Source organism: Lactuca sativa, chromosome 8 (genome assembly GCF_002870075.4).
Source record: "Lactuca sativa cultivar Salinas chromosome 8, Lsat_Salinas_v11, whole genome shotgun sequence".
In the NCBI taxonomy this organism is placed as follows: Eukaryota; Viridiplantae; Streptophyta; class Magnoliopsida; order Asterales; family Asteraceae; genus Lactuca; species Lactuca sativa.
This window is the reverse complement of record NC_056630.2, coordinates 30,909,855-30,981,943: the sequence shown is the minus strand read 5'-3', so window position 1 is coordinate 30,981,943 and position 72,089 is coordinate 30,909,855. Positions and strand designations below refer to the sequence as shown.

The 72,089-nt window shown below is 39.3% G+C and overlaps 3 protein-coding genes across 6 annotated transcripts; 2 read left to right on the top strand and 1 right to left on the bottom strand.

Annotated features, from left to right (window-relative positions):
- The first annotated feature begins 4,687 nt into the window (after positions 1-4,687).
- Positions 4,688-6,463, top strand: LOC111900773 (uncharacterized). Its single transcript, XM_023896653.2, has 5 exons — positions 4,688-4,696; positions 4,772-4,780; positions 4,894-5,886; positions 5,945-6,016; positions 6,101-6,463. The coding sequence occupies exons 1-5, from the start codon at positions 4,688-4,690 to the stop codon at positions 6,461-6,463; spliced, it is 1,446 nt and encodes a 481-aa protein (XP_023752421.2).
- Positions 6,464-26,428: 19,965 nt separating this feature from the next.
- LOC111900750 (copper transport protein ATX1) lies at positions 26,429-27,733 on the top strand. Of its 2 annotated transcripts, XM_023896627.3 has the most exons (3): positions 26,429-26,585; positions 27,227-27,302; positions 27,396-27,733. In XM_023896627.3, the coding sequence occupies exons 1-3, from the start codon at positions 26,577-26,579 to the stop codon at positions 27,539-27,541; spliced, it is 231 nt and encodes a 76-aa protein (XP_023752395.1). In that variant the 5' UTR covers positions 26,429-26,576; the 3' UTR covers positions 27,542-27,733. The 2 variants fall into 2 exon arrangements, with proteins under 2 accessions (XP_023752395.1, XP_023752393.1); XM_023896625.2 differs by lacking the exon at positions 26,429-26,585 and having other exon boundaries at positions 27,207-27,302.
- Positions 27,734-49,872: 22,139 nt separating this feature from the next.
- Positions 49,873-52,998, bottom strand: LOC111900749 (alkaline/neutral invertase E, chloroplastic). 3 transcript variants are annotated; one of them, XM_052766024.1, is made up of 7 exons: positions 52,777-52,998; positions 52,514-52,654; positions 51,744-52,396; positions 51,495-51,660; positions 50,722-51,427; positions 50,531-50,579; positions 49,873-50,390 (listed from the first exon to the last, which is right to left on the bottom strand). In XM_052766024.1, exons 3-7 carry the CDS (start codon positions 52,386-52,388, stop codon positions 50,064-50,066), a joined length of 1,893 nt encoding a protein of 630 aa, XP_052621984.1. In that variant the 5' UTR covers positions 52,389-52,396; positions 52,514-52,654; positions 52,777-52,998; the 3' UTR covers positions 49,873-50,063. The 3 variants fall into 3 exon arrangements, with proteins under 3 accessions (XP_052621984.1, XP_042752862.1, XP_023752392.1); XM_042896928.2 differs by having other exon boundaries at positions 52,561-52,654; XM_023896624.3 differs by lacking the exon at positions 52,514-52,654 and having other exon boundaries at positions 52,777-52,997.
- Positions 52,999-72,089: the final 19,091 nt, after the last annotated feature.

Here is a 72,089-nt window from a genome sequence, read left to right as displayed (position 1 = left end):
TTAAGATTAAAGTCGTTGGAATCTTATGTCATATACATACTATTACTTTAGCAATCTCAAGAGATATCAAACACTAAGTCTCATAAACAAGTGTTAAAACCCAACAACAAAACATATAACACACTAGAAAATGAAAACATGATAAAATTACTAATAATGAGAGCAACACATGTCAAGGCAAAGCAAATGTACATGACAAACAAAATAACTTACGAGACACGGGAATTTTACGTGGTTCCACCATTCGGGAGATGGTGAACATCACAAGGAGAAACATACTGCTTATATTATTAATCAACAATAATAATAATAATAATAAAATAAAGGTTACAAATCACTTTCAAGTGACCAAAATGAAGATACAAAACCCTTCATCTTCAAAGAAATCGCCAATGAGGAAGAACAACAAGATATAGGTCAAAAAAAATGACCCAAACATGCCTTAAATCGGCCAAACAAAAGCTCAATGCTAGATCAAGATATAGGTCAAAAAATAACCTTGAAGGGCCAAATTGCTAGATCAACTAGCAGAAGTCAACTGGAAAATCAACTATTCAATGTCAATTCAAAGGCTAGATCAGCTAGTAACATAACTTAAATTCTCCTCTTACTTTCGGTGACACTCAAATTTCTTAAACATTTGTGAATAGAAAGAAGTACGTATCATCAAAAACAACAATTTCGTGATGGAAACCTTATCAAATAAACTTAACTCCAAAATTTTAGGACAAAAGAAACGTGTTAAATAATCTTTTAGTTACTCAAATATATCATAAGCCGAATGTTTGTATTTACTTTCTTGGTTGTTTTTTATTGTTCCAAATACAGTTTTCAATGTTCTTTCTTCCCTCTTTTGTTTAAACATTATGTTATAAATATAAAACAATACAAAAATTGTATATTAAAAATTTCGTAGGACTAAACAAGTAAAAGGATTAGTTAGAAAAACTTCAAAGTTCAAACCGTTTGGTATTTGTCAAGGGAAGTAGTACAGGTGTACTACATTCGTAGTACAAGGTATGTGTTGAAGTTGAGTTTTCATTAGATCCCAACTACCATCTCACGGTTAGGTAGATTTGGTAGTCTTTCCAACAGTTTCTTTTTAACAGAAGTCCTCTTTTCTTGGATAATATATAAAAATGTATTCATAACAATGTGATTTTTTTATTTTAATTATAATGAACATGTGGTAAGTTAATTAGTTTTTATGTTATGTTTTTTGTCCACGGATGATGTGTACGTGGACTATATAGTTGTGATGAGTTAGGCAGACAAACATTGTTAGAATTTTTATAACTTTTACTCATAAGTTTGCAATTGTCCTTTAAAAATTATAAAGATAGAAATAAAACCTTTAAACTTAAAGTTTATACTTCTTAGACTCTTATAATTTCCATCACACCTACAATAATTCAATATCGGTCCATATTAAAAACGTGAGTCTACATAAATTCATTTGTACATTTCATTTATATACTATAAATATCTACAAATATGTTTTTAAGTGAACTGATTTTGCCACTCGAGTTCTTTATCCATCCATAGAAAAATTAAGTTATTGACTGAAATATCTTTTATTTTAATTTAGAGAGAAAAATCCCTTGAATTTGTTTCCAAATAACACACGGCTAGGGGGAGCATTTAGACCAAACAAGACCGGACCAGACCGGTTTTGGAGAATATTATAGATCATGGACCGGACCGGATGAGTCTTACCGGGTCCGGGTCCGGGTCCAGGTCCAGGTCCGGTTTTTCCGGTTCTTGGACACGGTTTGACCGGTACAACTTTACGTGCATACAGTATAGGTAGTTAAAACGTGTTTTTGGGTTTGATACAACGCATTAAAACGAATATGTTGTTAGGTTTGATACTTTACAATTTGTTAAAATGAATACGAATTTGGGTCTTATACGGTACAACTCGTAAAAATGAATATGTTTCCGTTTCTTTTACCCGTTGGACCGGACAAACTTTGATTGTTTATACCATTTGTTTGAACTTTGAATCAAATAAGTTAATGATTTTATCATATTTCATGCATAACTAATCTAACTTTATCTATAATATTATAACTTGCAAAATTAATTTTCCAAATAAAAACACCTAACATATAAATCAAGTTCACCAACAAAAGTTGATAATCTTAACACAAACATACAAAAGTAATTATCGTAACACAAAAAATTATAGTTTAAAATTTAAAATCAATCCAACTAACAAACGTCATAATCTAATCTTCCATTATCCTCTTCTCCATATCATTGTAATATAAATCTAACATGTTTAAGGATTGTGCAATCTCTACATAAACACAAAATGAAAATGTTGTTTGTATTTAATAAAAAGTAATAATTGGAAAACTGAAATATTTCAGCTCTGATAACTCATTGAATATAATGCCAAAAACAACAAAATTATAGTCTAAATTAATCTACAAACTCTAAATTATATGTTGGAAAAATCTGCATGTTAATCTGACTTAAAACGAATGAGATATGTTTATTTAAAGAATTTCATAGTATACAATATTTAATTTTTTTGCTGAAATATTTCAGCATTGATATCTCATCTTTGAAGGATTGTAACTCATAGAATATAACACCAAAAACAACAAAATTATAGTCTAAAATCATCTATAAACTCTAAATTACACGCTGAAAAAAACCGCATGTCAATCCGAATTAAAACGAATAAGATATGTATGTTTAAAGAATTTCACAAAATACAAAAGTTTAAATTTCTTGTTGAAAAGCTGAAATATTTCAGCTTTCATACTCATCTTTGAACGATTGTAACTCATTGAATATAACATCAAAAACAACAAAATTATAGTCTAAAGTCATACGCAAATTCTAAATTACACACTGGATAAAACCGCATGTCAATCCATTTTAAAACAAATGAAATATGTTTGTTTAAAGAATATAACATAATACATTTTTTTTTTAAATAAGCTAGTCAAATACCGGTTTTTACCCAGAACCGTGGGTCCAAATGCTCACCCCTGCACACGTCACTCCTTCGTTCTTTGTTCTTCCTTCTTCACTTCTTCAAAATTTGTCGTTAAATAGATTATTACGATAACAAAATATCATACGATTTCCCTCCAAATGGCAAAACAAAATCTTCTTCAAACCGATTAATATAAACAAGGGATGCACTAAAATTATATATACTTCATCTCCTTTCAATCGATTAAACCATGGTTTGAATCGATTAATCTACATCGATATTGTGAAAATCAAGTCTATTTTAATCAAAGTTAAAATCAACTGTAAGGATAGTTCTTTTGTTGTGTGGGATTTGTTCCTTTATTTTTTTAGTTGTACAATTTCTTTATGTTTTTTGGGTATCCAATTTTTTCATGTGTTTTTTTTTCCTCGTGCACTTTTTCACCATGCATTTGTTTATTTTTTTATGTCTAGTACATGGTTATATTTTTCTCATGTTTTTCGTTCTATTGAATTTAACAAATGAATATAAGAAAACAATTGTTTTCTCTAGTCGTTTTTGGATGAATCACTAGGATCCTTATGAAGCACAGATTGAAGAGTATTGATGATTAGGTAGGGTTTTGGTTGTTCAAATGTGTTTCTTAAAAAAAGTACTTGGTATGTGGATGTATGGATGCATTACATACATTGTTTTCACCGAAGTATTTGGTATATGGATGTATATTTTGTATCAAATTTTGATTTAGTTACATCGTTAAAAAGTGACATATACATTTCAAAAGAAGTATAACTAAAAAATGTGTTTATTTATTATTATATATTAAAAATCAAACAAATGTAATAGTTGTTTAAAAAAAATAGATTATAAAACAGATAAGACTTGAAGTTAAAAATTATTAAGCATTGCAAAAAAAGTATATATATTTAAGCTATCATTGATATTCCTTTTGCAGTTTAACCATCGAAACTTGCTATTGTATGCATTTACGTGAAAAATGAGCCTAATTGCAAATAGCTGGTTTCAATGGTTAAATTGCAATGAATAAATAAAAACAAAATAAAGGATAATTTTTTTATCAATAAAACCAATATATATATATATATATATATATATATATATATATATATATATATATATATATACACACACACATTGGCGGATGTGTGTGGTGCCCGGGGGGTCCCGGGCCACTGCTCCGCTTCGGTCCGTTAGGGTAAAAAAAAAAAAAAAAAAAAAAAAAAAGAAAAAATTCTATTAGGTGCACCGGCTTCAAATTCGTTCGGGTGATACTATACTTTTGAGAAATCGAGGCCCAAAAAATAAAACAATAAAAAATGCTAGTCCAACAAATAAACAAAATTAGCCCAATACCTCAATTTAGAATTAGCCCAAATGCATTTTGAGTTTGTAGCCCAACTGCCAAATTGCTTATTTAATTTTTTAACCAATAGAATTAGCCCAATACCCAATCTCTATTAGGTGTCCATCAGCTTTTGAAAGAAAAGAAATTGGAGTGCTGGCCTTGTGCCCTTGTCTACGAACGAGATTACATTAATAAAAATAAAAAATAAAAAATAAAAAAAAAAGGCACTGTGAACTGTGAAGTGAAGGCCATCGACGAAGAAAAAAAAATCGGACATTGGGACACTTGCTTCTTTCAATCGATTCAAGTGTTCAACCATTCAATTTTGTTTGGCTTGGCTTGGAACTCTTTTCAATCCTACAAATACAATGAAACAAGTAAGTATTGATAATTTTAGGTTTATGAAATTAGTCAAATTAGTTGTTTTTTTGTTGAAATTTCTTATTGTTTAGGTGAAATTAGTAGTTGTTAACCTTGAAATTACTTGTTTACTTGAAATAAGTAGTTGTTATTTGTTAACCTTGAAATTACTTGGAATCTTGGATGACTTATTTGTTTGATATTGAATTGTTAGGATAAAATTGGGTCTTTTTTTGGAAGAACAAGCATCAATAAATCAAGTGTTGGAGAATCCTCCAAAAGACCATGCTCCAATGATTTAAGTTTTGAAGCATCCTCTAAAAGAACATGTCCTTCTAATCAATCATTCCCTTCGGTTTCTAATGTAAATCCACAACCTACAACTACTCCAATTACAAATGTTGAATTGAAAGATCTTCCAAAAGACCCGGGTGTAAGACCAAAGATTACAACTTACCATCCAAATCAAAGAGATGAAATAAGGAGGGCATATTTGCTTCAAGGACCTTGTCAACCAAGGGGTCATATTTTCCCTTCAAAGAAAATAGGTTCAAAAGAAAGACGTTTTGTTGTTAAGTGGTTTGATGATTTTGATTGGTTAGAATATAGCATAAAAGAGAACAAAGCATTTTGTTTATTTTGCTATGTATGTGGAGACATGGTGGGAAAACAACATGGGAGAGATGCATTTGTTTCACAAGGTTTTGATAGTTGGAATAAAAGACAATCATTGAGAGATCATATGGGTGGTATTGATAGTTTTCATCACAAAGCAAAAGAAAATTGTGAATTTTTATTGAAAGAAAAACAATCTATTAGTGCAGCCTTCAACAAGCAAACCAAGATTGAGGAGAGTAATTATAAACTTCGTTTAGGTGCTTCAATTTGGTGTTGTAAATTTTTATTGAAAAATGGTTTACCATTTCGGGGTCATGATGAGTCGAGTGACTCTCTTAATAGAGGGCTTTTCTTGGAGTTATTATCTTTCTTGAGAGACCATAATGAAGGCATTCGCAATGTTACATTAGAAAATGCTCCTCAAAATAATCAAGTGACGTGCCCGAGGACTCAAAAGCAAATTGTTGAATGCTTTTCAACAGAGATAGTTTTAGATATTTACAAAGAAATTGGTAAAGATGTGTTTTCTTTATTGGTTGATGAATCAAGTGATGTATCAAAAAAAAGAACAAATGGCCATAGTTTTGAGGTATGTCGACAACCGTGGAGTGGTGAAGGAAAGATTCATTGGAGTGGTGCACGTGAAGGATACATCATCTTTGACTCTTAAAGCAGCCATAGATGACGTTTTTACCCGCAACAATTTGAGTATGTCTCAGGTAAATATAACATTTTTTTCTTCCTTATTATGAATTTTATTTGAATATTATTCGCTTTAATGTTTATTATCTTTTTTTTATCAGGTAAGAGGACAAGGTTATGATGGGGCAAGCAATATGCGTGGTGCATTTAATGGTCTAAAAGCTTTGATTTTACAAGATAATGATTCAGCACATTATGTGCATTGCTTTGCACACCAACTTCAGTTAGTTATTGTGGGTGTAGCAAAGAAGCATGATGGTGTTGATGATTTCTTTGAGCAACTTTCTTTGGTGGTTAATGTGGTAGGTGGTTCATGTAAAAGACAAGACATGCTACGGGAAAGTCAAAGAGAAAGGGTGCAAATGTCAATTGGAAATGGTGAACTTGAAACTGGAAGAGGGTTAAACCAAGAGAGCTCTCTTATTCGAGCAGGAGATACACCGTCATGGATATGCAAATTATAGAATTCGGGGACCGATTTAGTGAACTTAGCACCCAATTTCTAGAATACATGGGGGCTTTGAGTCCTTGTGATTCATTTGCTAAATTTAACAAAACAAAATTGTTAAAGTTGAGTGAGTTATACACAAAAGATTTTGATGATGCGGAGAGGATGCAACTTGATGGTGAACTTGAAATATATTATCACGCTTTGCATAAAGATGACCGGTTCACTAGTTTGCAAGGAATTTCCGACCTTTCTCGTTTGATGGTGGAAACGGGGAAACATCGGTCTTATCCTATGGTTTATAGGTTGTTGAAGTTGGTTTTGGTTTTACCCGTTGCAACCGCAACGGTTGAAAGATGTTTTTCAGCGATGAAGTTTTTGAAGACGGATTTGCATAACAAAATAGGTGATGATTTTTTGAACGATGCTATGATTTCTTATGTTGAAAAAGAAGCACTTATGAAAGTGAAGATAGAAGATGTAATGGATCGGTTTCAAAAAATGTGTACCTGTAGATGTCAAATTTAGATATTAAGATGTAATGGATCGATTTGATGTACTAGTACTTTTAACTTTTTTTATGTTATTATATTCGGACAAAAAAAAAAATTGTGTCACTGCTGTGACAACTTTCTGCGTCCGCCACTATATATATATATATATATATATATATATATATATATATATATATATATATATATATATATATATATATATATTTCCCTTATTATATTCAAAATGTCTTACAAATTTGATTAGATTACTCAGTTTTCCTAAAATATTCAAAATTTCTTACAAATTTGATTAGATTACTCAGTTTTCCTAAAATATAACTATTCTGAAATTAGTTTTGTTAAGAAAAATCATTTGAGATAACGGACATGTGGATTAGGGGCACTCTCTACCATTTAGGGGTTACATTTCGTGCGAATTGATTGTGTGATTTCTTTTGTTTTTTTATTTTTATTTTTATTTTAGTGAGAAAAAATTGTTATAGAGTGCTAATGAACGCAATATAATATAATTTTTCCAATAGAAAAACTTAAGACATTATGCATGTAATCCAATAGTACAAAGTTATTTTTTTATAGAATCAACATTGGGAATGACAAATTAGTATCTTAATTCTTAGACATCGTAAAGACAAAAGCCGTCCTAGATTTGTTTTGGTTTGAGATTGAAAAATATGGAATTATGTTAAAGTGACTGATTTGTCCTTAGCAATGGTTTACTAATATATCATTTTCAATGTTTTTTATTATCACATAGATATAGTGTAACGCCTCAACAATTCATAATAAATTTTTTATTTTTAAAACAATAATTCATACAAATGCCTTGTTCCAAAACCGATCAAGGTGAATAAATATTTAAACATCAGAGTAAATATTGAAAATTGTCAATGTAGAAAACTAGTGGATGCAGTGCGGTGGCCCTTCCCTTTTTTACCGGAAATACTTGAAACCATAAATATAAACTGCAAGTACAAAGCTTAGTAAGTTTCCCGAAGTACCACATACCATACATAAGAAAGTGAATGTTATGGGCTAAATAATAGCCTTACAATCATTTTCTGCCATTAGCCAAATCATGATCTTTCCTTGCAATGTCGATGGTCAAAACCCAGTCTTAAATTCAAGTAGGTTAGGGTAGCTTTGCTAGATAGACTCTTGGATAGAGCCTCATGGTCTGGTTCGGTTCACCAGTCTGGTTCGTTCCACGGGTCCAATTGCTCACCCATACACATGACACTCCTTCGTTCTTCGTTCTTTGTTCTTCCTTCTTCACTTCTTCAAAATTTGCCATTAAATAGATTATTACGATCAAAAAATATTAGACGATTTCCCTCCAAATGGCAAAATAAAATCCTCTTCAAGCACTATAAACAAGGGATGCACTAAATTATATATACTTCATCTTCTTTCAATCGATTAAACCATGGTTTGAATCAATTAATCTGCATCAATAGTGTGAAAATCAAGTCTATTTTAATCAGAGTTCAAATCAACTGTAAATATAGGTTTTTTGTTGTGTGGGATATCTTCCTTTATTTTTTTAGTTGTGCAATTTCTTTATGTTTTTTGGGTATACGATTTTTTCATGTGTTTTTTTTTTCCACATGTACTTTCTTCCACCATGTATTTGTGTATGTTTCCTGTCTAGTAGGTGGTTATATTCTTCTCATGCCTTTGGTTATATTCTTCCCATGCCTTTTGTTCTATTGAATTTAACAAATGAATATAAGAAAACAATTGTTTTTTCCTATTCCTTTTTGGATGAATCACTAGGATCCTTAAGAAGCATTATAATCAGATTGGAGAGTATTGATGATCAGGAGGAGTTTCGGTGGTTCAAATGTGTTCCTTAAAAATGTACTTGGTATGTAGATGTGTAACGATCATAAAATTTCAACAAATTTTAACTTTTCAAAAACAACCCATTTTCATAATGTTATTACAAAAAAGGTTTTCAATACAATTATTATCAGAGTCTTCCCAGAACCACATCACAAAACATAATCATGAGGAGCGGTACGATCACGCCTTTGCCTTGCCACGGTCTCCTGAAGAACCTGAAAAAAACATTAAACCACAACTGTAAGCCCGAAAGCTTAGCGAGATACCCCCAAAATACCAACCACATATACCATACACGCATAACATGCCATATCATATCAGAACATAGAACAACCATGCACTTCGGGTCTACTGTGTGACTGGTCCGCCGCGCCGGCCAACAGTTCACCTGGTCCACCCTCCGAGTCTAGCCATATCCATCGAGTCTGCAGTGTGATTGGTCCGCCCGCACCGGGCCTTCAATCCACCTGGTCCACTCTCTGAGTCTACAGTATGACTGGTCCGCCCGCACCGGGCCTTCAGTCGGCCTGGTCCACTCTCCGAGCATCGGCACGTCTAGTCCGTCCTCTTGGGGCCTACAGCCTATCCGGACCGCTCGCTGGGCCTTCGGGACAACCGGTTCGCCCTGGGTATCTTGGCCTACAGCACAAAGCAGGACCCTCCTCAACCTAACCCCAGTCCAACAACCATGTGCACATAAACATACAATCATATAACAATTCACAGTCAACAAGCCGATCTAGCAGATCACATAACATATCATCATCCTAACCAGGATACCGACCTAACCGGTCACTAGCATATACCATCCTAGCTACCAGGATGCAAACATATCAAAGCAATAACATAACAACAAATACCCGGATCTCAATCCGATAAAGGGCTGGCCTTGGTGCCTTAGACCCTATTGATATAGTGAGGATGACTCACCTCGCAAATTGCCGACTGAACAGATAAACCCAAGCTGCTCCGACCACTGATACGATCTCCAACACTGGCCAACACCAAAACTCTGAACTCAAAACAAAAGCCAACAATTACCAAAATGCCCCTGCAAGTCAACTGGTCAACCCTTGGTCAAAGTCAAAGTCAACCTCCTGACTAACTCTACTCGCCGAGTCAACCCAATGACTCGCCGAGTCCTCATGCTCAGAACTTTCCCAATCCATGACTCGACTCACCGAGTCACCCCGAGACTCGCCGAGTCCCATGACCCTGAGTCTCCTCGCACTCAACTCACCAAGTCCTCCCTTAACTCACTGATTCATGGCTCAACCAGAAGAAGTTTGGACCTCACGACCAGACTCGCCGAGTCCAAAGCTATCTTCAACCTACTCGCTGAGTTGTTCTTCCAACTCGTCGAGTTCCAGTCCATCTTCAAGCAACTCGCCGAGTACACCTTTGTGACTCGCCGAGTGCCTCTAGATCTTAACCCATACAGAAGCCTTCCAAGCCATGCAGTTGATCCAAAATGTAGATCTACCCTTCTACAACCCATCCATCACGTAAAGTGGCAAACTTTACGTGAATCCAAAGAGATCTAGGCATTATTCACTCTAGGGCTAGGGTTTGGGACAAGATGACTTCACCAACCACTCAAGAACAGGGACTTTAATGCACTCTAGACCTTCCCCATTCCAGATCTGAGGTAGCAATCTCAGATCTAACCTTCAAACTCGAAATACCACAAGCCAAACTTTCCACACACTCCAAAATGATGATTCTAGATGAATAACAGCCCAAGAAACGAAGTAATACCTCAAAAGGAAGCCCTAACAGAAGAGGAATCCGAATCTTAGCAAAGCCCCTTGTTCCAAGCCTCCTAACTCTCCAAGATCTCCTCCAAAATCTCTTCTCCAAGGTTCAAATGCACTCAAATCCCTCATAATCGCGTCTTCGGGTTTTCTGGACTTCAAGAGAGGGTAAAGAGGCTGGGGAGAGGGTATAATGTCCTTTATATAGGGCTCATCCTCCGAAATTAGGGTTTTCTCCACTCAGTGCCTACTCGCCGAGTCCAACCTCCGACTCGCCGAGTAGGTCACTTAACACGCGACCAGAGTCACGACCCTACTCGCCGAGTCCACCCATGGACTCGCCGAGTTCCCCTTTCATACTTACACTTTGAACCCTGAATTTACACTCCTGAACTTGGGATGTTACAATTCTCCCCCACTTAAATTAGGCTTCGTCCTCAAAGCCTGCAGTAACTCAACTGCAGAACTACTCCCGCAACGCACCGCCTGTCCTTAACCAGACCGGGTTCCTCAACGCACAACCACTAAAACCCAAAAACCCAATTTTCTTCCCACGGTGTTCTGACCACCGCTTCAAGCCGGCAACCGGCCTCATCCGCACTTATAACTGAGTACCACTCCATGATACACCACTCGCTCCAAAACACAACAATCTCTCAACTCATACGAGCTAGAAAAAATCCATGAACCATCGGAATCCCGATCTAAGTCCAACTTTATCCACTTCAGGTTGACAGATGGACACATCCTTCCGTCTCAGAGCAACTCCTAAGAGTTCTCCTCTGCAATCTCATACTCTTGCTGGACTGGCTCTAGCACCTTCGGGTTGGGAAAACCCGATATACTGACGACACCTCCAAACATCCTCCAGGATGAATTCCCACCACATAAATCAAAATCAAACTGGAATATCCATGATTCCATCCCTGCATTCCTTCCGAGACTGAGCAAACATCTAACCTGGATGTGTTTCCATACCACAGCCGCCGACACACTGTTCATCAACCATGATTGGAACACCCCAATCATAACTCTGCACTACTGTTCTCACTTCCGTGAACTTACACTCCCTTTCGGAGCTACATTCTCTTCCTTTCCCTTAACAAAGGAAATCCACTTGGCTGCCGTGACACTACCACAAGTGCCACGGTGCTCACTCAATACTACACCATTCTCTTATAGCATAACCGCTATCCTATGCACCACACATGCTCTGGATCCGCTCGCAAGGACTCTCAAGTCCATGCTCTACCTTCCACCCACCATGATCAATACCCGGGGACAGACCTTCTAACGCTAACATATCGCAACATACTCAATCCATTTCCTCGCACCGATCCAACGACACATGCAGATTCTTCAGCATGACTGGACCGCCTTACTAGGCCTTCAACCAATCTGGACCACTCTCAGAACCTTTAGCAGATCTGGACCGCCCTCCAGGGCCTTCAGCATGGCTGGACCGTTCTCCGAGCCTTCGGCCTGACTGGTACGCCTACCGGCCTTCAGTCTATCCGAACCGCTCAACTAGCAATCAACATTCTGAGTTATCCCTCCGGGAAACTCTCCCATGCATACTGTTCTAGCCCTCTAGGGGTTCCGAACTCTACCTCCATCCTACATACTCAATCCCGGCCCGATCCCAGGCCTTCCATAATCAATCACCCTTGGTCTGTCTCCCGCCCCGCATGCCTGTCACTTACTCATACCAGCCTACACTTTTGGCTGACAAAAACACTGCTGAATCCCATGCAGCTAAACAACCTCTCATGCTCATCGATCTTCCGGAGAATTCTCCAATTCTCCCCCACTTAGAGCACTGACTATCAACCACCGGTCGCCATCACCAACCTCCCTCAACAACCCTACACGACACAAACACTTACACGCGAACTGATTCCCACTAGCACGAGCAACCTTCACAAATCACCTATCAACACTGATCATCCCGGGCTCGAAAGAAATTCGATCTTCAGCTAACCACTCTTCAGACTGCAGATGCTACCCGACATTTAGACCAAAACACTAATAGCCCTCATGAATGATAACCAACGAAACTCCCAACATTAAACCCATAACCATACCATAACCCTCAAAAATCAACGAATACAATACCGAAAACCACACAGCGAGACTAGCAGATAAGTAATACTCCACAATAATCATAAAATAACAAAACATCAAGAAAGAAACATACCCGCAGCTGCATCCGACACTGTCCTGACCTCCTCTGTTGTAAGTTGAAAAGAACGACCCTGAGCCCTTGGGGGCTCCGCTCCACCCGTGATCCTCAATGTGGCCGGTGCTGGAGCCTGCACCGGTCCTGCAGCAAGCTGTGGACAGTTGACCCTCAAGTGCCCAACCTGATGACAATGATAACAAATCCTCAAATCCCAAACCGGGGCTGACTGCCGACAATCCCTCGCATAGTGCCCCTCCTTTCCGCACTTGCGGCATGCACCACCGGACCTACAAACTCCGGTGTGACCCTTCCCACACTTCCCACAAGTGTGGCTGCTCTGATCTCCCAATCTAGAATCAACGGTCTTGGACCATTTCGGCGTCGGCAGCGACTGCACCGGAGCTTGCCTCAGCTCTCGCAACTGCAACTCAATCTCCAACTCACGCCGCCTGGCGGCCTCTTGCAACTCCAACAAGGTCTCGTACCTCTGCGTAGACACAAACTGTCTGATATCCCTCTTGAGCATACTCAGATATCAGGACATCTGAGCCTGCTCTGAAGCAAACTCAGGGCAAAACATCGCCCTCTCAGTGAACATCCTGGTGATCTCCGTCACCGACTCTGAATCCTGCTTCTGCTCCAAGAACTCCTGAGCCAACCTCTCTCTCTCTCAACCCGCGGAACATAACGAGTGCTGATCATCTCCTGGAACTGATTCCATGAAACCGCAGCTCTCTGCGCATCCGAATATGACCCCGTGGTCAATCTCCACCAATCCTTCTCCCCGAGCCTCAACAGGTTCAGAGCACACCTCACCCTCTGATCAGTAGGGCATGAACACGTGAAGAAACACCCCTCCACGTCCGACAACCATCTCATAGCAACAATCGGGTCCTACACCCCAGCGAAGGTAGGAGGCTTCGTATTATCGAAGTCCCGATACTGAAAACTTCGATCGGCTCCTCCCCCTGCCGCTGCTACAGCAGCTGTAGTCGCCGCGCCAGCCGTCTCTGTGAGGGCCGCATAGCGCTCATCAAAATACTCAATCATAGCGGTCTTGATCGACCCGAACAGTTCCGGCAACTCGGCCCGGAACAATGCAGCAACCTCATCATGTAGGATCTCACGAATCCTAGCGTCCAACTCTCCTGTGCTCATCTGACCAATAACCTCGGGCGATACTGACCCACCCTGACCTCCCGATCCTGACCCGGATCTGCTCCCAGCGTGCCTCGTGACCACCATACTGAAAAACACCACAAGATCTCATATACTTCCCACTATCCCGGGAACCAACTCCCAATCCAACCCTAGAGGTCATGGTTTCCCTGATACGCGTATGGGTCCTGTGCTTCCAGTAGTACGGGCCCATACTACCTTCCACACCTACCCATATTTGTATGAAATACTACCACAACACCCTAGTGAAAACATACAAAACAAGCGCTCAACCCTCACTCCTAGAGGAACACCGAAAATCTCCCACAGAGGAACCCTAGGCTAGCAGGCATCATAAATCATGCAACATTATCATGAAATCCTGAAGATCTCTAGCCTAATACTAGCATGCTGTTCTATCAAAGCTCAAAAACAAATATCATGTATGGTATTTTGGGGTTACTTACTGGCTCCAGCTGATCGTACCTCCGCGTCCTCCTTTTACTCATTTTGAAAACCATTTTAAATTCTCTTTTAAAAACTCTCCCAGATTTGAGACTGGATTCACACGAATGTTCCTCCAATTCACTCAAACCAAGGCTCTCTGATACCAATTTGTAACGACCATAAAATTTCAACAAATTTTAACTTTTCAAAAACAACCCATTTTCATAATGTTATTACAAAAAAAGTTTTCAATACAATTATTATCAGAGTCTTCCCAGAACCACATCACAAAACATAATCATGAGGAGCGGTACGATCACGCCTTTACCTTGCCACAGTCTCCTGAAGAACCTGAAAAAAACATTAAACCACAACTGTAAGCCCGAAAGCTTAGCGAGATACCCCCAAAATCCCAACCACATATACCATACACGCATAACATGCCATATCATATCAGATAATAGAACAGCCATGCACTTCGGGTCTACTATTTGACTGGTCCGCCGGACCGGCCAACAATCCACCTGGTCCACCCTCTGAGTCTAGCCATATCCATCGAGCCTGCAGTGTGATTGGTCCGCCCGCACCGGGCCTTCAATCCACCTGGTCCACTCTCTGAGTCTACAGTATGACTGGTCCGCCTGCACCGGGCCTTCAGTCGGCCTGGTCCACTCTCCGAGCATCGGCACGTCTGGTCCACCCTCTTGGGGCCTACAGCCTATCCGGACCGCTTGCTGGGCCTTCGGGACAACCGGTCCACCCTGGGTATCTTGGCCTACAGCACAAAGCAGGACCCTCCTCAACCCAACCCCAGTCCAACAACCATGTGCACATAAACATACAATCATATAACAATTCACAGTCAACAAGCTGATCTAGCAGATCACATAACATATCATCATCCTAACTAGGATACTGACCTAACCGGTCACTAGCATATACCATCCTAGCTACCAGGATGCAAACATATCAAAGCAATAACATAACAACAAATACTCGGATCTCAATCCGATAAAGGGCCGGCCTTGGTGCCTTAGACCCTGTTGATATAGTGAGGATAACTCACCTCGCAAATTACCGACTGAACAGATAAACCCAAGCTGCTCCGACCACTGATACGATCTCCAACACTGGCCAACACCAAAACTCTGAACTCAAAACAAAAGCCAACAATTACCAAAATGCCCCTGCAAGTCAACTGGTCAACCCTTGGTCAAAGTCAAAGTCAACCTCCTGACTAACTCTACTCGCCGAGTCAACCCGATGACTCGCTGAGTCCTCATGCTCAGAACTTCCCCAATCCACGACTCGACTCGCCGAGTCACCCCGAGACTCGCCGAGTCCCATGACTCTGAGTCCCCTCGCACTCAACTCACCGAGTCCTCCCTTGACTCACTGATTCATGGCTCAACCAGAAGAAGTTTGGACCTCACGACCAAACTCGCCGAGTCCAAGAACAGACTCGCCGAGTCCAAAGCTATCTCCGACCTACTCGTTGAGTTGTTCTTCCAACTCGCCGAGTTCCAGTCCATCTTCAAGCAACTCGCCGAGTACACCTTTGTGACTCGCCGAGTGCCTCTAGATCTTAACCCATACAGAAGCCTCCAAGCCATGCATTTGATCCAAAACGTAGATCTACCCTTCTACAACCCATCCATCACGTAAAGTGGCAAACTTTACGTGAATCCAAAGAGATCTAGGCATTATTCACTATAGGGCTAGGGTTTGGGACAAGATGACTTCACCAACCACTCAAGAACAGGGACTTTAATGCACACTAGACCTTCCCCATTCCAGATCTGAGGTAGCAACCTCAGATCTAACCTTCAAACTCGAAATACCACAAGCCAAACTTTCCACACACTCCAAAATGATGATTCTAGATGAATAACAGCCCAAGAAACGAAGTAATACCTCAAAAGGAAGCCCCAACAGAAGAGGAATCTGAATCTTAGCAAAGCCCCTTGCTCCAAGCCTCCTAACTCTCCAAGATCTCCTCCAAAATCTCTTCTCCAAGGTTCAAATGCACTCAAATCCCTCACAATCACGTCTTAGGGTTTTCTGGACTTCAAGAGAGGGTAAAAAGGCTGGGGAGAGGGTATAATGTCCTTTATATAGGGCTCATCCTCCGATATTAGGGTTTTCTCCACTCAGTGCCTACTCGCCGAGTCCAGCCTCCGACTCGCCGAGTAGGTCACTTAACACGCGACCAGAGTCGCGACCCTACTCGCCGAGTCCACCCATGGACTCGCTGAGTTCCCCTTTCATACTTACACTTTAAACCCTGAATTTACACTCCTGAACTTGGGATGTTACAAGATGTATGGATGAAATACATGCATTGTTTTCACTAAAGTACTTTGTATATGGATGTATATTTTGCATCAAATTTTAATTTAGTTTCATCATTTAAAAGTGACAGATATATTTCCATAGAAGTATAACTAAAAAATGTATTTATTGATTATCATATATTAAAAATCAAACAAATGTAATAGTTGTTTCAATAAAAATAGATGACAAAACTATAAAAATGGTCCCTATGGTTTCTCATTTTATGTGGTTAAGGTCCAAACCTTTGAAAAGTTGTAGATTTAGTCATTTTCAACAAGTTTTGTAGTGGTTTTGGTCCCTTTTCCATAAACTTTAACAACATGGTTGATAATTTTTTTAAAATAATTATTTTACCCCTAGGGACCATTTCTGCAACCAAACTACAATGACCATTTCTACATATATTCTTTTTATTTTTATTAAATTATTATATATTAGTAAATGTAATTTTTAATATATATTATTTATATATTAATAAATATTGTTTAATTAGATACTTAATTTCTTTTAATTATTTTTTTTAATTTCGTTGTTATTAGAATTTTAATTGGATTATTATATATAAATAAATATTTTTTTAATATATAATATTTATATATTAATAAATATTATTATATGGGATTATTAATTTATTTTGGTTAATTTTGTTTATTGGAGTAATTCTTATATATATATATATATATATATATATATATATATATATATATATATATATATATATATATATATATATAAATTATTTTTAATTTATAATATTTATCCTAATAAATATAACATTATCAGATTATTAATTTCTGTTAGTTAATTTTTTAAACTCTTTTTTTGGATTATTTCTTTTTTATTGAAATACTATTTTAATTTATTATTTTTTTATATAATAAATATTATTTTGTTGGATTATTAGTTATTACTTTATTTTTAATGTATACTATTATTTTTTTTTTAATTTTATTAGTTCAACCACAAAGTTGTCGGAATACGCAAAAGCGCCACTTGCTCATCAACAAAAATCGTCGGGTTCACTGCTAAAAACATTTATTGGGGGTCTGACGTAAACCCTGCTAACTTTTTCCACCCAACATCTCGGGTAGTCACCTACAATAACTTCTTCACAATTCGTTGGAATCCTCCATATCCCAAACAATGCGCAACAAACTCCTATAAACATTAAAAGTGGCGGTGATGATCGGGTGATGGTAGTGGTGTTGCTGCAGGTGACTAACGTCATCATTGGTTGGAAAAGGTTGGTAAGTTTTTATCCAACCTCCGATAAAGATGTTTTGTGGTGATCCCGACGAGTTTTGATGATGAGAGGCAACGCTTTTGCGTATTCTAACAAATTTGTGGTGAAATTAACAAAATAAAAAAGAAGAGTAAATTATTGCACGAATGGTCCCAAGGTTTGGGGTAATTTGCGCCCTCGATGCCTAACTTATTTTTTTTAACTCGGAAGGTCCATACTATTTGTTTTTGTTATGCGATTGGTCCATGTCTTACCTAAAAAGATAATTATTTAAATAGGAAAAAATGGTGAGGTAGGTAAGGTAAGGTGAGGGGAGTGGGGTTGTGGGTGTGTTTATTTAAATAAATTAAAAAATTAAGGGCAAAATAGTCTTTTAGGTAAAACATGGACCAAGCGTGTAACAAAAACAAACAGTAATGATCTTTCGAGTTACAAAAATAAGTTAGGGACCAAATGCATAAATTACTAATAAACTAATAATCCAACAAAATAATATTTATTATATAAAAAAATAATATTCCAATAAAAAAGAATTAATCCTAAAAAAGGAGTTAAAATTAACTAAAAGAAACTAATAATAAGATAATGTTATATTTATTAGGATATAAATGTTATAAATTAAAATTAATATTTATTAATATTTAATAATCCAATAAAAAGAATTACTCCAATAAAGAAAATTAACTAAAATAAATTAATAATCGAACATAACAATATTTACTAATATATAAATATTATATATTAAAATAATATTTATTCATATACAATAATCCAATTAATATATTCGAAAACCAAGAAATTAATAATCTAATTAAACAATATTTATTAATATATAAATTGTATATATTAAAAACATTTATTAATATATAACAATTCAATAAAATTAAAAAGAATATATGTAGAAATGGTCATTGTAATTTGGTTGCAGAAATGGTCCCTGAAGGTAAAATAGTCATTTTAAAAAAGTTAACAGTCAAGCTATTTAAGTTAACGGAAGAAAGACCAAAACCACCACAAAACGTCTTCAAAATGACCAAAGATACAACTTTTCAAATGTTTGAGCCTTAACCACATAAAATGAGAAACCACAAGACCATTTTTGCAGTTTCTGTAAAATAGATAAGACTTGAAGTTAAAAATTATTATGCATTGCAAAAAAAGTACACATATTTTAGCCTACCGACAAAAAAACTACCATTAATATTCCTTTCGTGATTTAACCATCGAAACTTGTTATTGTATGTGTTTACCTAAAAAACACGTCATGTTGCAAATAATAGCCGGTTTCAATGGTTAAATTGCAATAAATAAATAAAAAACAAAAACGAGGGATAATTTTTTTATCAATAAAGCCAAAATATAAAGATTTTTTTTGCAGGTTTTCCTTATTATATTCAAAATGTCTTACAAATTTTATTAGATTACTCAGTTTTCCTAAAGGATAATTATTCCAAAATTAGTTTTGTTAAGAAAAATCATTTGAGATAATGGACATGTGGATTATGGGCACTCTCTACTAGGGATGAGATTTAGAACCGGAACCGGAATCGGATCGGAACCGGAACCGTTAAAACCAGAATATATAAAACCGGTTCCGGTTCCGGGTTTAAAAATTGGCTTTGTCCGGGTAATCCGGGTTTGGGTCCATCGGATCTGGGTAAACCGGGTCTAAAAACCAGAACCGGTTTTTGGAACCGGAACCACTTTAGGCCCGGGACCGTTTTTTGTGAAACGTTTAAAAGATGCATATCTCATTCGTTTCAACTCCGATTGACATACGGTTTTTTCCAACATGTATTTTAGAGTTTGTACATGATTTTAGACTGTAAATTTGTCATTTTTAGTTTTATATTCATTGACTTACAGTCCCCCAAAGTCGATATATCAAAGCTGGAAATTTTTAATTTTTCAATTTTTTGTATTCGGTGAAAGTTTTAAGGCATGCATATCTATTTTTTTTGACGTCGGATTGACATATGGTTTTTTCCAACTTGTAGTTTACAGTTTGTACATGATTTTAGACTATAATTTTGTCATTTTTGGTTTAACATTCAATGATTTACAGTCCTCCGAAATCGGGATATCAAAACTGAAAATTTTCAACTTTTCAGCTATTTGTTTTTGTACTTTGTATTATGTGAAAATGTTAGCATATTGAATTCATTTAAAGTCGGATTTACATGCGGTTATTTCCAGAGTTTATTTTAGAATTTGTACATGATTTTAGACTATAATTTTGTTAATTTTGGTTTCATATTCAATAAGTTACAATCCCCCAAAGTCAGGATATCAATATGAAAATTTTCAAAGTTCAACCCACTAAGTAGTAAGTAATCACCAAAAAATTCCGGTTTTTCCGGGTTTTGCGGTTCTAAACCCACTTTATCTGGTTCCAACCTACCCACTTTGATGTTTCCGGGTTTTCCGGTTCTAGACCCACTTTACCCGGAACCATACCCGGAACCGAACCGGAACCAGTTCCTATATACCGGTCCGGTTTCCGGTTCTACAAAATCCCGTTAACCGGTTCTGGGTTTTCCGGGTCCGGGTTTGGACCCACTTTCATCCGTACTCTCTACGATTTGGGGGTTACATTTCGAACGGATTGATTGTGTGATTTCTTTTCTCTTCTTTTTTATTGATTTTTTATTTTTGTTTTAGTGATAAAAAATTGTTAGAGACTCCTAATGAACACAGTCTAATATAATTCAACGACTCCTAATGAACACAGTCTAATATAATTCTTCTAATACAAAAATTTACGACATTGTGCATGTAACGCCTCGATTCTCAGGTATTAATTTTTATATAAGATTTTTCTTGATTTCAAGGTCTACTCGACGAGTTGGATGCCCTACTCGTCGAGTAGCAGCGGGTTGGCCCACGTGTTTTAGTGACTTACTCGTGGAGTCCAAGAAAGGGACTCGACGAGTAGGAGCTAACAGATGAAACCCTAAATTCTGGGGTTTTGCACCCTATTTAAAGGATCATTGGCCTCCCCTAACCTCCCTTTTACAGCCCCTTGACACTCTTAAACCCTAATTCATGTGTGTGTGCTTCATTGGTGTGTTTAAGCTTGGAAGAAGGATCTTGATGAGGAAAAACTTGGGGAAACAAGTAGATTGAAGCAAGGAACTCGTGGGAATCAAAGATCTATTTCAATTAGCATCCTTTTGAAGGTATTAAGTTGTTACCTTGGCTCATTTCTTCCTAGATCTCTTTTGGGTGGGTTTTTTAGGAAACCTTGCTTGTGTTTGAGCTAAGATCTGAAGTTGAGCTCTTTTTGGCCTCTAGGTCCATAAAGTTATCAACTTTGACAAGTATGAGCCTTCCCTCAAGTGTGAGACTTCTTTTCAAGCTTGGTTTTGTCATTTTAGGACTTTAGAGATTTACATCCATGTAGAGTTTGCAACTTTACATGATAAACATGCCTTGGGAAGCTGGATCTACAATTTGGAGCCTTAGCATGGCTTAAAAAGCCTCTGTACGGATGAAGGACTAAAGGGACTCAGTGTCACACCCTAAAACCGGAATGGCGGAAACGTTCAAGGGTGGAGGACGTCATGTTTAGTATCACAAGACATGTATCATAGTAAGCAAGTAATGAACAACCATTTCATTAGAAAGAAAGTGTTTACAAGGTGTGTGTTCACAAAACATAGAATACATAAGCAAATAACAAAACAAGACTTGAAGCTATACTGCTCCATCTTCTGAATTCCCAGCACGAGTACCTGTCTACTAGTTTCCTAAGAATACAAGTTATTTATAAGAGTTTATCAGCAATTAAGCTGGTGAGTTCATAAGATTTTAGTGATGTAAGTAAGTTGTAGAAAGTTGTTGAAAAATGTAGTAAGTCATAAGTTCTGTTTTAGAAAAGTTCGCCTGTTCCTCTGGAAAATCCTATATTTCCTAATTTGATGAAAGATACATCAAATGATTCTACAATCCTTTCTATGAGTACTAAATGGATACAAGTTATATAAAACTCAGAGTAAACAAACAATCGATTTTGCGCATCTGCCCTAAGTCCACAACCAAACAAGGAGCAGGAAGTAAGGCGGATATCACGCATCCCATTGTTTGTTAGGTCCTCGTTGTATATAACCTTGGTGTATTCACTTGTTACTCATGGAGTTAATTGTAATAGTTCCTTTATATTTAATGAAAAGATCCTTTAAGAAAACCCTTATTTCTTTTAATAAAATAGTGACCACAGTGACTACTTCTATAATCACTTAGTTTATACTGGCTATATATAATCTAATATCGAATAGATAGTTGATTGGATGAATATGCCCTAAGCCCACAACTAAACAAGGAATAGGAAATAAGGCAGAAAGCACGCATCCAACTACCTATTGGGTATTAAATATATATAACCATGATGTATAAACTAAGGTATTATAGAGTCAATCGCCCAAAGTCCTTTAAGTTTACACTAGTTTAATAAAATGGATTAAACCCTTTACTGGTAAGTTTCTAGCTTTGAGTACCAAAAGTTCTGTTTGAAAAGTATGCTTCGTACTAGAAAACTGTGCATTGAATTAGTGTCCTATGACTTGACCCATGCCTGGTACCCCTTATGATGACTTAATGTGTACGGAACATATATATAACTAAAATCGAATAGATAATAAGTTGGGTGAATCTGCTCTAAGCCCACAACCAAACAAGTAACAGGAAATGAAGCGGAAAGCACACATCCTATTACATGTCGGATCCTATATATATATATATATATATATATATATATATATATATATATATATATATATATATATATCCCTTGATGTATACATTAAGGAATCGTAAGGTTAGCATTATGGTCCCTTTCTACTGAATGTACTAGACCCAAATGTTCTGTTTGTCGTTTATAAAATGTAAGTACTGTAGTATTGTATTTAGTAACTACTATTGTACTATTCGCCTTAAATTGATTATTAAGGTATAATGTGATGGCTAGATCCCATACTAAACGCTCTCCCTTTCAAAAGATTATGGGACCCAAACGCGACCTTTGCAATAAATTGCAAGCCGTGAACATTCACATTAAAATTATGTGATCATGTATACCCAATATAACTATCACCTTTTGTTTAGAACAATGCGTTAGTGATTCATTGGTATAATTAGATCTTGTAATAGTGCCATGCTATAGCAAATTAGTGTGTTCGTTCTGTTTTAGTATCTTAGTATCTTCTCTTGTTATAGTATCTTAGTATGTTCTTTCTGTTATCGTGTATTGTATCTACTATGAACTGAACCCCTAAACTATACCCATTATAGTTTCATAGTATTCTACTTGCACTGATATTGAAAAGACTCATTTTACTATCAAGTTATGCTTGTACTTAAAAAAAACAGAGTTTTGTTAAACTATAAAGCAACATAACTGTAAAATAGTTTTTGAAATGTTTTGACCACTTAGAGAAAACATAAGTAACATTTTGAAAGATGTTTATAACAAATAATTACACATATATCATTGTGTTCAACTTGTATCCCCCACCCCTAAAAGCATTTAAAACAATTAAAAGATGCATTACGGGGTATGAACTCACCTGATGTGGGTGATTCAACGAATATGCGTGTAAGGATGAGGAGCTCCACGAATGAAGTCCCGAGACACAATAAGTCCTAAATAACATATATTGGCATGAATATAGTGTTTATAAGCAACTATATGAAAGGAAACACCTTCCGGGACTAGGAAACATTTTGACCAAGTAATGGAATCACATGTGATTGGACTAAGGAAAGTGGAATGACTCTGACATGAGTTTACTACCATGGGTTTACGGCCCAAAAGGATTTTACGGCTGTAAACTCATGGTCAAACATGCATAAGTGTTGGTTTGAAGGCTAGGGAAGCTTGAGGGACTTTTGCTCTACACAAGGATGAGAAAGGCCAACTCTATGGAGAGTGTTGAGGTGTTTATGGCCCAAGGGAGTTTACTCCTGGCCGTAAACTCTCTAAATGGTCACATTTAGGGTCTTAAAGGTAAGGGGTCTCAAAGTTTCATGTGTTCTAAGGTTAAGCAAGAGCATAGATGTGTTTAAGGTCCAAAACTTGACCATACTTAGAGTTTACGGCCAAGGGTGTTTACTCTTTGGCCGTAAACTCACTAGATGATAAGTTTGGTGATGATTTAAGGTCTTACAAAGCACAAGGGAGTGTTCTAGCCTCAATTCCAATCCTTAGGAAGAGTTTATGGCCAAAATGACACCCTCAAAGGGGGTTTACGACCATGGGAGATGGCTTGGCCGTAAACTCCTTTTGTCCTTGTGTTTTTGGTGTTTTCCAAGGCTCTAAGCATGAGTCTTAACTAGATATCAAGTGTAAGGAAGAGTACTTACGATGTAGAGACTTGAAATGGTTGATCTTGGCCAAGAACACTAGTGTATGTTCTTGGTGTTTTTGGTGAAACTTGAAGATCTATGAAAACATGATTTTCATGGATGAAATCATGAGAGGATGCTAGATTAAGAGGTGAATCAATAAGACAAGGAAGAATACTTACCATTTTTGAAGATCTGGGATGAAGATCAGGATGATAGTTGAGAGAGAAATGGGGTGTTCTTGAGGTGGGAATGAACTAATGAGGTAAGTTGAAGAATATGAGCCTATATAGTGGAGTTTACGGCCGTCTTTGAGTTTACGGCCGTAAACTCAAGTGCTTGAGGCCGTGAACTCCTCTTGATGAGGTTAAGGCTGGATTAGTTTAACAGAGGCTCTAGAAGGTATTTCCTAACACTTATTCCTTAAGTGTACTAGACTCAATCTCCTTAGAATGACCTTCAACAATGCTAGAACTCATTACCAATGAGTCTAACACTCAGTTGAGTTGACTGGATGAGTCTTCAAAGCAAAAAAATCATTCGGGTTGCCACACTCAGCGAGTCGCATGGTCGACTTGGCGGGTCCAATGAAGATTGTCGTGGGATCGGCAAGTCAGATGAGTGACTCAGAGAGTCGGCTATGGTTTTCCTAACCTTTGGACACGTATGGACTTGGTGAGTTGCAAGAGGAGCTCGACGAGTTGGCCAAGGAGTTTACGGGTGCAAACCATAGGAACTCGACGAGTCACTCTTATGACTCGGCAAGTTGACAAGTTATGCTAGGAACTCGGCGAGTAACTATGGGTACTCGACGGGTTGAGGTCAACATGGATTGTTGACCTTGACCTTTAACTTTGACTTTGACCAAGGGTTGACAATTAGACTTTTGGGACATTGGGAACTTATGAGCGTGGTTGTGTGGCGAATATAGGTGGTGGAGTTTGAGTTGGTGATCCGAGAGTTGAGCTTATCTTTCGAGTCGATAGTTGCGAGGTGAGTTATCCTCACTATACCAATGGGTCTAAGGCACCAAGGCTGGCACTTATATATTTGCATCTAGATTATGGCACAATATGTTTATTGATTACATCCTGGTAGTTATGATGGTGATATGCTTATGTTTAGTGACCTGGTTAGGTCATAGTTCTGGTTATAGGATGATGTTATGTTAGTTACCGATTAGGTCTGTATCCCGATTATTGGGATGTTACGATGATTAGTGATCTATTAGATCGGTTTGCCTGTTATGGTATGAGTTAGTGTATGATATTTATGTGCACTTGCTTGTCTGTTTGGGGGTTGGGTTGAGGCGGTCCTGCTTTATGCTGAAGGCCAACATACCCAGTGAGCGGTCCGGATAGGCTGTAGGCCCTGCGAGACGGTCCAGTCATGCCGAAGGCTCGGGAGTAGTCCAGATAGGTTGTAGGCCCTGCGAGGCGGTCCAGTCAGACTGAAGGCTCATTATGCATGTTGATTTGTATTTGTGGATGCGATATGAGATTGGTATTTTAGGGGAACTCACTAAGCTATCAGGCTTACAGTTTCAATTTGTTGTTTAAGGTACATCAGGTGATCGTGGCAAGGCGAATGCATGATCGTACAACTCCTCATGTTTTGTTTATGGTTCTGGAAAAAACTTTGTTATAGACTATTTTGAAAATAAATCTGTAATAACTATTGGTTTTAAATGTTTTGAAAAGTTTTAAATTGACTTGAAATTTTTGGGTGTTACAGTGCGTGTAATCCAATAGTACAAAGTTTATTTTTTTTTTTTTAATAGAATCAACATTAGGAATGACAAATTAGTATCTTAATTCTTAAACATCGTAAAAACGAAAGCCGTCCTAGATTTGTTTTGGTTTGAGACTGAAAACTATAGAATTATGTTAAAGGGACTAATTTGTCCTTGGCAATGGTTTTCTTTTATATCATTTTCAATGTTTTTTTTTATTATCACATAGATATAGCAATATATTTAATTTTGTTTTTGGAAAATATGAAATTTTACTATTATATGATCATAAATCAAATCAATACACTAATAACAAATTAATTAAATATACAATCCTACTAGAAGGTTGAAACTTTCGTCCAACGGAACGGAAACCGTAAGTCAACGAAACGGTCGTGATGGCTGACGACTAACCACCGTCACCAAACCCCCAACACCCATCCAAAACGTGTTTCCCCTTTCTCTATTTAAATATCATCCACCATCCTTCCCTTCATTTCACCCATACCCTCGAATCAATCTGTTTATCCCTTTTCAAAGTCAAATCCTTTTCTCAGATTTCTTTCAAATTCATCCAACCATGTCTCAGGTATATTAATTTTATTGTCAATGATATTATTAGGGTTACGCGGTTGAGCTGTTTTTATCCATGTTCCTTTGATGTTTTTTTATTATCACGTTATCTGATTTCTAATTTTCATGTTTCGATCGTTTTGATTTGATTTGTTCTTGTATATATGGGTTTCTATTATGATCAAGGTTAACTTTTGTTTCGATCGGGCTTAAACCGTTCTTAAATTTCTGTCTATGTTATCGAGGTTTAGAGGTGGATTATTATTCAATTTTCATGGAATCAGGTAGAAATAATCTTGCTATTATTATTATTAGTAATTGTTTTTGTAGAACAATTAGATGCTAATTTCTGGATCTTTATTTATGTTGTTTTTGGAGCTTTCCAATAGAACAAGTCTCACAGACTTATGATCATGATAATATCATTCAAAATTGACCTTTGGTTGTAAACTGTCATCCTCAAACTTGATCCCTGTCAAACTTAAGTTGATCATTTTGTCATTTGGTTAAACAATCATACATATGTCGATTAGAAGCAACCCATCTTTTTGCCAATTGGTTTTAAACAGCTCAAATGATCTTTTACATTGTTAAATAAAATGATTTATACAATTTCTTTAACAAACAACTTACAAATCTATTTTAATGGGAATGCAGACTGTTGTTCTTAAGGTTGGCATGTCATGTGGTGGCTGTGTTGGGGCTGTGAAGAGGGTTCTTGGCAAAATGGAAGGTTTGTTCCATAAAAAACAATCAAGATTTGAAATTTGTAACTCAAGATTCCAAAATAACTTACTAATTTTGTTATAAAATTATAATAATTCAGGGGTGGAAACTTTTGACATTGATCTTGAGCAACAAAAGGTGACAGTGAAGGGTAATGTGCAGCCAGATGCAGTTCTACAGACTGTTTCAAAGACAGGGAAGAAAACCGAGTTCTGGCCAGTTGAAGCAGCATCTGCTGTTGCTTAATCTACAAGTAGTATTGGATTCTGGAACTTGATATTACATTCTGTAGTTTGTTTTTATTTGTGTTTGTTCTAATTAATGTAAAGCTAAAACTATTATGTCACTATAACATTTGGTATTTTGAACTTGAGAATAAATGCACAGCATAATTCTTGTGTTGTGATATCTCAGATAAAAAGCTTGGTTTCATCTTTATTCTCAATGTGTTTAAATTTAATTGAAGATTTTATTAATCAATAATGTTGGATGTTGGATTTGGGAGCTTCATGTCATATACACCAATTGGCTTAGACCACTAGGGCCTAAGGGAACATTCTAATATATCCAAAACAAATGGCCCAAGGAATTTCAACATTTGAATATTTGATCAAAGACCTCAAAGTGAAGAAAGAAAACACACAAAAGGATAGATCATCTTCATCAAGTGTTATCAATAAATATGTGAAGGTGTTGGATTCAGGATCTTAGTGTCATTTAACATCAAAATTTAGGGATCTTTTGTATGACTAAAAGGAAAGTAACACTACCGTTTTGAACCCTCAACTTCAAGGAGGTAGGGCAACATCTGATATCGTTGGGCTAGAAACCCTTTGGTACTAGTCTTTATTCACATAGGAAATACTTACCACTCCACATCATCTATATAATTTATTTTAATTACATAATTTTAATAAAAAGACAACATTTTCTTTAAAACAGGATAATTTTTTAATTACATAATGTTAATAAAAACACAACCTTTTTTTAAACAAGATAATTTTGTAATTACACAATTTTAATAAAAACACAACCTTTATTTTTTTAAAACAGGAAATTTATCATTGAACAAAATAAAAATTACATTACTAAATGGAAAATAAGAATTACATTAATAACCTAAAAACGATAAAAAAAATGTTACGCAAAAATTAAAAATTACATTAAAACGTAAAAATTGGAAACTGACTCGTCCTCATCGTCTTGGTTATTTTTCCTCACATAAATGTGATCCCTCGAATCTTAACGAAGATTGTTGTGCGTTTCTGAGTTTTATATCTCCAAAATTCTTGTGTAGTATTCCAAGCTACCAACTTGTATTTATACAAGTGGGTGAAATACATCATTCAGGTTATACATACATATAGCCCGACCCTTATCTTCAAATACCATATTATGCAAAATGAAACAAGCAATCGATATATTATTTATTTCACCCTATCATGTGCGCGTATCAAGTGTTTTATATATTGTCATTTCTTCTTGAGCATACCAAAAGCCCGCTCAACATCCTTCATTGTAGATTCTTGTGCTAACTTGAACCATTTCATTTTTTCATCTTATGGATATGTGTATATGATTTGACAGTAACATACTCTGGATATATCCATCTCCAAGGTAATACATAAACTTGTATTCATTTACATTCACAACATATGGAAAATCATGTGATTTCCCTACAAAATTCCATTGAATATCGGTGACGCATATAGTACATTCAAGTCAAGTGACCTTGCCATGCCAAAGAAAGCATGCCAAAACCATAAATCGTTTAACACTAATGCTTTTAGCATTATAGTCGGCACTCCATGACCACCCTTTGTAAATTGACCTCGTATGCATCTGAACAATTTTCCTACTCCAACTGTGTATAATCAATGCTACAAAGCATTCCTAGGAAACTTTGTGTACTTTCATGTGTAGGGAAATTTAGGGTTTATGGTGGAGATCTGGATACCAACTTGGATCGTGATATCACTTTCCGAACTGATATTTTTACCCTATGTCTGGGTTACAAGAAATTCAGCCTAGGATAGTCCAAGTGGACACTTACGATTCTAGGTACAGAAATCGTAAGCCAATATGCTAGAGGATTATGTGAAAGTATGATAAAACGAGAGCTTAAGATCGTAACCCTCTTATGAAGAGGAAGAGTTGTTTATATATTAAACGAGATTAGGGTTTCATTAGGGTTGGGTCGTCATTAGTTGTTTTGGAAGCAAGTCATGATAATCCGGATTTAATGAGGATTTAGAGTTACCAAAACTCTGCCCCTTGGAACCGCTAGGGGCGCTGCCCCTTTGGAAACCCCGGACCCAGGGGCGCGTCGAACCGGCTTGTACTTCGATCTTATACATGCGTGCACTACGCACAACCCCACACATATATTAGAGTACAAATTATGAAGCCTCTTAGCTCACATGTTAATTCCAGTTACTTAAAATGACATGGTATCTACAAATATATTTCATTGTATATGTCTAAAATACACCCACTAAAGTTGTATACACATTCTTGGACGGTTCTTTCAAACAATCATCTTCTGCATCGGCGATGTTCCCGTATGCCAAAATCCTAACTACCGCAATACACTTTTGTATAGGACTAAAACCTAGTCTACCTCTAGCATCATACCTCCATTGAAAGTGTTTGTAATTAGCTTCTAAATCATTCATTATACACATGAATAAACGTTTATTGATACGAAAACGACGTTTGAATCGAGCATTGTTATATAGGAAATCATCAGCAAAGTAATCATGTACCAAAAGTGTGTGTGCAGCCTCATGATTCCTATTGATTGAATTTCTAGTCCTCTTGATGGTGTTTGAACTTTCGCATTCTTGACATATCACGCAACTGCTGCTTACATCAATCAGTGAAAATACATATCATTGTCATCGGACGAAGATGACGAAGAAGAAAATGACGAATTGCTCATCATTTTTTGATGTTTGGCGAATGAATAATTTTGTATATGGAGATATAATTGGTGTTTTGTGGTGTATGATTCAAATGGCATAACTTGTATTTATAGATTAATTGGGTAGTGTGTTATTTGATTTTTTTAAACCCCAAACGATCATATGACCATTTTTTCTCTCTCTTCATTGTAACACAACGTGCTTCACGGATCTTCACATTTACGTAGCTCAAGGGTGGTGTAGCATGGTTACTTACGTGTGACTTGGCTATGCCATCACGTTACACATGTGTTTGCATAACACTTCGTATAACCTAAAAGGGACCCTGTAACACCCCAATTTTGGTATGTTATTTAAATAATTATTTTTCAAGTTTTCAAGAGGAACTCGACGAGTCAGCAGCCAGACTCGTCGAGTAGAGTCGGGATATTAAGCACGTTTAAGTTGGCGACTTGACGAGTCCATATTCTGGACTCGGCGAGTCCGCCAGTCTGGATGAAACCCTAATTTCAAGGGTTTGCACCCTATTTAATCAACTTTTTGGGGCCTCAATTCAGCCCCCATCACCCCCCAGAGCATCCTTCTCGAAACCCTAGCACTCTCTTAGCATTTTGTGTGTTTTGGTGTGATTCTTTGAAGATCTTGAGAGAAGAAGGAAGGTAGATCAAGAGAAGAAGAAGGAGATCCAAGATCTTTGTGGCATTTCGAAGTATAGTGAGGTATAACTCGACCCTTTTTCTGTTTCTATGCTTAAATCCCCATTGCAACACCATTAAAGCTATTATTGAACCATTTCTTGGCTTGGTAGTAGCATAGAGGACACATTGAGATGAATAGCCTTCGGATCTAGCTATGTTTGAGTTCCAGAAGCCTAGATCTAATACCTTTATGGAGCCATATTGCATGAAAACCCTAGATCTACTCTTATAGTGTGCTTTGAGCCTTAAAACCTTCATTTGGTGCCTATTTACACGTAAAGTTGGAAACTTTACATGTTAAACAAGCGCTAAGAACCCAAATCTACGAATGGAATGAACTGGATTCAAGCAGAATCGAGTATATAGTGATTGCATGTGTACGACTCAGCGAGTTGTTCTTCAGACTCGACGAGTCGAGTCGCGAGTCCCCTGTTTTCCCCTTTTCTAGTTATGCCAAGTGGAACCAGTGAGTGAGAGATGGACTCAGTTAGCTGGAGGTTAGACTCATTCATGGAAGGACTCGAGGAGTCAATGCCCTGACTCGGCGAGTCCATGGAAACCTTCATGCCTCAAGAACAGATTCGACAAGTTGTTCATACAACTCGGCGAGTCACGATTAGAGTGTTCATGTGTTAACGGAGGACTCGACGAGTTGTTCATACAACTCGGCGAGTCGGATGCAGATTGACTGAGTGTTAGTATCGAAGAGGAACTCGTCGAGTCTATGCCAAAATCGACGAGTAGTAGCGAGCAGAAGCAAGAAAGTGAGAGTAAGGACTCGACGAGTTGGTGACCCAACTCGATGAGTCAGGTCAATTGAATATTGACTTTGACCAATAGGTTGACTTTGACCAGGGGTAAAATAGTCATTTTAACATCAGTATAATTATCAGTATTTGATTGAGGGTACTCATGGAAATTGTAGCCGGGGTGAAACCGGAGCCGCAGCAGATAGATTCCGGAGGAGTTCTTTCAGCAGCTAGGCTACGAGGTGAGTTTCCTTCCAGTAGGAACGGGTCTACGGCCACAATGCCGCCCCTTTTAGTTAGCAGTAGTTCCAGACTTCGGTCTGATGTAGTAGTTCAGTGTGCTTAATGTCTTTGTGATTCAAGCATGGATTTGTGATTATGTGTTCCGGACCTCGGTCTGATGTAGTATGCAGTATATGTGTTTATGCCAGTAGTTGTGATTATGTTATGCTATGTTCAGTCAGTTCCGGACTTCGGTCCGATGCAGAGGGCAAGGCCCTGGTTAGTTCCGGACTTCGGTCCGATGCAGTTTTCGGAATTTGGTCTGATGCAGAGGGCAAGGCCCTGGTTAGTTCCGGACTTCGATCCGATGCAGTTTCCGGACTTTGATCTGATGCAGTTTCCGGACTTCGGTCCGATGCAGTTTCCGGGCTTCGGTCCGATGCAGTGGGCAAGGCCCAGTAGTTGCTTATATGTTATTGTATGGTATGTGGTAGTTTGGGGGAGCTCACTAAGCTCTGTGCTTACAGTTTTCAATTCTGGTTTCAGGTACTCCCGCAAGTAAAGGGAAGAGCTCGGGATGATGGCATGGCACACACCACAGCTTCTGTCTTTATCCTGGGAGTTTGTTTGATTCATAGTTTGATTTGATACAATTGTTTCATGACATTTTATTATGAGTTGAGATATTTGATGTATGGTTTTTATGATATTACAATCAGTATATGATTTTTATTATTATTAAAACAAAAAATTTTGGGTCATATTTTTGGGATATTACAAGTTGGTATCAGAGCCTTGGTTTGAGAGATTCAGGCACACTCTCGGGTGTGACTAGACTCAAACTGAGTAAATGGTAGAAAGATTTTTAAAAGTGTTTTCAAAAAGATTTTTGAAAAAAAAAAAGAAAACCTAAAAAGAGAAAGAGTTTTGAGAAAAGGAAAAGGGTGTGGTGCATGCGATCAGCCGAGCTCAAGTAAGTACTCCCAAATTACCCATACAAGTTTATGTTATGATTATCAGTTTCAGTTTCAGTAGAACAACATGCTAGAATAGGACTAAGGATCTAGGATGATGCCTTATGTGCCTGCTATATGTGTTTCAGCTTTATGAGAATTGCATGCTAGTTTTGAGTAGACAGCAGTAGGATAGCTTGTTTAGGTTATGCCTGATAGTATGAGCTTAGCATTGTATGCAAGTACAGTTTCTTGTTATGAGGATAGAATTGCTTGAGTAGTCTCCTGTGTCTGAATGCTGCTTGCTTTGTGCTTTGTGGGACTCTGAGTGATGGGAGTTAGCCATTAGGTGAATACGTCACGTCACATGTGAACAGGGTTGAATAATCTCAGAGTGCTAGATTTGGCCCTATTGCGCAGCTCTTGTTTGAGTCTAACCGTTGTAGGGATGAGACTTTTACTCGAAGGATTATCTGAGCCTCGCCACATGTGATGGTATTTAGGTGATGGCTAATTGGCATTACAAGGAGGCCTTCAGCAGCTGAGCACTGGATTGGGTAGAGTTAGAGATTTCCCTAGGGCAAGCCTAGGATGGGACTAGCAGATATTAGTAGAGGTAGTAGTGACTTGGTGGAGTCAAGGCAATACTTGAGGAAAGTACAGATAGATGTGGAAGGTAGTATGGGCCCGTACTACTAAAAGCAGAGGATTCGTACTCAAATCAAGGAAAGCTGAGATGAGACCAGGAAACTTGTGGTAGTAGTGATCCCTCGAGATATATCAATGTTCCTGAAGTTAATTATGATGTGTTTTCAGAATGGTGGTTTTACACCCTAGACCAGCAGTCGGTAGTTCAGGTGCCGGAGGGGGATCAGGATCAGGCCCGGAGGCCGGGCAGTTGGATGAGCAGACTAGGGAGTTTCTCTCTTCAGAGATTACTCGCACCATACTTGAGCAGACTCCTATGATCTTCGGTTCGATCAAGCAGGGCATCTTAGAGTTGATGGACGAGAGGTTGAGCACTTTCCGTGCTGAGGTGGCGGCCATGATGGGGTCGCGCACGCTAACTTTCAGGGAGTTCCGGGCATGTAGAGCTCCAGATTACCACGAGGCTCGGGACCCCATAGCGAGTACTAGATGGTTGGCGGATGTGGCCAACGCTTTCTGCACGAGCAGGTGTCCCAAGGGGGACAAGGTCAGATTGGCGTCCTTTCTCTTGAAGGACAGGGAACGGGATTCGTAGGAGGAGGTCGGACATGCCATTGGAGATGACGCCGCTTTGGATGCTATGACCTGGGCTAATATTACTACCAGGTTCAGAGCTGAGTTCGCACCGGTTATTGAGGTGTAGCAGTTAGCCAGAGAGTTTCAGGATCTTACCCAGACTACAGAGACAGTGGCGGAGATTACCGCCAAGTTCAGGGAGAGGGCTCTTCTTGTTCCTCAGTACGCAGATGATGAGGAAATGAAGAAGGCCCGTTATCATTAGATGTTGCGGAGTGATATCCGCCAGTTTGTGATCCGGTCCAGCTGTAAAACGCTGGATGACATGATTTCCAGGGCTCGAGAGAGAGAGAGAGAGAGAGAGGTTGACCTTGAGAGAAGAGGAAGCCGGAGGCGGCTTCGGGTACAGGGAGTTCGGGCAAAAAGCCCAAGGTGTCAGATCACAGGTCCAGAAGTCAGCAGAGCCACAGTCGGTGTGGCAAGTGTGGTAGATTGCACGACGGGGCGTGCAGGGCAGGGAGTGTCGGCTGCTATAAGTGCGGCCGGACTGGGCATATGAGCAGAGATTGTACGGCCACTACTACCGCCATTGCAGCATCAGATCTGATTTGCTTTCAGTGCAATCAGAGGGGACATAAAAAGTCCCAGTGTCCGAGTTTAGCAGTTGCAGGGAAGGTGTTAGCACCTTCCCCTGCTACTTTGAGGATTACAGATAGCTGGCAGGGCCGAGCTGAGACGCCTGTAGCGAAGAGTAGGGCTTTTCAGTTGACAACAGAGGAGGCGCAAGTGACTCCTGACGTGGTGACTGATATGTATTTTTCCTTTATCCCTACATTTAGTATTGATTGTTTCTTATGGTTATATATTTTGTATAGGGTCGGTCTCGGTGAACGGCATATCAGCCACAATATTGTTTGATTCGGGGGCTACCCGATCATTCATCTCTCTTGCACTTAGAAAAAGGTTTAGAAGAGCTCTAGGGGAGCTAGATTGTCCACTTGAGGTTGAGATAGCAGCTGACAGGACCGTTAGGGTTGCGAGGGTACACAGAGGATGTTCCCTTCAGTTGTTCGATGAGCAGTTTCCGGTAGACTTGGTCCCTATTCCCCTGCGAGGGAATAAGGTCATAGTAGGAATGGATTGGTTGAGCCCCAATGGGGCGGTGAGAGATTGTGAGCTACAGTTGGTGAGGGTTCGCACTCCCAGTGGAGGAGAGTTAGTGATTCAGGGCGAGAAGCCACAGCGCGAACCAGTTCTGTGTTCAGCAACGAGAGCGAGGCGCTACTTCCAGTAGGGTTGCGCCGGTTATATTGCCTATGTTGTAGATGCCCGGGAGAAGGCAAGATGATGGTTGATGATGTTCTGGTAGTGCGAGACTACCCGGATGTATCTCAAGAGGATTTGCCTAGAATACCTCCCGAGAGGCAAGTCGAGTTCAGGATTGACCTGATCCCTGGTGCGGCTCCGATAGCCAAGGCACCGTATCGGTTGGCTCCCCCAGAGATGCAAGAGTTGTCTACACAGTTGCAAGAGCTGCTAGACAAGGGTTTTATCAGGTCAAGCAGTTCGCCCTGGGGAGCATCAATTTTGTTTGTAAAGAAGAAGGATTGGTCGCACCGTATGTGTATAGATTACCGGGAATTGAATAAGGTAACGGTGAAGAACCGTTACCCACTCCCGAGGATAGATGATTTGTTTGATCAGCTACAGGGAGCGTCTTGGTTTTTCCAAGATTGATTTAAGCTCCGGGTATCATCAGATGCGATTCATAGATGAGGATGTCCAGAAGACTGCTTTCAGGACCCGTTATGGTCATTATGAGTTTGTGGTGATGCCGTTCGGGCTTACCAACGCTCCAGCCACGTTCATGGACCTCATGAACCGCATGTGCAGATCGATGTTGGATCAGTCTGTGATAGTGTTCATTGATGATATCTTGGTTTATTCCAAGACCCAGGAGCAGCACAAGGAGCACCTGAGGGAGGTGCTAGAGACTTTGAGGAGGGAGAGACTTTTTGCGAAGTTCTCCAAGTGTGAGTTCTGGTTGCGCGAGGTGCAGTTCCTTGGTCACCTCATCAACCAGAAGGGTATTCTAGTAGATCCGGCCAAGATAGAGGCCGTGATGCAGTGGGAGGTCCCGAAGTCTCCATCTGAGATTCGGAGCTTCCTAGGTTTGGCAGGGTACTACAGGAGATTCATCCAGGATTTCTCCAAGATAGCTATACCGCTCACCCGACTGACTAGGAAGTCGGTGGTGTTTCGCTGGGGGCCTGAGCAGTAGGCAGCATTCAAGACCCTTAGACAGAGACTGTGCGAGGTACCGATTCTTGCCCTGCTAGAGGGAGTAGAGGATTTCGTAGTCTACTGTGATGCTTCGATCACAGGTATGGGAGCAGTGCTGATGCAGCGAGGACGTGTGATAGCTTACGCCTCGAGACAGTTGAAGCCTCATGAGGCTAACTATCCTACGCATGATTTAGAGTTGGGGGCAGTGGTGTTTGCCCTCAAGATTTGGAGACATTACCTTTATGGGGTTCGTTGTACCATTTACACGGATCACAAGAGTTTGAGGTATCTCATGGATCAGCCGAATCTGAACATGAGGCAGAGGTGATGGTTAAATGTGTTGAAGGATTACGATTGTGAGATCCTTTATCACCCAGGGAAGGCCAATGTGGTGGCCGACGCCCTAAGCCGCAAGGAGGCAGCAGCCCCGATCAGGGATATATGTCTGCGGATGACAGTGATTACTCAATTATTGGAGCAGATCAGAGAGGCACAGGTCGAGGGCCTCAAGGAGGAGAGGCAGAAGTGTGAGAGGATCGTGGGCCGAGTAGCTTTCTTCGACTATGACAGTCGAGGATTGTTGACCCTTCATGGGACAGTTTGGGTGCCGTACTGGGGAGGAGTACGGCAGGTACTGATGGATGAGGCCCACAAGTCTCGATTTTCCATCCATCCAAGGGTGACGAAGATGTATAGAGATCTTCGACCCTATTATTGGTGGCCCTGCATGAAGCGGGATGTCGCCTGGTATGTGGAGAGGTGCCTGACCTACAGGAAGGTCAAGGCAGAACACCAGAGGCCTCACGGCCAGATGCAACCGTTAGACATTCCAGTGTGGAAATGGGAAGACGTCACCATCGATTTCATCACTAAGCTTCCTAAGACTGCACGTGGAGTGGATTCGATTTGGGTTGTTGTGGATCGGTTTACGAAGAGTGCTCATTTTATACCAATCCAGGAGAGTATATTGGCGGAGAATCTAGCCGATATTTATGTGCGAGAGGTGGTGGCACGGCATGGAGTGCCTATCTCGGTGGTGTCAGACTGAGACGTCCATTTTACTTCCAGATTCTGGAAGCGGTTTCACGACGAGATGGGGACTCGTCTTCATTTCAGCACCGCTTTCCACCCTCAGACGGACGGGCAGAGCGAGAGGACGATCCAGACTCTCGAGGACATGCTCCGGGCATGTGTTCTAGATTTCGGTGGCAGTTGGGATACGTATCTTCCGTTAGCGGAATTTTCGTATAACAATAGCTACCATGCGAGTATTGACCGCCCTCCTTTCGAGATGCTATATGGGAGGAAGTACAGGACTCCGATTTGTTGGGGCGAGGTCGGTCAGCGTGTCATTGGGAGCAGCGAAGTGGTGCTCAAGACGATAGAGTTGATCCAACAGGTTCATAGTAGACTGCAGACTACGCAAAGTCGGCAGAAGAGTTATGCCGACAGGAGGCGTTCAGACTTGGAGTTTCAGGTGGGTGACATGGTCCTCCTGAAGGTATCACCCTGGAAGGGTGTCATCAGATTCTGAAAGAGGGGCAAGCTGGGCCCCAGGTTCATTGGTCCTTTTAGGGTTTTGGCCTGGGTGGGTCGGGTCGCCTACCGGTTGGATCTTCCAGCAAAGCTTAGCCAGATCCACACACTTTCCATGTTTCTCAGTTGAGGAAGTGTTTGGTGGACGAGTCGGCAGTAGTACCCATGGAGGATATTCAGGTTGATAGCAACCTGAATTATGTCGAGAGACCAGTTGCGATCTTAGATCGGAAGTTGAAGACCTTGAGGAACAAGGTGATTCAGTTAGTGAAGGTGCAGTGGCAGCACCGGAAGGGTTCAGAGTGGACGTGGGAGTCCAAGGAGGAGATGTGGGAGCATTACCCAGAGTTGTTTCCAGATTCAGCAGCAGCAGACTTCGAGGACGAAGTCTAAGACAAGTGGGGGAGAGTTGCAACACCCTAATTTTGGTATGTTATTTAAATAATTATTTTTCAAGTTTTCAAGAGGAACTCGACGAGTCAGTAGCCAGACTCGTCGAGTAGAGTCGGGATATTGAGCACGTTTAAGTTGGCGACTCGACGAGTCCATATTCTGGACTCGGCGAGTCCGCCAGTCTGGATGAAACCCTAATTTCAAGGATTTGCACCCTATTTAATCAACTTTTTGGGACCTCAAGTCAGCTCCCATCACCCCCAGAGCATCCTTCTCGAAACCCTAGCACTCTCTTAGCATTTTGTGTGTTTTTGGTGTGATTCTTTGAAGATCTTGAGAGAAGAAGGAAGGTAGATCAAGAGGAGAAGAAGGAGATCCAAGATCTTTGTGGCATTTCAAAGTATAGTGAGGTATAACTCGACCCTTTTTCTGTTTCTATTCTTAAATCCCCATTGGAACACCATTAAAGCTATTATTGAACCATTTCTTGGCTTGGTAGTAGCATAGAGGACACATTGAGATGAATAGCCTTCGGATCTAGCTATGGTTGAGTTGCAGAAGCCTAGATCTAATACCTTTATGGAGCCATATTGCATGAAAGCCCTAGATCTACTCTTATAGTGTGCTTTGAGCCTTAAAACCTTCATTTGGTATTTATTTACACGTAAAGTTGGAAACTTTACGTGTTAAACAAGCCCTAAGAACCAAGATCTACGAATGGAATGAACTGGATTCAAGCAGAATCGAGTATATAGTGATTGCATGTGTACGACTCGGCGAGTCGTTCTTTAGACTCGACGAGTCAAGTCGCGAGTCCCCTGTTTTCCCCTTTTCGAGTTATGCCAAGTGGAACCAGTGAGTGAGAGATGGACTCAGTGAGCTGGAGGTTAGACTCATTCATGGAAGGACTCGGCGAGTCAATGCCCTGAATCGACGAGTCCAAGGCAATCTTCATGCCTCAAGAACAGATTCGACGAGTTGTTCATACAACTCAGCGATTCACGGTCAGAGTGTTCATGTGTTGAAGGAGGACTCGACGAGTTGTTCATACAACTCGGCGAGTCGGATGCAGATTGACTGAGTGTTAGTATCGTAGAGGAACTCGTTGAGTCTATGCCAAACTTGACGAGTAGTAGCGAGCAGAAGCAAGAAAGTGAGAGTAAGGACTCGACGAGTTGGTGACCCAACTCGACAAGTCAGGTCAACTGAATATTGACTTTGACCAATAGGTTGACTTTGACCAGGGGTAAAATAGTCATTTTACCATCAGTATAATTATCAGTATTTGATTGAGGGTACTCATGGAAATTGTAGTCGGGGTGAAACCGTAGCCGCAGCAGACAGATTCCGGAGGAGTTCTTTCAGCAGATAGGCTATGAGGTGAGTTTCCTTCCAGTAGGAACGGGTCTACGGCCACAATGCCGGCCCGTTTAGTTAGCAGTAGTTCCAGACTTCGGTCTGATGTAGTAGTTCAGTGTGCTTGATGTCTTTGTGATTCAAGCATGGATTTGTGATTATGTGTTCCGGACCTCGGTCTGATGCAATATGCAGTATATGTGTTTATGCCAGTAGTTGTGATTATGTTATGCTATGTTCAGTCAGTTCCGGACTTCGGTCCGATGTAGTTTCCGGACTTCGGTCTGATGCAGGGGGCAAGGCCCTGGTTAGTTCCGGACTTCGGTCCGATGCAGTTTCCGAACTTCGGTCCGATGCAGAGGGCAAGGCCCTGGTTAGTTCCGGACTTCGGTTTGATGCAGTTTCCGGACTTCGGTTCGATGCAGTTTCCAGGCTTCGGTCCGACGCAGTGGGCAAGGCCCAGTAGTTGCTTATATGTTATTGTAGGGTATGTGGTAGTTTGGGGGAGCTCACTAAGCTTTGTGCTTACAGTTTTCAGTTATGGTTTCAAGTACTCCCGGAAGTAAAGGGAAGAGCTCAGGATGATGGCATGGCACACACCACAACTTCAGTCTTTATCCTGGGAGTTTGTTTGATTCATAGTTTGATTTGGTACAATTGTTTCACGACATTTTATTATGAGTTGAGATATTTGACGTATGGTTTTTATGATATTACGATCAGTATATGATTTTTATTATTATTAAAACAAAAAATTTTGGGTCACATTTTTGGGATGTTACAGACCCGTATCAAAGAGAATGTAACACCGAAATTTTCAAACAATCTATCACATTTTAAAACATACTTCCATTCATATATATTATAAAAATCTCATTGTATCACATATCAATCCATAGAAAGACAACCCAAGATCATAATGTATAAAAACTCCTCATGTGTGTACTGATCATGTAGGCACCTTCCCGCGATCCTCACTGGTAACAGAAACACATAACACAACACTGTAAGAAAAAAATGCTTAGTGAGTTCCCCAAAATACCACATATAACACATAATAGCCACTCGAGGCTATAACTCTATGGACCCTCCTGTCCTAACTCTGTGGACCCTCTGGTCCTAACTCTGTGAACCTTTCGGTTCTAACTCTATAAACCCTGGAACATACACAGCATGAATCACATAGAAATAATGTAGTGTATCACAATCACATAAATAACATACAAGATACTCTATCATATAACTCTAATTACCACTCTAGGTAAAGTATAGTGAGAAGACTCACCTCGGGTAACTCGGTAATGTCAAACTCAGTAAAATCTGGTCTAGCCTCCGCCTAATCACATGGAATAAGTACTCTAATCAATTCAACTCTCAAAGCTAGACTAAATCCCTCTCTTGGCACTCCCAAAAGGGTAAAAGACCATTTTACCCCTCTCATGGCTCAAAGACCCAAACATTAACCAAACCCTAAAAGTCAGCAAAAGTCAACTCTCCGGGTTACGCTACGCGTACCAAACCTGTACGCTGGGCATACCCGACATCCTACGCTGCGCGTACTGGGATTACGCCCCACATCCCAGTTTCATGCTCCTTACTTTTGGGGTATTAAACGGTTAAGACACACGTCCAACTTTCATATCTGATCACCCCTAAACCTCTTAATCCATAAAGTTGGTGACTTTAAGCCTTTGCATGGCTATGAGAGTCACTAACACCCAAATCTTTCCACTTTCAACACTCTAAAGCCCGCAACTCAAACATGACTTCCTAATGACGACCAAGTTGGGATTTTTATGGATCAACATCACACAAAACACTGAAATGGCATAGATCTAGGTCCATGGAGCCCCTCTTGCTCATAAAGTCTCCACCTTTGGGACTTAAACCCTAGAAATGGACCATAAAACACCAAACCAAAATAAAGAGGAAACTTCTGAGCTTTTTACCTCAAAGTGAAGCTCCTTCCTCTGAAGAACTCAGATCCAAGCTTGAACTCCAAACCTTAGCCTCCACAAGCACCCCTTCTTCTTCTTCACTAACACACAAAGGCACTTTTAGCTCAAAACACTCACACACAAGCTTTAGGACGAAGGAAATGCTCTCTTAGGGTTTCAATCTCTAAAATGGTGGCTGAGGATAAGGCCTTAGCATTCCTTTTATAGTGCACAAGCCATAAATTAGGGTTTGCATCTGGGCCCACTACGCCCAGCGTACCTAGGCGAGTCCGCGTCTAATTAAAGCGCATGAGTACACGCAGTGTACTCTTCAGTACACCCAGCGTACTCATTTTCCTTAATATTTCAATTAAGGGCTTAACTTGAAAACCTTGGAAAAGGAAGAGGGCTTAAGAGACACACCTGAAATTCGGGATGTTACAATTCTCCCCCACTAGAACCATACTTCGCCCCCGAAGTCTCATGCAACAAACAACTCCGGATACTGCTCTCTCATCTCTGACTATGGCTCCCAAGTCAGCTCAGACCCTCTCCGATGTTGCCACTAGACTTGAACCAGAGGCACCTCCTTGTTCCTCAGAACCTTGATCTTTCGGTCCATGATCGCGATCAGTATCTCAACACAATTGAGACTCGTGTCCACCTGGATATCCTCCAACGGCACCACTGTCAACTCGTCGGCTGTACACTTCCTCAGCTGAGACACGTGGAAGGTATCATGAATCTGGCTCAACTCCGCAGGTAGCTCCAAACGATATGCTACCTTGCCCACCCTCGCGGACACTCTGAATGGACCGATCTACCAGGGCCCCAGCTTGCCCCTCTTCCTGAATCGGATCACTCCTTTCCAAGGAGACACCTTCAAGAGTACAAAATCTCCAACCTGAAACTCGAGCTCGAATCGTCACCTATCCGCGCAACTCTTCTGGCGACTCTGAGCTGTCAACAACCTCTGCCTGACCTGTTGTATCTGCTCTATCGTCTGAAGCACTAATTCAGTGCTACCCAACACTCGCTGCCCGACCTCTCCCCAACAGATGGGAGTCCGACACCTCCTCCCATATAACAACTCAAAGGGAGGCATACCAATACTCGAATGGTGGCTGTTGTTATAAGAAAACTCAGCCAACGGCAGATACGTGTCCCAACTTCCTCCGAAGTCCAACACACATGCCCTAAGCATGTCCTCAAGCGTCTGAATCGTCCGCTCACTCTGACCGTCCGTCTGTGGGTGGTATGCGGTACTGAAATGCAGCCTTGTACCCAACTCCTCGTGGAATTTCTTCCAGAACCTGGAAGTGAAACACATATCTCGGTCCGACACGATCGAGATCAGTACTCCATGTCGCGATACCACCTCTCTCACATACAACTCTGCCAGCCTCTCTGCAGAAGAGCTCTCACTGATAACAAGAAAATGAGCGCTCTTTGTTAGCCGATCAACGATCACCCAAATTGCATCGACACCTCTCGCAGTCCTCGACAATTTTGGTGATAAAATCCATGGAAATATGTTCCCACTTCCATTGGGGAACCTCAAGTGGTTGCAGCTTGCCATGCGGTCACTGGTGCTCGGCCTTAACCCTGCGACAGGTCAAGCACCTCTCTACAAACCACGCCACATCCCTCTTCATACAGGGCAACCAATAGTCTCTCTTCAGGTCCAAATACATCTTAGTGGCCCCGGGATGGATCGAAAACCTCGACCTGTGCGCCTCCTCCATCAAAATGGTACGTGCCCCGCCCTCAAATGGCATCCAAATCTGGCCCTGGAAGGTCATAAGCCCTCGACTATCAGAAATGAACTCAGATACTTTCCCAATCACCCGTTCTCTCTTGCGGTTCTCCGGTCTCATGGCCTCTACCTGGGCCTCCCGAATGGTGTCCAACATCGGAGTCATCACTGTCAAACTCATACAAACATCCCGTATCTGGTCACTCTCTACCCTACGACTCAAGGCATCGGCTACACACGTTATCCTTGCCCGGGTGGTACAGGATCTTGCACTTATAATCCTTTACCACATCCAACCATCTCCTCTGGCGCATGTTCAGGTTGGGCTGATCCATCAGATACTTAAAGCTCTTGTGGTCTGTGTATATGGTACACTGAACCCCATACAAATAGTGACGCCAGATATTGAGGGCGAACACCACAGCCCCCAACTCCAGATCGTGAGTAGGATACCTCGTATCATGAGGCTTTAGCTGCCTCGATGCGTATGCTATCACATGCCCTCTCTGCATCAGCACCGCACCCAATCCTGATATCGACGCGTCACAATATACCACAAAATCCTCCATCCCCTCTGGAAGGGCTAATATTGGGGCTTCGCATAATCTCTGGTGAAGTGTCTCGAATGAGGCCTGTTGCTCCAGGCCCCAACTAAAAGCCACGCCCTTCCGAGTCAACCTGGTGAGAGGAACAACAATCATGGAGAAATCCTTGATAAATCTCCGATAATAACCGGCCAACCCCAGAAAACTCTTGATCTCTGAAGGGGATCTCGGCACCTCCCAACTCATCACAGCCTCAATCTTGGCCGGATCGACCAATATCCCATTCTGGTTGACGAGGTGTCCTAGGAATTGGACCTCTCGTAACTAGAAATCGCACTTGGAGAATTTGGCGTAAAGCCTCTCCGATCTCAGAACTCCGAGGATCTCCCTCAAATGCTCCTCATGCTGCTCTCTGGATCTCGAATACAAAAATATGTCATCAATGAACACGATCACCGAACGATCCAACATCGGCCTGCACACCCTTTTCATGAGATCCATGAATGATGTCGGTGCATTGGTGAGCCTGAAAGGCATCACCACGAACTCATAATGCCCACAACGAGTCCTGAACGTTGTCTTCTGGATATCCTCATCACGCACTCTCATCTGATGATATCCAGACCTCAGATCAATCTTGGAGAACCAAGATGCTCCATACAACTGGTCGAACAAATCTTCGATCCTCGGCAAAGGGTGACGGTTCTTGACCGTCAGCTTGTTCAACTCCCGGTAATCAATGCACATCTAGTGTGAACCATCCTTTTTCATGACAAAAAAGATCGGTGCTCCACACGGCGAGCTACTCGACCGAATAAACCCCTTCCCCAGCAGTTCCTGCAGTTGTGAGGATAACTCATGCATCTCTGGTGGCGCAAGCTGATAGGGTGCCTTGGTGATAGGCGCTGTCCCCGAAACCAAATCGATACGGAACTCTACCTGCCTCTCGGGAGGCACTCCTGGCAACTCCTCGGGGAAAATGTCCGGGAACTCACACACTATCGGGACCTCATCAACCGACCTCAGTCTCTCTGCATCTACTCTCGGATCCACCACATAAGCCACAAACCCACTACAGCCCTGTTGTAGGCTCTGCCTCGCCCTAGCGGCCGAACAAAATGCTGACCCAGAATGGGTACCCTCGCCATAAACTATAAGAACTCCCCCACTAGGGTCTCGTATGGTCACCAGTTGTCGCTCGCAGTCGATAACCGCTACAAACCTGCTCAACCAGTCCATGCCCACGATGACACAGACATCTCCTATCGCAATCGGGACCAAATCAATCGGAAACTCAATGTCGAAGATCTTGAGTACACATCATCGAATCAGATCAGTGACATACACCGCTCTCTCGTCATCTATGGAAACTCGCAAAGGTCGACTCAACGCCTCTCGACAGATACTGATGTGCTGACTAAAGGCTAACGACACAAAAGACCGACTCGCACCCAAGTCAAATAACACCAAAGTAGGTACATAACTCACAAGAAATGTACCTACAGATATCATAATATAAGCATAATACCACAAACTCAAAATAAATAGATGAAAAAATACATACCAGCTACAACATCGGGCGCTGCGCGGGCCTCCTCCGCTGTCAACTGGAAGGTTTTCCGGCGAGACTTTGGCGCCTCGGCCTTCACTGGTCGACTCTCTGTAGCTCGAATGGCAGCAAGGGTAGATCCCTGTGATGCTCCCTGGGTGACCCCCACAACTGCGGACACTCGGCCTTCCGGTGTCCGGTTTGGTTTAAGTGAAAACAGACTGCAAACCCCTTGGGGCAATCCTTGGCCATGTGCCCCTCCTTTCCACACTTGTAGCAAGACCCTGCTCTACAAACCCCCTCATGACTATTGCCGCACTTTCCACAAGTGTGGCCCTTCTGTGCCGGTCGCCGATCCCTCCCCTGAGACTCCGCCTCCTCCCTAGCCTGAGTCTCGAGCTCAATCTCCCTCTTTTGGGCATTTGCCTGAAGCTCGGAAAATGTCTGGTACGATGAGTTCGCCACGATAGACCCAAACATCATGTGCCTTCTCGGAAGACACGTGCTCAGAGCAGAACATCGCCCTCTCATGGAACATCCTGGTGATCACTGTAACATACTCGGTACCCTGCTTGAGGGTCAAGAACTCCTGGGCCAAACACTCCCTTTCCACCGGGGAAACGTACTCATCACGAAACATAGCGGTGAGCCTCTCCCAGGTCACAGCGACAAGCTCTGCAGAAGAATAGTGCGCTGTCACAAACTTCCACCAGTCCTTCGCTCCCAAGCGAAGCTGGTTCAACGCGAACCGAACTCTCAGATGCTCCGGACAAGAACACGTATAGAAGCATCCCTCAATATCAGAAATCCATCTCATCCCAGCGATCGGATCCTGCGTCCCGTCAAACTCTGGTGGCTTCGTGTTGCTGAACTCTCGGTACAGCAACGAGTCACCCCCCTGTGGCCTCGCAGCAACGACGACTGCAGTGGCCGCAGCAACAGCGACGACTGCAGTGGCCGCAGCAGCAGCAGCAACATAACGCTCGTCAAAAGTCTCGATCAGAGTGGTCTTGATAGACCCAAATATCTCCGGTATCTCGGCTCGGATGTTAGCAGCCACCTCCTCATGAATCAACCTGCGAATCTCCTCATCACTAACACCACTGCTCTCAGGTGTGTGGCGTGTCCCAACCATAATGTCTCTGAAATACAACATAAAATATCAGAGACTCGCTCGAGCATACTCGCACTCGATAACTCAACCCTACTCGTTCCCTGGTACCCCAGGGATTCTTACTTGAGCTGCGCACTGCTCCGGTGTCTTCAGTAGTACGGGCCCAATACTACCATCCACACCGCATCAATATTCACCCCAAGTCCTCCTCCTAGGATCCCAAATCCCAAGTACTCTACTCTCACCATACATAGTCTACTCTCTAGCAGATCTCTCATAAGCTCCTCGCTGCTATCTACTCACTCTCAAGCATCTCCTAGCAGCAAAACCCCTAGGCTAAGGCATCACAAATCAAGCCACTCTAGTCCTAATAAGAATACCTATCCTACTCTAGCATGCATAACATATTATCTCATATCTCATAACACATAATATAAGGGCAATTTGGGAAATCACCGTTCGGGCGTTAACTGATCGTACACACTGCTATGCTCTCTTTTCAAAAACTTTTTACTCCTTGAGAAAAATTTTGTGATTTTATTTTGAAAATCTCTCAAATCCTCAGTTTGAGTTCAGATACACCCGAAGGTGCACCCGAATCCCTCAAACCAAGGCTCTGATACCAACTTGTAACACCGAAACTTTCAAACAATTTTTCACATTTTAAAAACATACTTCCATTCATAAATATTATAAAAATGTCATTGTATCACATATCAATCCATAGAAACACAACCCAACATCATAATGTATAAAAACTCCTCATGTGTGTACTGATCATGCCGGCGCCTTCCCGCGATCCTCACTGGTACCTGAAACACATAACACAACACTGTAAGCATAAATGCTTAGTGAGTTCCCCAAAATACCACATATAACACATAATAGCCACTCGAGGCTATAACTCTGTGGACCCTCCGGTCCTAACTCTGTGGACCCTTTAGTCCTAACTCTGTAAACCTTCCGGTTCTAACCCTATAAACCCTGGAACATACACGACATGAATCACATAGAAATAATGCACTATATCACAATCACATAAATAACATACAAGATACTCTGTCATCTAACTCTAATTACCACTCTAGGTAAAGTATAGTGAGAAGACTCACCTCGGGTAACTCGGTATTCTCGAACTCGGTAAAATCTGGTCTAGCCTCCGCCTAATCACATGGAATAAATACTCTAATCAATTCAACTCTCAAAGCTAGACTAAATCCCTCTCTTGGCACTCTCAGAAGGGTAAAAGACCATTTTACCCCTCTCATGGCTCAAAGACCCAAACATTGACCAAACCCTAAAAGTCAACAAAAGTCAACTCTCCGGGTTACGCTGCGCGTACCAAACCTGTACGCTGGGCGTACCCGGCAGCCTCACAGAATCGGGGAACGCGACTCCCTACGCTGCGCGTACTGGGATTACGCCTCGCGTAAATCCCAATTTCATGTTCCTTGCTTTTGGGGTCTTAAACGGTTAAGACACACGTCCAACTTTCAGATCTGACCACCCCTAAACCTCTTAATCCATAAAGTTGGTGACTTTAAGCCTTTGCATGACTATGAGAGTCACCAACACCCAAATCTTTCCACTTTCAACACTCTAAAGCCCACAAATCAAACATGACTTCCTAATGACGACCAAGCTGGGATTTTTATGGATCAACATCACACATAACACTGAAATGGAACAGATCTAGGTCCATGGAGCCCCTCTTGCTCATAAAGTCTCCACCTTTGGGACTTAAACCCTAGAAATGGACCATAAAATACCAAACCAAAATAAAGAGGAAAGTTCTGAGCTTTTTACCTCAAAGTGAAACTCATTCCTCTGAAGAACTCAGATCCAAGCTTGAACTCCAAACCTTAGCCTCCACAAGCACCCCTCCTTCTTCTTCACTAACACACAAAGGCACTTTTAGCTCAAAACACTCACACACAAGCTTTAGAACGAAGGAAATGCTCTCTTAGGGTTTCACTCTCTGAAATGGTGGCTGAGGATAAGGCCTTAACATTCCTTTTATAGTGAACAAGCCATAAATTAGGGTTTGCATATGGGCCCGCTACGCCCAACGTAACCCTGGGTATGCCCGGCGTACCTAGGTGAGTCCGCGTCCAATTAAAGCGCATGAGTACGCCCAACGTACTCATTTGCCTTAATATTTCAGTTAAGGGCTTAACTTGACAACCTTGGAAAAGGAAGAGGGTTTAAGAGACACACCTGAAATTCGGGATGTTACAGAGAAGCCGCCACAAATCTCAACATGTTTCGTGCGCTCATGAAAAACATCATTGTTGGCAATATGGATTGCTCTATGGTTGCCGAATCAAACAACAATAAGATATGACGGTGGGGCACCCATATCAAAGAGAAGCTACCATCGACATAATAGTTTTTGAGCAGCAGGACCTCGATGCTCGACTTCAATACTTTGGTTTGGGACTAAGGGATGCTTCTTGCTACGTCATGAAACAAATGAGTCACCAAGAAAGAAAAAATAGCATGTCGTTGTGCATTAATCAGTGGCATCACCATATTGCATCAGAAAATATATGAAGCTCAAGAGATGATGCAGAATGGAATATAACCTATGAAACATAGTGCATTTAATGTTTCTTAAAATTTTCAAATCAACACTATAATGAGAAGTCTGAGGAGCTGCCATAAACCGAGTAACAGTAGAACTATATATGACATATAGGCTCGTGCGAGCGACAATAAGATAGACTAGAGATCCCACCAACCGACGTAAGAGTATGGTATTAAGTATAAGGGAACCATCGTTGGGTGTGAGTCTAAATTTTGTCTCAAAATGTGTAAAGGAGACCTTAGAGTCGTTGAGACCTGCACGAGAAATAAGATTAGAAGGATATTTGGCTTGCAAGTAGATGCCGATATCATGAACAAGCACATCTAGTCCTAGTAAGTAGTGAAGTGGTCCAAAATCTTTCATTTCAAAATGTTGGTGTAGAGAGTCTTTCAAAGAAGCGATGTCCTCAACATTGTTGTTGTAATAATCATGTCATCAACATATAATAAAAGAAATATAGTACCAATATCAATAGTTTTGGTGAAGATTTCAGAATCGTAATTGCTATAAATAAAACCTAGTGAACATACATGTTCATGTAACACTAAATTTCTTGAACCAAGCCTAAGGGGATTGTTTTAGCCCATAGAGGGCTTTTGTGAAGATACATATTCATGTAACACTAAATTTCTTGAACCAAGACTAAAGGGCTTGTTTTAGTCCTTAGAGGGCTTTGTGTAAGCAACAAACATGAGCATGAGGGTGTTGAACCTTAGCATGAGTGGAAAATAAAACAGAATAACAATAGTTATCAACGCATTAAAAACCTTGGCAGGTTTTTGAATAAATTATATACCGAAGTATACTTCTGTGTTCATTGTTGAACAATATGTTCGACTCATAAACTCCAATCACAAATGACTAAAAATGGCTCAATGGCTGACACTTGCTATACAATCTACACCTAAAAAAACAAATAAACTTAACCCGAATAAAATCTCATACAATGTACGTCTTCTGGGAGCTCTTTGGACCCCGTTTCTTACGTGGGTTAGAAGTGGTCATGCAAGAAAACGCATTCACAAGTTGAGAATCCTCATCATTCATCAAAATCTTGGCTTTAGTAGGATCCTTAAGCAGTAATTTTGCCACAAGATATCCTGCAATTGTCCATGTCTGAAACAAACGCGATTGTTTCCCTATAAATCTTGCTCTTTTGGTGTCATAATATTCAGGCCATTTGTCTTTACCCAATCTCTCTTCTGCTATCTTCACTGCTCTTTCTGCTATTTCTGGCCTTCCCATCTTGATACATGCTACTGTAAGCTGTACATAAAAATCAAAAACTCAGTTTCCTTCATTTTGACTTTTGAGTCAAACTGTTTACTTTTCTAATTCGAAATTGTCATGGGTTTTTGTTGTACTTCAACATCTGAAAGTTTCCTATTTGTGCATTTATATAATACCTGCCAGAGCAAAGTAGGCCATGAACCTCCATTGTGGTATGACCAAGGCCTGAAAAAGTCCACAATAAAGAATTATGAATTCTTCATAGTAAATGTAAATACAAGGTATAGTTTTAATACTATTCTATATGTTATTTAATTTTACTTTATAGACCTATCAAAAAGAATAAACATTAGAACAGAGGTGTTACGTGTTCTTAGGATCAGAACCCGTGATAATTTGCCATTCTTGACCTTCAAGGGCAGGGTAACAAATCTTGAAAGGCATATCAGCCACTAAATCCGCCCATTTTGCTTCAATAAGATCCAAAATCGCATGTGATTGATCAACTGTAACCAAACTACTCACAACAGACCAAAAATTCCCCAAAGAAAAAAACCTGAAATCCATATGAGCAGGTTGCAGGTTTCCAATAAGATATCCACCTCTATTTGGCATCCATTCCACTAACCATGGAGAAATTTGATCTGGATAAATGTTAAACTTATTAACAGCATCGTAAGAATACTCTTCAGTCTTGTATCGATAGATTTCATTAAGCTTTTTCATATCTATCCAGTAATATTCTCTTATATGAAAAGATAATGCAACAAGACGATTGTTTAAAGCTATAATCAAGTCTGTCGACCCTTCTTCTTGTGCAAGCATCTCACGTGCACATAATAAAGCAGAATAAAATAAAGATTGGATTTCAAGAGGGTGACCATGAATCCCCATACGCCTATCGATCATACAAGGTCCATCTGCTACTAATAAAGTAGGAAACATATCAAATCCATCAGCGAGACATAGCTTTAGAATCATCTTGATTCCAGTTTGAACATCGATTCTTTCCTGGAGTGATAAATCTCCGGAACTTTTTCCATATGCGCGTAACAGTATAATCCACCATAACCCTGAAAAAAAAAAAGGATTCGGGTTTAGAAAAGTAAAGAAATGGGCGAATGGCATAGTGGTAATTACCGGAATCCACAGGGGCAACACGGCCAATTGCAGCCTCTCCAAAATCCGGGTCTAGAACTTCTTCGGTTGCAGTGTCGTCTCCTTCAAGGGGTACTGTACGGACCTTGAAACTTGCAGGCATTAATCCTTGCCCAGGGCTATGGCAATCCATTGTTTTCTCCCAGCTCTAAAAACAAGAAAATTGAAGTAAAATGATGAGTGATCTTGAAAAACAGAAGAAAAGAAGATGAAAGATGAAATGTTGGGTACTTGGAGTTGAAGTGTGTGAAGGATGAAACTGCGGACAATGTCGTATTCCCCTTTTAGTAAGAAAGCTATACCAGAAGGTATGAAGTCGCGAATGAAAACTTGATCGTAGTTAAGTACACTTGAGCTTGTGGGGTCTTTTGCGGCTATTGTACCAATAGGACTACCACAATAGTTTACTATTGAATCACGAAGTAAGTCCCATGCTTCGTCTTCAATCGTGTCAGATGTTGAATCGTCCTTTTCTTTCTTCAATTTATGATTGTCCTTTGAATCCGAGAGGTTTGGTGGATGATTTGTGTCTTGAATAGTGTTGAACTGTTTGTGATTATCGACAACCCACGTACCGTTTGCATCTTCAGCAGTGAATCCACTAACACTTTCAGAAGTTTGGCATTTACAACTTAAATGATGAAATGATCGTCGATTTTGGAAGGTTTCATGGCGGATGCTAGGGGTTGTAGGAAACTGGCGACGAGTATGAACATTTGAGCACCTGAAGAATCGAATGGCATTTGAGCGGCTTCTCTGTTTACATTTTGTGATGGATCCATGAGAATATGCTAATAAGTTGGAACAAGGGTTAGGGTAGAAGAGTCGAGGTGTAGCCCCACAGAAGACTTGCAGAATTGCTTCAGAAGAAATCATGGCAACACCTAAAACAAGAGCATTGATTTAATCGCCTTTAACTAGGGAACTCTGTATTTCGACTATGTGCGTTGCATTAATTTATGACATAATCAATACATAAATGGGAAAAAAAAAATCATTACTTCAACTGGAACAGAATCAACAAATCGATATATGAATATCTTGTAACCTAATTCAGCGCAAGATGCATGTACTTAAATAACAAGTGCAGAAAACCCCTTTCTAATTCCGCCGAACATTACGATTCAGTTCGAGATTTATCCCTTAAATCATCAAAAACCAATTTTAGAGAAAGTAAGAAACGTCATTTGGGAGTTGGGTTCTGAACAAAACAATGTAATCTTGTGAAATTGAAGAAATTTTAGGAAAAATACTACAAATTTACCTTCGTGAAGAGATGTTGGATACTGAAATCAGAGACTTGATTCGATGGAAGATTAATAATAAGTAATACCCAGTTAAGCAATCGCCGATTTCTGATTATATCGCGCAATCTATTGAAGAATGGGGCTGAAACAAGTGTAAAACGAGAAAAACGAAAACTTGAACGCATGAACAGGAAGAACTAAAATGCGCTAGTGTTCCGTTTCTGGCCATACATGTCTGCGTTCCGCACTTTATAAGAAAATTTTATTTTCGAAAATTCAAATATCGTTTGATAAAAATCACACAATTAATATTTCTCGTATTTAAAAGCATCTAAAATCATTTTGACAAAATTATAATTTCTTTATTTACAACAATAAATGAATATTATAGATATCTTTCCGTATATAATACATAGTCCAATATTTTATATTGTATTAGCAAACTGTTTAAAATGATCCAAATGAAAACACGATGAAAAAACTTTATTATAATTATTATAATTTTTAAGAATTAAAAATAAAATAAAAGTATAATATCAACATACGTAGTATTTTGCCATAAGTAACTTCTGTTGACAATATGAAAGTGATGGATATTCCACGTGAACGAAACTAAAGGGCAAGTTTAAGTAACGTGTAGAAATGTTTTGGTCCACTCGTGTATGGATAAACTTGCTATTTTTGTCATGAGATTAGACCAATCCAATATGAGATTCATATCTTTAATTTTAAATTTTAATTGGTAATTGATAATTCAAATATATCCGATAAAATTATATGTATCTCGTCGAGACCGCCAAACACATTTGTGTTTGGCACTAAACTTTTGAAAGTTTTTAAGTAGAGATGGAAACGGGGCTGTGGAATAGCAAGAACTAGAGATTAGCAACAGATCGGACCTGGACCGGCCCGACTTGAAGACCGAAAAACATGAAGTACCTCATCTGAAAATCGGACCATTTTTGGGTGTATCGAGTCTGGGTTCGGTTCGGTCCAGTCCCGGGTACTAAAACGATTTTGGGTTTTGGACCGAATTAGACTTTGACCGTGTTGTTTAACGGTTTTGGTCTGGTCTTGTTCTAGGTACCAAACTAGGTTTTGTATCTTTATTGTTTACGGTTTCAAGTTTTATTTGTTATGTTACTCTCTAGTCTATATCATACTATTTCAGATTATAATTTTACTATGTGACATCCATTATTCGATTAAAAAAATACGTAAAAGAAGATGAATGCATAGGTAATAAGTAGCAAACCAAATTTACAAAAATATATGATACCAAAATAATAATATCCATGTACTAAACCAAATTACCATTATACCAAAACAAACAATTTACGAGAAAAAACAATTAAATTTCAATAAGCTTCTTTTCATTTCCTCTATCTTCTTTTTCTCCATCGTCGCTTCAATCTCTATATAATTAAATAGAAATGATTTCTTTTTTTTTTTCTTTAACGAAAATAGCAAAGAAAGATAGCATGTTTTTTTTTTTTTTTTTTTTTTTTTTTTTTTTTTTTTTTATAATCTAGAAATCACTTTTAGAAATTGAAAAACAAAACTAGAAAAAATTTCAAAGACTTTTGAAGTAAACCAAATTAGTGATCAAGTTCAAATCCAAAAAGCAAGAGTCCATGAACCATTGTGAACAGTTACCGAAATAAAATGGAGCACAAACCTAAAATGTGTTGCGAAAAAATCCAAAAAGCAACAGTCGATGAACCATTGTGAATAGTTACCGAAAGAAAATGGAGCACAGACCTAAAATGTGTTGTGAAAAAATCACTATGGACTATTTTAAGATAATAACATCGAAAAAAATTAAACAAAACACCAAATAACATATGATATAAAAATATTTGCACTTACTTGACTTTGATTGTCTTCCATGGAACCATCCTGATTTTCAATCACCATTGTAGAGGAGAAGAAGTATTGGAGAGTAGAAGATTAGTAGCTTAGGGAAGAGATCGTTGATCAATTAAGAACGAACCCAAAAAAATCAACAGTGTATCTATTAGGGAAGAGTTGTCAATAGTTCTTTTTTTTTTTTTTTTTTAATTTTTAATTTTGTGTACGTCGACTTTGATTGGATTTTTTTGTCTATGTACGACCTCGCTCAAAAAAGGCAATAAACGTTAGTTTTCCGGTCCGGTTCGAGTTAACAACCTTATTTCGGGTCGGATCCGGTCCAAACCCAAAACCCGGTTATTGTAAAAAACAAAACCTAAAAATCAGCCCACTATAAGAATATCCAATTCGGTCCAAGTTCGATCCCGATCTTTTTTCAGTCTAGTCCAGTCCAACGAATCGTATGATTATTCCTAGCGAGGACCCAATCCTCATCCACATCTCCAAATTCTCATTTCAATCTTCATCCACATCTTTAATCCCAACCAGGAATATAATTGAATCCTCATCCCCAACCTTAACGGGGACCGGGAATCCTAAGGGGAATTGAGAATTTATTTTTCAATTTTAATATAAAAATTTTACATAAAAAATCTTTAAATTTCAATTTTACCAACATAAAATTAAAGATTTTACAAACCATAAAAATATTCATAGATTGTATAAAAAATCTAAATAGATTTTCTACAAAATTTAAATACATGCATGAAAATCAAGTATGAAAGAATTATGAGAGTGATATTGAGATATCAATAGATAAACCAAGGGAAAAAGGTTAAATTATATAAACAAATAAGAAAAAATATAATTTCAACCAAATAATTACTAATGAATTGTTACTTTGATCAAATTTTAGGTATTGTAAATTTTACTATAAATATAAGTTTTGTTTTATTTTTATATATTAACATATACTAGGGTCGGGGACCAGGGGCATCCTTATCCCCATCCCCGGCCAACTTAAGGATTCCCTGGTCAAACCAGGTGTAGGTTTCGGGTTCCCCATTGGATATGAGGATTTTTCATATCCTTATTTTTAAGAGCTTTTCGCATTTATGCTTTAAGAAAAAAATGAAAAAAAATGTTTGACAACATAACTTTCAGCTTTTACTTAAAAAACATGGAATTCAAAAGCTACTTCAAGTAATTTTCGAGAGATTTTAATTTTTCGAAGATTTTAGCTTTTACTATTTTAACTAATTTTATATATTTTAAAATTAACAACTATTTATGCAAAACAACTTTCATCTACTAACTACCAGCTTGTAGTTTCTAACTACCAACTATCATACAGTGTTACCAAACACGCCAAGGATCAACACATGGTTATGAATTATGACCAATTTCACTTAATTTTTATAAAACAATAAAAAATTTATTAATGAGATGTGTGTACGGTTAATGTCCACAAACAAAATACTTAAGTCCAAAGTAAAATGAATGTAAGAGACTTTCAACTAACTAGTACATCGTCTTAGTTCAATCCATAAATATTTAAACCCAACGTATTTTGATACCAACAATATTAACTCATGCCAAAATATATATAATGACGATAACATTCGACAAAGTTCCGATTATACGTCATCAAAACTTAGAGTACGATTATTACCATAGTTGTCATTCAAGTGTCACCACGTTGTGGTCGTCTTTCCCGATATTGCACATTGTGTAGCGCTGGTAAACAAAAAAAGTTTGATAAGTCGCTACCATCTTCAACCGAAGCATGATTACTTACACATGTTGGCCCTGAGCGGGGAATTTCGTTGCAAGAATATATATGAAAAATATGAGGAAACATGCCTAGGAAAAAACACATTATACAGCTTTGTATGGTGTACATTCGACGATCCATGCACTTATGGCTAAGATAAGTAAAAAAAAGTCTTATCATAAAATGACAGTCTTCCAAATGTCTTATTCATCTTCCATCTTCAATATCCTTCTAAAACCCTTAATATGAACATATGTCAAAATAAGTATGTTGGGTTTTAAGAAGCCTAATGAATAAGTATGTTAAGTTTTAGGAAGCCTAATGAGCATTACTGAATCGACATTATCTTACATACTTATAAAACTTGCATTTTCCCTTGATTGTCATGCATTTGAAACCCTCCACAATAATTTGCTAAAACCTCATGCATTTGAAACCCACAAACCTTTTCACCTTCTTAATAATTAATCACACATAATCAATGGTAATTCATATGAGATGATAATTTGCTAAAACCTCATGCATTTGTATGGTACTAAAACATGTTTGAGTTTTTAGGTTTTAGACTTTAGTAGATGGGTAATCCGTTTGATACGTTGGATTTGAAGCTATCTTATTCGAATTACCCAAAACAAGAGATAAATTAATAATATATGCTCATGTATGTTTTGTACAAGCCTCAATCAAAATACAATATATCATGATCATACAATTAAGTGTCTTTTATTCCATTTTTGGCTTTATAACAAAAGTTTGTTTACGTGGCGAAGAAAGAAAACTTGAAGATGAATATTTAGGTTGGATGTTTATATAAGATTTGTTTTAAACATATAATATAGATATAAATACACAAATGTGTGTCAAATACAGCCCATCACAAATTTAATGTTATAAACTACAATATAACTCAAAGTGGTTTTCCAAATATAATGTTTATACTATAATATAATATATTAGAAGAATACCATATACTAGACGAATCCCACATGTTGTGCAGAAATTTAGTTGCATAGATAATATATTATAATTCTATTTCATTTAAAATATGTTAGGGTCATTTGGTTATTACATTGTTGTATTAGACACTATAGTCTCATATATTTTAAATGACTCTTACAAAAATGATGTCTGTAATTTGAATATAACGTAATATCTTATGATGTTTATTGAATGATATTATCTTCGATTGAACACTTTTTAATTTGAATCAACTTTATTATAGTTAAAAATTTTGGCTCCCTTTTTTCTTTTCATTAGTTCTAGAATATGATTTTTTATATTAACTTAAAATATGTCACTATCTTAAAATAGATTGAGAATGTGATTTTTTATATTTACTTAAAATACGACACCATTTTCTATTCAATAGTAAAACTAACAAAAGTCGTTAAATATGTATTTTTATGAGGTTCAACATAAATAGACGTCCACATATGAGAATCCATATCTAATCAATCATCAACTAATTATATTAGATACTAATGTGTACATAAAAATTACATTTAAAATTTTAAACTAATAGTAAAAAAATTTTATTATTTATTATAATAAAAAAATATGTAAATCAAAAAATATACATGCTATTTTATCGCATACAAGTTTTATGTATGGCTTATTCACAATACATTAAACCATATATAACCATATTAAACTACATAATTATCCCACTGCGCAACGCGCGGGCATTCGCCTAGTTAAGTATAAGGAAGAATTTTCACATTTTAAAGGTTTTAAAACATTAATAGATTTTTAAGATTCAATAGTAGGGGAAATGTATTCTAAAATCATACATTGCTAACATCATCAAATGTTAATAAGATAAAATCAACAACCTAAAAACAAATCCATTAATGCAGCATACTTCTAGTCCAAGTTCTTAAGGCATCTCAAAATCCAAATATCTCACAAATGATGATTGGCCCATGTAAAGTTAGAACATAAGACACTACATACTCTCACACAAATTTCCCACTATGTACAAATAAGACATCATACAAGTACAACATGAGGGGTTGCAAATACCTTATTCGATTTAAGGTCGTCTAGAATGTTGTCAGACCATCTCAAAGTTCCAAATTTAGGTATTTTTTTAGTGTGACACAAGTCTAAAACCAATCCTAAGTGGATATACTCGATCATGATCAAATTTTAATTCCAAACTAGAAAGTTTATCTATATTTCAAAAACTATTTACAAATACATTTTGTATAATAAAATTTTTTAAGTGGCACTTCCAAAAAAACATACTATGTATATATAGACTAAAAAATAAAAATAAAAAGTTATTTTTTATTACTTTTCCCTATTAATCATTTGAATCTCAAGACATTATTTAAATCAATCATAGAATTTATTGAGATAATCCCAGTCTCCCTTTGAGATTTGAATATGCGACTTTCATCTTATACTACTTAAGTGAGTATATTATATTCTAAGTAATGAGTGCATATAGTAAATCAATTTAAGGAATGTTCAAAGTACAATATATAAAAAGGTCATGTATTCTTAGGTAATGAACTCACCATAAAAATTATACATCTTTTACTACATTTATAAGGATGCTTGAGTGCTTACTCGTCACATGAGGCCAAAATCAATTAGTGTAACATCTTTTTTTCCAGGCTTGTTTTTTACCCTTGAGTTATGAATTGTTGCAAGAAGGGTCCCCAATGTTATTCCGTGACTTTTTGGTGTTGCTCAAGTACGTTGGGCATACACATTGGTATGTTGGACGTACTGTGACTGCGCCAGTACGCTGCGCGTACTCTAGTACGTTGGGGGTACGTGGTTCAGACGAAATCCCTAATATTTAGAGTTTATGCACTATTTAAGCACCATTATAGCCCCAAGACCTTTCCCTTTATCAACCTCCACCCTAAGATCGACTCTCCTTGCAAACCCTAGTTCATTTTGAGCATTTTGATCTTTTGGAGTGAGTTGTTTGATTCCTTGTTTGTGAAGAAGGACCTTCAAGGAATAGACTTTGCTCTCAAGACTTTGGCGTAGGGTTTTGAGCATTCTAACACTCCTAAGGTGTACATGCAACCCGAGAAACCTTGGATCTATGTTTGACTAAGATCCATGCAAAATTGATTTTCCAAGGTTCATAATCCTATCTAGCATACATGAGGAACTTTAATCATAAAAGCTTGCTACAAATACATACCTTGAAGTGATTTGGATTCCTTGAAACCTAGTGAGCCTAGCACCCCAAGTGTGATGCCTCAATTGTCTCACACAACACCAAATGCACTTGGAATAAACTTGAGAGATATGTAGAACACTTAGAAATCGACATGCCCTCACTAGTTCTATTAGGTCCTAATTTTGGTGTGTAACATGAAGCTTATATAGTGTGTTACAATTAGGGTTACACCACGTAAACCATAATTGTCATGACCTTTCATTTCCATGACCCATGGGTTATATAACCACCATGGAGCATCCTATGGGTTTTAGCCCAACTTGATAATCCATGGAGCATTAGCCCATTATACAAGTATGAGTGATTTACACAATCAACCCATATATTTAATTAGTCTTCTTTTGATCACTTAATTAATTCCAAATTAATTCTTGATCAATACTAATTAAATAATTGTATTAATATATTAGAACTTATAATATATTAATAAACGTTTAAGTGTTATTTCTCTCATTTTAGTCTATCCAAATGCATGATGCCATGCAACCCAAATGGACCATGCCAAACCAGGTCAAGTACATACCAGAAATGGTTATGGACTTAGACACCTTATCCAACAATCTCTCACTTGTATAAGTCTAATAACTATAACTACAAGTATGACTTTAGGAACCGATCAGCAATCATAGCTCTTTCAAGGTCTCTCGGAACGGAGATGATGATGATGATACACCATTTAAGATAAGTGATCATATAATCCTCTGTTCTAGATATCAGTCGGACAAATACATGGAACAATGTCTTAGTTATTATCCAACACTTTGTTTCTCGATTTTCGATTTGTTTGACAAAGAACTTAATTGAACACATCAATTTAGTTCTGACTGGGCCTGGTACATGGGTCAAAACAGAATCATCGAGAGGCCCATATATCACTTCTAATCCAAGAAGGAACAGATAGGCTTCGACTCATATGCTTGTTCTACTACTTGTTCAATCACACACAAAAGTACGTTTTATAACATCGAGTTACCAATGCGTTTTCGTACAATCAATGTATAACCAACTCATAGGCAACAAGTCTTATCTCTAGGTTTGAAGACTTATATGATATTACCGTCTCATGATCACTCAATATAAATTCCATGAAGTGATACTAGTGAGCGTGGGTTGAATCCAATACTCAGAACTTATGAGCACTCATGAGTGTTGTAGCCATGTCCAACAACTTAGACCTCTACAACCAACTCATGACAGTCTTGATTCATACCTACTTCCAACATAGGACCGACTGTGGAGAATTCGAATAATATGATTTACCAAACATAATTATTTTGGAAGTCAAAACTTGCAAAAGAAATATAGTAAACGATTAACAAAAGATAGCAACACTTTACTCATAAATAAACACAACTTTTATTTATCATCAAATGTCAATTACAATTTACAAATTGCAGAGCTATCTAACTACTAAAACTAAATCATCCTTCAGCCCTATGCGCCTCGCATGCTGGAGATGCTTAACCCTACCCAATCCCTTCGTGAGGGGATCTGCCGGGTTCTCATCCGATGATGCCCTCTTTGCCACGAGGAGTCCTTCTTCTATTCGATGTATGATGAAATGGTATTTTCTGTCGATGTGTTTGGATCTCCCATGATCCCATTGGTTCTTTCGCTATGGCAACTGCACTTTCACTATCATAGAAAATTTCCATAGGCTCCTTTATAGCTGGTACAACTCCAAGGTCTCCAATGAAGTTCTTCAGCCATATTGCCTCTTTTGCTGCCTCGCTTGCCGCTATATACTCTGATTCGCAAGTTGAATCAGCCACTGTCTCCTGCTTGGAACTTTTCCAAGTAATTGCTCCTCCATTTAAGATAAAGACCCAACCTGACTGAGAGTGGAAGCTATCCCTATCAGTCTGAAAGTTAGCATCACTATACCCCACAACTCTCAAGTCATCACTCCCATCGAGGGTAAGGACCCAGTCCTTAGTCCTCCACAGGTACTTGAAGATATTCTTTACCGTGGTCCACTGAGCCTTGCCAGGATTCCCCTGATATCTGCTGACCATGCTCAAGGCAAAGGCCACATCAGGACGAGTACAGGTCATAACATACATAATCGATCCTACTGCGGAAGCATAAGGTACTCGACTCATTTCTGCTATCTCAGCCTTGGTAGTCAGGCTCTGAGTCTTACTCAATCTAGCGGTACTCTGGATAGGTAACTCTCCTTTCTTGGAATCTTGCATGATGAACCTCTTCAGCACCTTATCCAAGTAGGTAGTCTGACTAAGTCCAATTAGTCTTTTAATCCGGTCTCTCAGAATCCTTATCCCTATAATATAAGCAACTTCTCCTAGGTCTTTCATAGAGAAACACTTCCCAAGCCAGGACTTCACTTCCTGCAAGGTTGGGATGTCATTTCCTATGAGTAGTATGTCATCCACATACAGTACCAAAAAGCTAACTATACTCCTACTAGCCTTGACATATACACAAGATTCATCTTCACTCCTCGAAAATCCAAACTCTTCGACATTCTCATCAAAACAAAGATTCCATCTGCGAGGTGCTTGTTTCAATCCATAGATGGATTTCTCAAGCTTACACACTCTATTAGGGTATTATGTACTGACAAAACCCTTTGGCTAACACATGTAAACATCTTCAGCCAAACTTCCATTAAGGAAGGCGGTTTTGACATACATTTGCCATATTTCATAATCATGAAATGCAGCAATGGCTAACAGGACCCTAATGGACTTAATCTTTGCTACTGGTGAAATGGTCTCATCATAATCAACTCCCGGAGTTTGAGAAAAGCCCTTTGCAACCAGCCGCGCCTTATATGTGTGTACTTTACCATTCATGTCGGTCTTCTTCTTGAAGATCCATTTGCACTCAACTGTCTTACGACCTGGTACATTGTCAACCAAGTTCCAAACTTGATTGTCATACATGTACTGTATCTTGCTGTCCATTGCCTCTTTCCATTTAGCAGACTCGGGGCTTGCCATAGCTTCCGCATAGTTGTTAGATTCATCCAGACTTACCAGTGTGTCATCACTGATAAGTGTCTCACCTTCTGCAGTAATATGGAAACCATAGTAGTGCTCAGGTGCATTCCTAACCCTTGGGGAATGCCTTAGAGGTACAAAATTGTCAATTGGATCAATAAGAGTTTCCTCCTCAGGTTGACTACTAGGGTTTGAAGTTCCTTCACCACTTGACTCTTGAATTTCTTCAAGGTCAATTTGCCTCCCACTGTTTCCTTGGCTTATGAACTCTCTCTCTCTCTCTCTCTCTCTCTCTCTCTCTCAAGACACTCCTCCTTGTTACAAAGACCACATTCTCACTGGGTCTGTAGAAGAGGTAACCAAAGGATTTATGTGGGTAGCCGATGAAAATACACCTCTCACTTCGAGGTTCGAGCTTATCGTGAGTCTCACGCCTTACGAAAGCCTCGCAACCCCAAATCTTGATGTGGTCTCGATTAGGAACTTTTCCAGTCCACATATTATGAGGAGTTTTGGCAACTTTCTTTGTAGGGACTAGATTAAGGATATGGGCGGCAGTCTCTAAGGCATACCCCCATAATGAGATTGGTAGCGAAGCTCGACTCATCATGGAATGAACCATATCCAACAAGGTTCGATTATGCCTCTCAGCCACACCATTCAACTGTGGTGTCCTGGGAGGTGTTAATTGTGAGACAATCCCACATTCCTTACGATAGTCGAGGAACTTTGTACTAAGATACTTACCACCACGATCGGATCGAAGCATCTTAATGTTCCTGCCCAATTGATTCTCGACTTCTTGTTTAAACTCTTTAAACCTTTCAAAAGTCTCAGACTTATGCTTGATTAAGTAGACATATCCATATCTACTATAATCATTTGTAAAAGTCACATAATAACGATTAGCATCCCTTGTGGCAGTTTTGAAGGGTCCACACACATCTGTGTGCACTAGATCCAACAAACCATCACCTGTTGCACAAGAACTAGTAAAGGGTGATTTTGTTATTTTTCCAAGTAAGCATGATTCACAACTATCATCTGACTTTAGGTCAAATGACTCCAAGACTCCATCCTTTTGGAGTTGGCCTATGTGTTTCTTGCTTACATGTCCAAGACGACAATGCCATAATGATGCTTTATCCAAGTTATTATTATTAGACGAATCAATACACAACACATTATTTCCTAGGATATCTACAAAAGACACAGCTTCATACACATCATCACAAGGTAATGCTTTAAAATAAAGAACATTATTAAAGAAAGCATTTATTCCACCCATTTCATTATCAAAAGAAAAGGTAAACCCTTGTTTGTACAAAGCATGAAAGGAAATAATATTTCTTGCCATTTCAGGCGAGTAACAACATTTATTCAAATCTAATGTAAACCCACTACTTAGCAACAAAGAATAAACTCCAATCTTGGTAACAGGTGAAGCTTTCCTATTCCCCATGATCAAGTTTATCTTGCCATGCTTAGGGGTGTAAACAAGCCGAGTCGAGCCGAATACTACCAAACTCGGCTCGACTAAAATACTCGAGCTCGAAACTCGGCTCGAACTAGACTCGAGCCTTGATTTTAAGCTCGAGCTCGGGCTCGTGAAATACTCGACAGTCTCGAGCTCGGCTCGGCTCGGCTCGACTAATATTTATAAAAATCAAAATCACTAAATTGAGTAAGAAATATTAAACATTCCACATGTAAATGTCCAAACTACCAAAAAAACCACTATTAATCACCTAATATCAATATAACATCAACCATATATCTCATAAATGAATAATTATAAAGAAATGACATATATCTTATAAATGAACAATTATAAAGAAATGGCATATATGTAAATTACACTAAGCTCGACTAAGCTCGCGAGCCTTATGAGCTGAGTATTTTTGTACTCGAGCTCGGCTCAATAAGGTACTCGAGTAGTTTGAGCTCGAGCTCGACTCGATTAAGGTTGAGTCGATTTCAAGTATTTTTCGAGTCGGTCTCGAGTTTCTTGCGAGTTAGCTTGTCTCACTTACACCCCTAGCCATGCTCAACATTTTCACTTCTTCTTAGTCCCTGCAAATCTGAACATATGTGAATTCCACATCCTGTATGAAGGACCCAAGTGTTAGAATAGGGTGAGTTATTAGAAAATATTGTGTAAGTACCTGCATGGGTGGGTTTCACTTTCCCATCCTTAATATCTTGCTTGTACTTTGGGCAGTTCCGCTTCCAATGCAACTTTTCATGGCAATAGAAGCATTCAGCCTCTTTTGGGTCAGATGAAGGAGTGACGAAACCTTTCTTGGTTCCACTTGAAGAGGAGCCATCAAGGGTCTTACCCTTGGTACCCTTCGAAGGGGTCTTCCTCTTCTTCCCTCTACCTTTCCCGATTGCCAGGACAAGGGCGAAGTTTGGAGTAGGAGTAGGAATGGTAACAACCGACTTACCATTAAGACCTGTTTCAGCGGACTTTAAGAGCCCTTGAAGCTTGCTGAGGGTAACTTCCTCCTTGTTCATGTGGTATGTCATGCGGAATTGATCATAACACGATGGTAAGGAGTGCAAAATGATATCTATTGCTAACTCCTCAGGGAAGTTGACATTCAGTTTCAGCAAATGGTCCACATACCTTTGCATTTTCTACATGTGGCCCATGATGGGTTCACCATCCTTCATTCGGGTTGTTATCATGGAGGAGATGATTTCATATCGCTCTTAACAAGCACTCTGATGGTAGCGGTCCATCAAATCCTGGTACATCTCAAAAGGATAGTAGTCCTCATAGGACTTCTGGAGCTCGGTTGTCATAGTGGCCAACATGATGCATGCCACTTTGGTAACATCTCTTTCATGTGCCTCATATTCAACGACCTCCTCAGGAGAGGCAGAGGGCTTAGCTACCTTAAGCTCCTTGCCGAGGACATATTCCTTGCCCTCATACCGAGTGACCATCCTGATGTTTCTAATCCAATCCATAAAGTTGGATCCATCAAAGATGACTCTCCCACAAAGGTTCGTGAGAGAGAAGGAGCCGGTAGGGTTAGAGCCAAAATCAGCATTGTTGTTTGACATCTGAAAAGAAGAAAACAAGTTTAGTTTAGATATAAAGATAGTCCTTAATAAAACACCCCAATGTAATATTAAGGCTAGGATCCAATCAAAATATATCATAACTTAGAAGAGGGATGTCGTAATCTAAGCTATAACATATTTGAAAGGTAGGTGAATGACGATTCACCAATTTCCACCATGAAAAACAAAATATAAATTATTAGGTTTTTAATTGGTTTTTAGAAACTCCTAGATTCTTTTGATATTTATTGAACTTTTCAACGACATGTTTCAATCTCGAGTGTGCCCTTCATGTTTTGTGACTGGGATGCTGAGGATCACAAAACAAGGTGTGAAGTAACCATGCAAATTACTTGGTACCCTTAATGTTTTTCACTCAATCGATGTGCCGGTTAACCACACGCTCCACCGACCTACGAAAAACCTTAAGTCACCCTTTGTCTACCTTGTTAAGTCCAATTTAGTGTGCCAGTTAACCACACATGCTCCACTAACGACTTAATCAAGGTGCAAAGTGTAATTTCATGGATTAGCACCTTATTCACATTTTCCTAAAGTAACTACGACTGGGAATTTATAAAAAACATTTAGTTACTTTATAATAATTATTATACTTTTAATGAGAATTTTAAGTCATTGTCCTACCCGTTCGGCAAACGACCCTCCACCGATCAAGGAAGTTATGGGTGAGAGTGGACACCCATTAAGCTGTCATTTTATAGGCAGGAACCTTATACCCCCCTTATAGATCGCTTCTTGAATGAGGCCTACTAACGGTAAAACGACTTGAACTTATATATATATATATATATATATATATATATATATATATATATATATATATATATATATAATTAACTTATAATATTATAAAGTATAAGGGTTGAATTTTAAATTTTAAAATTCTAGGGGTTGAAACTAAAGTTTACTAGATGACTTTACATGTTCCAAAACTTGAGGGCACGTTTTGTAACTTTACAGAACCTTTCAATTCGTAACTTATGAGTTATTAAAATGAAGACTCTTCATTTTTTGTAACTTATGTGTTCTTTTAATGGATTTAATACAAAGTGACTTTTGGTTATCCATAACTTGAGAACAAGTTATGGACTCCATTAAAACACATAAAGATCATGAATTAAGCATTAAACAAGTAATTCCTATGATCTATCAAGAACTCATAAGAACATGAATATTCATATCAAAATTTCAAGAACATATGAACCCGTATAATCATGTAATTTTGATATTAGCCATTGTAAATGGATTAGAAGAACCATTACACCATCTAAAACAAGTTTTATAACACCAAAACAGTTTAGGGTAATGTTTCTAGCCCATTTCCAACAGTTGTTTTAGGGTAATGTTTCTAGCCCATTTCCAACAGCAAAAATCGAAAATCTGCACTCTGCCTGGCCAACTCGTCGAGTGCAAGAACCAACTCGCCGAGTTGGTTGAAGATTCACTTAGACTCGTCGAGTCCCCCCATGGACTCGGCGAGTCTCCTGTGCAGACAGCAAGAAATTCGACTTTTTCACTATTTTGCATCAGGTATCAAACAAACAAGCCTAGGCTCTGATACCACTATAGGGTTTTGAGCATTCTAACACTCCTAAGGTGTTCATGCAACCCTAGAAACCTTGGACCTATGTTTGACTAGGATACATGCAAAATTGATTTTCCAAGGTTCATAATCCTATCTAGCATACATGGGGAACTTTAATCATAAAATCTTGCTAGAAATACATACCTTGAAGTGATTTGGATTCCTTGAAACCTTGTGAGCCTAGCACCCCAAGTGTGATGCCTTAAATGTCTCACACAACACCAAATGCACTTGGAATAAACTTGAGAGATATGTAGAACACTTAGAAATCGACTTGCCCTCACTAGTTCTATTAGGTCCCGATTTTGGTGTGTAACATGAAGCTTATATAATGTGTTACAATTAGGGTTACACCACGTAAACCCTAATTGTCATGACCTTTCATTTCCATGACCCATGGGTTATATAACCACCATGGAGCATCCTATGGGTTTTATCCGAACTTGATAATCCATGGAGCATTAGCCCACTATACAAGTATGAGTGATTTACACAATCAACCCATATATTTAATTAGTCTTCTTTTGATCACTTAACTAATTCCAAATTAATTCTTGATCAATACTAATTAAATAATACTATTAATATATTAGAACTTATAATATATTAATAAACGTTTAAGTGTTATTTCTCTCATTTTAGTCTATCCAAATGCATGATGCCATGCAACTCAAATAGATCATGCCAAACCGGGTCAAGTACATACCAGAAATAGTTATGGACTTAGACACCTTATCCAATATTTGGATCCAACATCTTCTCTTCATTATTCACCATTTGGAGGTATAAAGCTCAAAACTTGGCTTATGTTTCTTTAGATCTTAGTTAAGCCTTGATTTTCATCCTTTTTGTCCCAAAACCAAGAGCTTGGTGAGTAAGAGGTACTCCAAAGCCTTTAAGGTGTCCTTTCATACGTTTTAAGGCATCTTAAGTTATAAAAATGCAAGCTTGGATCTTGATTTGTCCCCATGCCAGAGTTATTGTGTAGAAAAGGTTGAGTAAGCTAGGTTTTTAGTTTTGGGCTTCTTGTAGCCATGCAAAGGCATAAAGTTTGCAACTCTATGGCCTTAGGGCTCTTATTAAGCTCAAATATGAATTTTGGTCGTAGGTTCTTATAACATTAAGACCTTAGTAAGAGTTTTGCCTTAGGGGTGCGTATGTTGGGCGTAATTCCTAATACGTTGCATGTACTGCGCCTCAGTCACGATCCTTTCTTGCTTCAGTTGAGTACACTGCACATACCAGTTGGTACGCCGGGCATACGACCCAATCCATATTTGGTGATTTTGGGCCTTAATCGTTGGGCTTTGCTTGTTGGGATTAGACCATAGATTTTCATGTTAATGGGTCACTTCTGATTTTAGGCCCATTTTGGATTTTAGATGATCTTTGGGGTTGGGCCTAGGATATTTTTATTGGGTTTAAAAAGAAAAGGATTAATTGGCCCTTTTAACTTGGAAATTAAGCAACTAGTGTAGATTTTCAACTATGGGTTATGTCCCGATCATTAATTGTAACTTTGTTTGTTTAGTTAGCACGAGGATTTTTCCAGTCCAGCAGCCCGAGCATTTTTCTGGTTTTTTACTAGTTGAGGTGAGTTTCCTCACTAGATCCATGAGTCGAAGGCACCAATGTCGGCCCACTGTTTGTTGTGTATAATGTTAGATGCCTTGTGATAATTATATGGAAGACTAGGATTTGTCCCCTGAAATTTGCATGAAAGACCAGGATCTGGCCCTAAGCAGCTATATGAAGGACCAGGATCTGGCCCCTAGCAGCTATATGAAGGACCAGGATCTAGCCCCTGGCATTTGTATGCAAGACCGGGATTTGGCCATCAACACTGAACGAAAAGACCATGGTTTGGCCCATAGCAGGAAATGACTATGTAGCTATGATTTTGCCCATAGCATTTATCTTCTTTCATGTGTGGTATATGGTACTTAGGGGAACTCACTAATTTTTATGCTTACAGTTTATGTTTATGGTTTCAGGTACATCCAGTTCCAAAGGGAACAGCCCAACATGATGGCGCAACATCCTCTCCTCATCGGTGTCACATTTGAAATAATTTTTACTCTGATGTTTTTACTATGATTTGATATGGGTTTTGAACAATTAATGAATGACTTGAATGACTTTTATATGAAATTTTTTATTATTGTTTTTGGGTAGTTACAAGTTGGTATCATAGCTTTGGTTTGACGGATTCGGGCATACTTTCGGGTGTGTCTGAACTCAAACTGAGGAAATGATAGTTTTCTTAATAAAAATGGAGTTAAGCTTTTAAAAAATGAGTTTATTAAGAAGAGAGGGGTGTGATGCATGCGATCATTCGATCTCAAGTAAGTGGTTCCCATATTACCCATACTTATGTATTTTGAGTAGTATGCTTGATATGAGAATTGTGTGCTAGATTAGGGAAAAGGATACCTTCAAGAACTATATGATAGAATTGTCTGATTTGTGGGATGCCTTATAGCCTAGTGGAACTTGATGCTATGTATTACTTGGAATTGATATCGGCTCAGTTAATTGCTAATTGTATGCTTTCAAAAGTTGTATACGATTAGGATTGTATATCCCTAGAATGATCGATCTGGCCTCATTTCCTGTTCCTTATTTGGTTGTGGACTTAGGGTAGAATCATCATTTGACAGTTTATGTGATACTATTTTGTGTATAACATGCATGCATAAGGCAACCAGCGGTGTTGATTGAGGTTCTTGGTATTGCGAGGGGTGGGAGTTGAGAATTCCTAGGAGAGTCTAGGATATGTATATTCTATAGCATAAGATTAGTTATGGTTTTAGTGTGGTGGGTTAGAGGAATCAGGACATGCCTTGAGGAAGGTACATGTAAGTATGGAAAGTAGTATTGGGCCTGTACTACTAGAAGCACATGACCTATACCTATGACGAGTTCAGATCTAGAAACTCTAAGGAGGCTTGTATAGAGGAGTCCCATCGAGTCCTTGTTGATTGTTTTTATGTTGTGTTTTAGTTTGAGGATGGTGATGACTACTCAAGGAGGTTCGGGTTTTGGTTCAGGCTCAGGCTTAGGTGTTGAGCTAATTGATGAGAGGCTGCACGAGCTTATTTCGGCTAAGATTACTCAAGGTATTGTGGATGCTACCCATCTGTTGTTCGACACTATCAAAGAGGGGATCATGGAGTTGATGGATGAGAAGCTTATGTCTTTTCAAGCCGAGATTGTTGCGGGTCAGATTGGAGCTCCAACTCCCTCATTTTAGGAGTTCAAGGCTTGTGGAGCTCCTAAGTTCTTGGGGTTAAGGACCCCATCGTTAGCTGTCGCTGGATCGCTGACATGGAGAATGCTCAGTGGATGAGCTTTTGCCCTGAGGGGGAAAAGGTGGGATTTGCATTCTACCTACCGAAGGACAAAGCATGAGACTGGTGGGAGGAGATCACCCGATCTATAGGGATAGTAGCAGTGGTAGTGATGACTTAGGAGGACTTTGTACAGAGATTCCAGAGGGAGTTTGCACCGGATATCGAGGTGCAACAACTGGCAAGGGAGTTCCAGGACTTTTTCCAGACTACTGAGACCATGGCAGAGATTACCGCTAAATTTAGGGAAAGGGATTTGTTGGTCCCACAATATGTTGCAGATGAGGAGATGAGGAAGATGAGATATCATGGCATGCTGAGGGAGGATATCATGGAGTTCATGAGTGTAACAGCTCAAATTTTCAAATAAAATTTTCATTTAAAACAAAACATCATTATTCGACAAAAGGGTTTATTCCAAGTTTATTTCAAAAATTATAAATAATAAATCTCCAGGATCTTCAACAGTGGCAGTGTGTACGCGTCACGCCGGCGCCTTCCCACGGTCATCACTAGTACCTGAAAACATAAACACAACTAGTAAGCATAAATGCTTAGTGAGTTCCCCAGTATACGACTTACCCACATACGCCTTCCGGCCCGGACCTTCCGGTCCACATAACATTGCCTTCCGGCCCGTAATATAATCGCCTTCCGGCCCATAACATATCGCCTTCCGGCCCGTATTAGATTGCCTTCCGGCCCATAGTATTTTGCCTTCCGGCCCATAATAGTATAAAGCATATCACATGTAACATAACACACATAACACATAAGTCATACATCATACCTTTCTTTCTGTCACGTAAAGTCTCGCCTTCCGGCCCGTATAAGCATACATCACATATAAGCGTACATCACATATAAAGCATCTACCTCTCTAGACATAGCATAATATAACACATACGACCTTCCGGTCTCACAGTCAAACCCTTCCGGGTGAAGTATAGTGAGAAGACTCACCTCGTAGTATGCAAGCTATAAACCCTTCGAGCTACTCGCACTCGATCCGCTAATCCGCAGATTCCCTATAATACCACATACCTTTATTAATGATCTTATCAAACGAGACAACTGACCCTACTAAGTTATATACAGGTCAACGGTCAACCTTGACCGGACTCGTCGAGTCCAAAGGGTAACTCGACGAGTATAAACATCCTGACACTACTCGCCGAGTCTGAAGAACGACTCGACGAGTTCCTGTAGATCTTCAAGCTACTCGCCGAGTCTGAAGATTCCTAGTGAACCTTCAAGCTACTCGCCGAGTCTGACGAACAACTCGGCGAGTTCTAGTGAATCTTCGAGCTACTCGCCGAGTCTGATCATTGGACTCGGCGAGTCCTCGCCATGCAGTCAATCCGCTGCCTCCTGTATTTCGCATGATTTCGAAGTACATAGATGTGGGGCTTCCTGGACTTTCACATATACTAATACAGGGGTTTTAACACTTATAACAACAACATAATCCAACAAATCCTTAAATGGGTTTCCTAAACCCTAAACTCG

Bases quoted from the DNA above. Each gene is read 5' to 3' on its own strand.
- LOC111900773 (XM_023896653.2), top strand. The intron at 5,887-5,944 runs GTATGTCGACAA...GTGCACGTGAAG, and splicing joins CAAATGGCCATAGTTTTGAG to GATACATCATCTTTGACTCT. The intron at 6,017-6,100 runs GTAAATATAACA...TTTTTTTATCAG, and splicing joins ACAATTTGAGTATGTCTCAG to GTAAGAGGACAAGGTTATGA.
- LOC111900750 (XM_023896625.2), top strand. From the start codon at position 27,215: ATGGGAATGCAGACTGTTGTTCTTAAGGTTGGCATGTCATGTGGTGGC. The intron at 27,303-27,395 runs GTTTGTTCCATA...ATAATAATTCAG, and splicing joins GGTTCTTGGCAAAATGGAAG to GGGTGGAAACTTTTGACATT.
- LOC111900749 (XM_052766024.1), bottom strand. From the start codon at position 52,388: ATGATTTCTTCTGAAGCAATTCTGCAAGTCTTCTGTGGGGCTACACCT. The intron at 50,580-50,721 runs GTAACACCTCTG...GGACTTTTTCAG, and splicing joins GGTTCTGATCCTAAGAACAC to GCCTTGGTCATACCACAATG. The intron at 50,391-50,530 runs GTATTATATAAA...TTTTATGTACAG, and splicing joins GGCCTACTTTGCTCTGGCAG to CTTACAGTAGCATGTATCAA.